The sequence below is a fragment of the Medicago sativa genome, chromosome 5 (genome assembly GCF_051527215.1).
Source record: "Medicago sativa cultivar Bolivia chromosome 5, Bolivia_mono, whole genome shotgun sequence".
Lineage (NCBI taxonomy): Eukaryota > Viridiplantae > Streptophyta > Magnoliopsida > Fabales > Fabaceae > Medicago > Medicago sativa.
In genome coordinates, this window is record NC_140753.1 from 64551310 (window position 1) to 64623398 (window position 72089).

The 72089-nt window shown below is 35.2% G+C and overlaps 1 long non-coding RNA gene and 1 pseudogene across 4 annotated transcripts; one reads left to right on the plus strand and one right to left on the minus strand.

The window, feature by feature from the left end:
* The first annotated feature begins 6917 nt into the window (after positions 1 to 6917).
* LOC146924006 (protein neprosin-like) lies at positions 6918 to 48258 on the plus strand (annotated as a pseudogene).
* A 12099-nt stretch (positions 48259 to 60357) lies between these two features.
* Positions 60358 to 62448, minus strand: LOC146924007 (uncharacterized). 4 transcript variants are annotated; one of them, XR_015009972.1, is made up of 6 exons: positions 62416 to 62448; positions 62123 to 62180; positions 61928 to 62033; positions 61723 to 61824; positions 60672 to 60753; positions 60358 to 60574 (listed from the first exon to the last, which is right to left on the minus strand). It is a non-coding gene; the product is annotated as an uncharacterized LOC146924007 (long non-coding RNA). The 4 variants fall into 4 exon arrangements; XR_015009974.1 differs by having other exon boundaries at positions 61723 to 61836; XR_015009973.1 differs by lacking the exons at positions 62123 to 62180; positions 62416 to 62448 and having other exon boundaries at positions 61723 to 61836; positions 61928 to 62067.
* Positions 62449 to 72089: the final 9641 nt, after the last annotated feature.

Consider the following 72089-nt stretch of genomic DNA (forward strand, 5'->3'; position numbering starts at 1 on the left):
TAAATTTTACTTTTCTTCGAGTCAAGGACCTCATGGCCTTTCATTAATTATAACCGAAGCACTGCAATGTGGGACACATGTTAAAAATCTTGGGGACCACCTAATAAGGACATTAAGTTAAGGTTGTTTTTTTTTTTTTTGGTTACAAAGTTAAGGTTGTTTCGGAACGCTAAGGTTGGGAAAATTTAAAGGGGACATTACAAATTTTGATTTTTAAATATGTGATGAGTAGCTTATGTTATAATAGTTTTTTAATGTATTAAAATTCAAAAATAGTCTTTGATAATACATTATATTAATCAAAATAGTCTATTACGTTGAAATGTTTTGTTAATATTGTTATATTAATTCTTCAATATGCCTATGTATTATCATATCAGTGCATATAAATACTTAATTATATCATATTACTATCTATAGAAAAAAGTTAATGTCAACATTGAATAACTATTTTTACTAAGAAAGTGTACGATTAGAGACTATTTTAAAATTTTGATGGACTATTGTAACCACTCGTTACACTTTCAAGGACTAAAATGTCCATATAGCCAAAATTTAAAAGGATCTCAATACATGACACGGTGGAGGGCTACCTTTAAAATTTTAGTCTTGTAACCACTCGTTACACTTTCAAGGACTAAAATGTCCATATAGCCAAAATTTAAAAGGATCTCGATACATGACACGGTGGAGGCCTACCTTTAAAATTTTAGTCTTGTTCGACATAAGTATACATATAGCCTAGTTGGTCTAATACTTTTGGTGTACTAGGTGAAAGAATAAAGTTATGCCTTGTTAATTATTTAAATGTCTTTCTTGATGTATTTTATGTTGAAAGAATAAAGTCATGTTGTATAAGGTTATCATCCCCTTTAAAGATCTGTTCATAGTTAAGGTTCATAAAAAAAAAAATCAACAGAAATTAATCAAAGTAAGTTAAAAAAATATTTGTATATACAACTAAATATTAAGTAAAAATAATAATTTTAGTTATTAAAAAAAAAAAATAGTATCTTAGGTGGCCACCTCTCCCCCTCATGCTAAGAGCCACATTTGCCATTTAGTAATCTTTTTACCTCCTATACATTTTGCATAAACCGTAGCTTTTTACATTGTTGAGTCATTGACAATTTGATTTTATAGCTTAGTTGCGATATTTCCTGAGTTTTGTCGCCAATAATAATAGTCAAAAACACAATTCTAGTCGGATGTCATTACATTCCAGTGTTCTAAAATATATGCGCAATTTTAAAGTCAATTGGTATCACCCTTAAACTCAACCCTATAACTCACATGCTTGGGATGCTTAGTATTTAAAGTTTTTTATCCCCAAATTTTCAGCAAATATCATAAAATATAACGACTCATTATTTAGTAATTTAATATTAAAAAAACAGAAAAATAATTTTGGTTATTTTACTTTGTTCCATTGACAACTTTTATTTGATAAAAATAATTTCTGTTTTCTCTGTTCACGCTAATTGCATTTGATGAATATAATTGTTTTGTGAATTATGATGCTTGTTGCTTTCTCTTTAAGATAAATATACTTAGTTTTGCTACAAAAGATATCATGCCTTGCTTGTTTCTCAGTCCTTGGTCTGCTCTTGAGAGTTGCGAATGTTGTTTTAGATTCCTAATGAAATACTGCCTCTTGCACCTCATTTTCTACTTGTCATTTTGATTCTTTGAACGATCTTTTTCGGTGTTTCTCTTTGGATGCAACAGTTGCAAATTTGGGTTATTGGAGTGAGTCTCTTTGGGTTTGGAACTGGAATTGGAGGCGTAGATTGTTTTTGTGGGAGGAGGAGTTGGTGAAAAATCTGAATGATGTAGTGGCCAACTTTCAAGCAAACCGACATGCCTCAGATAGAACAATATCACTCTTTTCCTTCATCTTCCTTTTCAAAGTATAGAACAATGGAAAAGATTTAATGATCCCAGCTTCATTCGTACAATCAAAATCAAAACATGATTTCAGAATCAAAACAAAGACAGAATCACACCAAAAAAATACAAATATGATAACCTTAAGACAAAAAGAAGACCTTTATGGAAGAAGGTTATTAAATTTTAATAGTTCATAAACAAAATAGGAGGGATAGTGGAATTGATGTGTATAAAATATGCAAAGAGTAATGTCGTAATACTAAAGCAACTTTAAGAAGTTTGGTGGATCATGAAAACAGACCAATCATACATATATCTTTAGAATGTGTGGCTGTTTCTTTTACCACATTATTGTTTTTTCACATGCTTTCATTGAATTTCTAGTCACCTCCATGCCTCATCCTATGAAATTATTACTACAAAAGTAACTTTGTATGAGTGATCTTCAACACACTTATTCAACCACATATTTACGTGCCCTTATCTAGTCCCATTCCCACACAAAATGGTAAAGTATGTTTCCTTTATAATTTAGTTGTTTGTTACCCTTTTCTTCCTTCTCAAAACAGTCATACATGAAGTTAAGCTAATTTCATCCATGATATACATACAGAAGAAACCCAATTTAGCAAACAATAGAGGTCAATTATCAAGGTGGGGGGAAGTGTAAGATATGATCTACTATGAACCAATATTTGAAAACGGATTTGGTACACGATGATTAGCGCATAATCAGAAGAAACCCAATTTAGCAAACAATAGAAGCTAATTATCAATAGTTGCGTTCATGAGATCTGAATCATGCAACATGTTAACGAACTTGTCGGCTTAGACGCTCAGGGCTTGAAAACCCTATTACCAATAAAACTGTTCAGAAACAAAAAGAGAGAGCATGAATAGCAAGTCTAAACTTTGAAATCTCAGCTCACAACTCCTCTCCATTCCATCAATCATAAGAATCTTTAAAATCCAATCCCAACATCTATTTCTCATTCTCAAAATCAATATAAAAAATTCAATTAAATCAAAATAATAATCAATACAGGGGATAACACTTCAAATTTACGAAAAAAAAAAAAAAAATTGGACGCGATTCAGAGGGTCGTGTTGAGCCCAATCTGGATTCCAAACACATACCACCTCCGCCTCTCTATAAAAAAAACCACCACCTCCTTCGCTCCATTCATGTTCTTCTTTGAAGGGTCGGTCTTTCTCCACTAACAACCACCACCTCCTCCCTCTCGTCTACTGTCGGAGGTTACAGTATCGCCTAAAGGAGGTTATTGTGGTTCTGGAAAGGAATGAGAGACAGTGGCAAAGGAATATAGAAATTTCCTCAAAAGGTGTTAATGATGTGTGTCGAAAATTATTATTGATTTAAAGACATTTTTTAACATCAGTTTTTGATTTGATTTGAAATCCATTTTTTAGGGTGAAGATGTTTGTGTTGCTGCCACTAGATAAGTCAGAAAAGAGTGAGCACACGCATAGTTAGATTAGATATAGGTTTAACCCAGGGCCGTCCGTAAGAATTCGGAGGCTTGACTTTGGGAATGAAAAGAGGTCAGTGATAAAATCAAAACATATTTTTTTTAAAAGAGCAATGTTCTATTTATATTTTTTAAAAGATAAATACAAGGTGTCGTATATATGCGGTACACCCAAAGGTGAAAATGACTACCTTATACATGAGGAACCCCCACCTAACAACAAAAGCAAGAGGACATAATTCTATTAGGCCTAAAAGGCTAAAACAAGAGGACAGAAAATGGTTGGGGGTATTAAAAAAAAATTGGAGGATAGTAATACTAATGGGTATTTAAAAAAAATTGAGGCCCATGGCTGGGGGAGGCCCAGCTCTATTGAGCTGTTTGCACCCCCCAGGGCCGAGCCTGGACACATGTAACCCTAAACAACATCAAAACACAAAAATTCTGGAAAAACATAACCCTTAACATGCAATCGCGTATTCAAGGAAACAATAAAACAGAAATCACAAAAAATGCATTCGATCATGATTTTGAATCCATCAAAGCCTAAAGAAATCAACCTTTGGTGAAGAGGAGAACGGAACTCTAGTGGTGAAGAAGAATACGAAAGCTTTGTTTGCAACAAAAGAGGAGCTGACTGATCATAAGCAACCTATATAAACCCGTATGAATATTATGTTGCTGGCACCAAACTTCACACATTTATCAAATTACGAAAATTTCCTTCACAGGGCAAAATTGGAAAACCATTAAGATACATTTTTATAATTAGTTAGTAGATATATTTGGTTTTAATCCTTCAATAATACAGTTGTAGTCGAAGAGGCAATTTTTATTCTTTCAATAATATATCAGAGAGTTTTCTCAATTTGCGGTGGATTTCGGAACTCTATTTTCACAAGTTTGTCGCTAGCAAACTTGTTTCTTTTCAATCTAGATTTAGTGCTTGCTAGCCTACCCTTCCGACTGCATCATTTTGTATCAGAGTAGGTTTCTCATGTTCTTTTACTAATGTGATCAACCATGGAAGATCAACCGGTGACGAAAGTTGCGGCTTTAACCGCGGCCCTCAACATTTTGGCGACAAAATTGGCGATGTTAACAACAACAACAATTGCGCCCCTTAATGCTTTGACGACAAAATTGACGATGTTAACAACTCAAATGGATAACAACAACAACAACAACAGGAAAAAAACAGAACAGGGGATGTGGACCAATTAGGGTTCCACGTGGTAGAAACAATCAAATTATTGAGGACTCGATGCAATTACACTTGCTCATAGGAAAATGCATTAACAACTATCAGTCCTCTTTCTCCATCTCATGCAAACCATTTGACTTATATGAAGAAGCGTTTGGAGAAAGAATGCATTATCGCGATGCTGGTGTATTTTTCAAACCAAACCTTTTTTGTATTTTACTCAATGGGCTTCGGGTGTGTGTTCTTCTGTTCATTGGAAGAGTCAACATTAGGGGTGGGAACAGGCCAGACCGTCCGACAGGGGCTTATGGCCTAGCCTATTTAAAGCCTAGCTCGGCCCAACTCATTTATTAACAAGGCCAGACTCAAGCTTTTCATAAAGCCTATTTAATTAAATAGGTCATGCTAAGGCTTACAAAAAAAGCCTATTAATCCCGTCGGGCCGGCCTATTAAGCTTTTTATGTATAATATATCTTCAATTATTGATATCGTTAAAGTTTTTTCTCATAAATTCAAGCCTTCATATGATTGGTTATTTAGTAGTAGATATATTGGTGTGATTAGACCTTCGTAAGTTTTCATTATTTAGTAGCAGATATATTCATGTGCTTTAGGCCTTCGTAAATTTTGGTCTATTTAGTAGTAGGCTTTCATGTGTTGCTAGACTTTAGTGTAAAATATGCTTTTAAATAGGCTTTCAGACTTCATCAGGCCTTGAAAATGAGCCTATGACGGGTAATAGGCCAGGCTCAGGCCTATAATTTTTGAAGTAGGCCAGGCTTAGACCTTACAAAGTCCGGCCCTGCCTAGCCTATTTCCACCCCTAGTCAACATGCATGGAAACTCTTTTATCAAAATATGAACTATTTTAGCCCAATTTTAGTAAAAAAAAAAATTGTTTCAGTTTGTTATTTTCGGCCTATTAAGGTTTTGTTATTTCCCTATTTAAGCTTAACAGTTGTAGCCTAAGAAGCAATTTTATTTATTCAATAATATTTCACAGTCAATTCTAGTGGACTCTTGAACCCTATTTTCCCAAGTTTATCGCTAGCAAATTTGTTTGTTTTCAATCTAGATTTAGCGCTTGCTAGCCCACGCTTCCGACTGCATCATTAAACACATTTTTTGTGACTCTCAGTTATGTTTCTTCTTTAAATAGCTGAGAAATAAATTCTAATGTTGCGCAACAATTTCATCTTTTGCGAAGAACCGCAGTAAGGAAATGGTTACACTCTAATTGATATACATATTACAAGGTGACATTATACTATAATTTGATTGGTTCACTTGTGTGATATATAATTCTACCTATAAAGACGTATGATGATTTATTTAACAAATGGCATAAAAGATAATTAAAGGTGTATACCAATTTCATTTATAATTTCTTTTATAGAATATTCCCTTTGAATGATTTCAGTTTTTTTCTTAAGATTAAATAAGGTGAAAAAAGTAAAAAAAAAAAAAAAAAGCACATTAAATGAGATGAGGAATGTGAAGGTGTCACGTGTACTCTTGATTTAAAGTTAAGCAAATGTTTGTTATTAAGATTAAGACTAAGACGATGTAAAATTATTCTCATGAGCTTAGCTCAGTTGGTAGGGATAATGCATAACATATGCAAGGTCTGTGGTTCGAATCTCAGACACCATAAAAAAAAAAGATGATGCAAAATTGACTTATTTGAAGACATTTGATTGGCTTACGACCAAAACGGTGACACATGTTACACTCTAATTTGATTGGCTCAATTATGTAATGTAGAATTCTACCTACAAAGACCTATCATGATTTGTTTAACTCTGATTAGTTAAAACATTAACATTTTACGATTTGATTTGATTTGATTGGTTGAGAAAATAATCAATGATCAAGATATTTTGCTCCTTCTATTAATCAACAATATCGTAAGAAAAATTAACAAAAATTGATTATAATTATCATTTTCATTTTTAACAAAAGTTCTATAAATACTTATCAAATGTTACACTCAAATTTGATTGGCTCACTTGTGTAATGTACAATTCTACCTATAAAGACCTGTCATGATTTGTTTAACTCTAATTAGTTAAAAATTAAAACATTTTACGATTTGATTGGTTGAGAAAATAATCAATGATCAAGATATTTTGCTCCTTCTACTTAATCAACAATATTGTAAGAAAAATTCAAAAAAATTGATTATAAATGCCATTTTCATTTTTAACAAAAGTTCCATAAATACCTATCAAATGAGTCATTTTGTTTTACAAGATTATTGAAGAAAATGATCAATATATTATTCTTTTTCATGTATTTGGTGGCTAACGTTAGTGGCCATCAAGTTCATAGCATGCAAACCATTGTGAAAGAGGATTTGGACATAGAGCGAGAGCTAAAACTTATTAATAAGACTCCAGTCAAGAGTATTCATGTATTCCATAATCTTCTTATATGTCATTATATGATTTTTTTTGTTGATCTTGATCTTAATACATGGCTTAACAATTTTTCTATGTTTGATTATACTTTCTTAGACAAAATTTGGATACATTGTTGATTGCATTGATATTAATAAGCAACCAACATTTGATCATCCTTTACTTATGAATCATAAGTTGCAGGTACGCACCCAATTAAATTTAACGACAAAAATAGGAATACTGTTTTGTTTTATTCTAATGTTTATTTATTTTTGTTTTATTAAATGTAGAGAAAACCTAGCTTTCAAAATATAATCAAAAAACCTATTTTGAAGAATTCATCAACTAGGGCAATATTTGGGCTTAAGAATGACCAATGTCCACCAAAAACTATTCCGATTAAGAGGACAACAAAAAATGATCTTATTCGAGGCAAATCATTTTTTAACCAAGTTCTAATTGAAAATGCTCCCGTTGCTCATGTAAGTTTTCTCATGCACCTATCAAATTTAAATGCTTTAAATTAGTTTATATTTTTTTTTCCAACTATAGAGTTATTATATGATCCCCGTGAACTTAACACAGTTGGTAAAGATATTACATATTTTATGCAGGGGCCGGGATTCGAATTCCAGACATCCCATTTCTCCACATTTAAAATGTGTGAGCTCTAGCCATTAGGCTACTTGACAAAAAAAAGTTATTATATGAATATGTATATATTGGAATTGATATCATCTCTCTCTCTCTCTCTCTCTCTCTCTCTCTCTCTCTCTCTCTCTCTCTCTCTCTCTCTCTCTCTCTCTCTCCCCGTGAAACTCTCTGACCTTTCTCTACAAACCGACTTTCTTTCACCTCTTCGATTCACCCTCTCTCCCAAATCCAAACCCTTCACTCAAGTTGTAAACCTTTACTGACGGTGGTGCGATGAGTGGTTCCCCCTCCGCATCACCTTTTACCCCTACAAGGTGTTTAAATACCAGATTTTCCGATGGTTGTGTTGTTCTCTTTGGTTCGTTCCTTGAGCCTTTGTAGCGCCAATGGGTTTAAGTGTTGGTTTGAAAACGCGTTTGTGGTTGTTTCACAACCAAACGTGTTGGATATGTTATCCTGGTTCTCTATAAACGTTGTTGGGTTCGTTTTAGCAAATGTTGTTTTTCTGATTTGGATGCGAGCTTAGTAAGCCTCGTCAAAAGCTTGGTCTTGGTTTTCAAGGATCTGGTTGGTTTAAAGATTCGTTTGAAACAACGGTGGTTGCAGCCACACCATCGCCGTCGTTTTCATAGAGGTTTGAATATGTTGATTTGGTTCTGGTTTTAGGTTCGATTAGTTCAATGTTGTTGGGTTGAAAATCATTCTACTTTGGTCTGTGCTTTTGGACTATAGTGCTCGAAAGAGCGATGGCTTCTCGATATGGGTCTGATTCAGATTGATTTTGTGGTTGTTAACTACTTAACTTGCTATGTGTTTTCGTAGTAAGTGGTGGTACGTTGAGCTGTTCCGTGTCGGCGGGCAAGTTTCATCTATCAGTTTTGATACGGAGAAACCATCATTCCACTGATACGGAGAAAAACAATCATACACCACTTTCTTTTGCAATTTGGTTTTGTGCCCCGAGTTGGGATCGTTGAATTGTACCCATGGTGGATGAGTATGTTAGCTTCATAATTTGTTTTTTCATTTAAGTTTATTTTGTTACCCTTTACGGTTGGTCCGAAAAAGTGTAGCTTGATAATGGTTATCTTACCCTTTGTTGTTTATTACACTTTTGTATGTTCTCACTAGGTCATGTGTACGCCCGCCCCCAGTCTTTTTTACTTTTATTTTATTTTATTTTATATATTTGTGTTTTGCTTAAAAAAAATATATGAATATGTATATATAGGTTGCAGAAGTCGCTCTCCAAAAAGCACCTGAAGATGTTTCTTACTAGTGTAACGCCCCGTGCCAAGCACGGGATACATTTTATTTAAAATTCTTTAACGGGTTTATTTTCAAATATTACTTGATTTTTTTTAGTTTGATTTCATTCCAGAATTTTGACATTATGTTGTACTTTATCATCATATTTAAAATTGAAACAATAAATCACTGTTTATTGAGACCAAAAAGGTTAAATTTTATAAAGATATAACTATTTTTGTGAGAGTGGCAAAATAGTGATAAAATAGTGATATAACAATAAAGATATAACTATTTTTATCGGAGTCGCCTTTTTAAATTCCCTGAAGATAGAAAAATAGTACATTCAAACTGATATATCTTCAAAATTAATTGACAAATAATTAAAATAATAATTAAATATTATAATGTGTTATATATTTAAAATGAAAAAATAAAAACTAATTAGGTTCACCCATTTAAATTCAATTCAATGTTCTTGTAATGTATCTTTGTATTCTCTTTCAATACCCATCAGAGTTGGTTTAATTTCTTTCAGTCTTAAAGGCTCACTTACGTATAATTTCTTTTATTGAATCCTTATTATTTTTAGTGTGGAAGCTAGGAAAGTCAATTGGGTTAAGTGGGATAAGGTGTTTCTTGGTCGATATAGTTGTTGCTTGGAGGTTCGTATAGTGCAGAATTTTAACTTATCTTTGTTAAGTGAATTGTTTTGGATGCTAATATGGATCAATGAGTTTGCAGTTTAAAGTTTTAGCATATTAGAATAGGATGGAGGGAGTTCATGTGAAGAGTGGGGATAATTAGGTGTATATGTGGTAGAAACACTTCCATAGTGCTAAAATAGGGGCGTAGATGAGGATTTGAAATTGGTTTGATGACAACTTGACGATAGTGGAGAGTAATGAGAAAAATATACTTTTTTGCCATGATTCGCGGTTGTAGAGTGGTCCTTTGTGTAATATATTTAGAAGACTTTTTTAGTTATCTCAAAATAACTCTGTGCCATTTAAGGAGATGTGTAGGTTAGAGTCGGATGGGGTTGAGACGATGTCGTAGAATTTTTCTTGGAAGAAGGTGCAGGGGATATATTGTTGTTCTTTGTTGGACAACATTTTTTAAGGCTAGCGTCATTGATAAGTGAACATGGAAAGTTGATCATGGTGAAAGGTACCCTGACAAAGGGGTATATCATCTGATGATGCAGATGGAGCATGATGAACATATGACTCTAAAAAATCTCATTGGGAACAAAGTAGTTCCTCTAAATGTCTATCTCTTTTCGTGGAGGCTCTTGAATAACTAAATCTAACAAAGGATGACTTAACTTGATGGAGTATTTTAAATATGGACTCATTTTTATGTTCTCACAGGTGTGAGAAAGAGGAAAATGTTAATCATTTTTATTTTTAGTGTGAATTCTTCGATAATATTTGACATAATATTCTAAAGGGGTTGGATAATTATTGTGTTCTTCCCATTAATTCCTGCGAGATTACTCTTAATGGTTCTCAACGATTAAAAAAAGGTTTATTTTAGTTTTTAGTTGCTTTTGTTGACTTGCATTTGGATTATTTGAAAAGACATAAATTCTTACATTTTTGTCACAAGAACCAGTTTATGGTGTTGTTAGATAAATTTACAATTCTCATTTAGTGGTGGCAAAATGCTAAAAAATTAGGTTCGTATTTTGAGTTGCAATGTTGTTGGAATAATCCTTCTACTTGTCTTGATTATTCTACCTCATGATTTGGTTCTTTTATACCTATGCATCTCGAACTTTGTATTTTCCTTTGTTAGGCACATATTGTGCTTGAAGGATTTTTAATATAATTGATTTGATGTCTTCATACAAACAAAATCCACCTTAGTCAAGACACCAACTACATCAATATATAATATCTTAAATGTTAAGTAACTTAACACTAAAATTTTCACGTTGTTAGAAAAGGGTGGGGATGGGGGTTCAAAATTATTGTAATGATAAAAAATTTCACTGTTTGGTTATATATATAACCAAACAATTACATTGATAGTTATAAATTATTACCTTTAAACAATTTAATTTTTTGCAACATAATGGCAACAACAACATTTTGAGATTCACCAGAAGATAGAAAAGAGTTCAGCTCTTCAACATACTCTCCAAAAAGAGTACATTTAACGCGATACCTATTCAAAATTTGCAAAGATTATACAAATATTAATTAATACCATAATACATGTTTTAAAAAATACACTTACAAAAAATCAAGCTTACCCATTTGACTCCAGTTCAATGACATTCATCTTAATTTTTCCACTGTCTCATTGATATTCTCTTTAAACACACACTCCAGTCATGACTCAAATTACATCAGATGCAGGTATAAACGAATACACTTTTGTTGGGACCAAAACAGTGTTAGATAGTTTGACTTTTGTGTTGATTGTGAAATTCAGTTTGTATTTGCTACGTGATGGTCGATACGAACCACTGTTGCAAGCAACATCAAATGAGGAAATCGTGAACACCATTTTCCCTCTTGGAGCTGCTCCTTGAACTTGTAGATCAATGTTCATCGTATATACGCACCAATTCGATCACCCTAGATAACAAAGATTAAAACACTATACTTTAAACAAAAAAAATACAAAAAAAAACAAAAAACAAAAACGATATGAAAAAAGTACATTTCGATCCTTTAGAACCAACTCCATGGAAAATGGTAGTTTTTTTTAATTTTGTTGTATTGAACAAACCAAGCATGAACATCCCTCACAACCAATGTCCACGATTGTTTTCTTGGCGAAACATCAGAGATGTAGTCGTGTTTCGTAGACATTTTTCTTTGCAATAGAAAAAATTACAGAAATAACTTAGAATATAGTTATCAGAGAACCAGAGAATAGAAAAAGAGGAACTATATTTTGTGATTCTTGTGTACTCGTACCCAAAGACGCTACTATTTATATAGAAAAATAGTACCATAACAGTTAATATCTATTAATTATTAATTTGACCGTTTTAAAATTAATATTATCAACGTCTTTAATATTATAAAATGTGCATTAAACGATTAGATTATATTTCATGTAACCTACAAAAAATTAACTTCATAACATTTGAAATTTAATAATATCTTATTAATATTAAGTAATAGAATTTTGTAACGAATAAATATTAATTATATAACCTTAAAAACTAATTACTACAATTAAATTTTTAATTAGTAGATCATGTTCGATTTTGACTATCCCTATTGGAGGAAAAATCCTTTAGTTTGTTTACAGACTGTTTTGTAATGTCTGGTTTTGTTTTTTGGCTGTACTTAGCTTTACTGTATTGTAACTAACATTTTTCAGTTCTCTTAGGCACTGCTTGTTACTTTATTATATTTCGCTTAGTTTCTTCAAAAAAAATTAGTAGGTTACTGTAATAGTGTAACGGACAAAAATTCAAAATATAATTTATTCAAGTTATTTATTATAATTTTGTAACCTACCAAATTTTTAATGTACCGTATAAATGTTAATCGAATACTAATTATATTAATAATTTTTTGATTGTAACGTACATATTTTTAATGTAACATTAAAATTTTAATCAAAACAATAATTATATTAATAATTATTTGATTGTAACGTACCAATTTTTTAATGTAACATATAAATTTTAATCGAAACAATAATTATATTAATAATTATTTGATTGTAACCTACCAATTTTTTAATGTAACATATAAATTTTAATAGAAACAATAATTATATTAATAATTATTTGTTTGTAACCAACTATGTATTTTATGTACAATTTAATGTTAAATAAAAAACGGTTTTTAATAATAATTATAATTATTAAGCTTGTATTAAAAATAAGGAGAAATTTTTGGAAGTAATGCCAAGTAGGATTTTGTTGAGGTGGACATCTTTAGAGGAGAGGAATTTGATATAAGCTATTTCTAAGAACTCTAAATTGTTAGTATAAAGATTACGGAGTTGGTAGAACAACTAGTGTTTATGCTTTAAACGTTCAGAAGGATCAATCAAGTACAGCTATGATGTGGGTTCGAAATGGAGATGGAGATAGCTCAAATGTAATTGCCATTTTGGGTGGCATGTGAGTTTCATTTTGTAACGACCCAATATTTTATAAATGTTATTTATAATTCTTTTATTAATTTATTATTTATTTAACAATGTATTTTCTGTGAAGATTTTAAGAACCTAACGAAAATCCTCTATTTTAATTTATTTATTTGAATATATATTTTAGTTTTTGCCTAATCATTTATTGACTTATTTTCATATTAATTAATACTATACTTTCTCGTGATGCCTAATTACTTACAATTTATGTTTGGCATTGAAAACAAATTTGACAATTCTCTAGCTTTGAACGTACGCTCAGCCATATCTCTCTCCTATGAATTTACACTCCATTTAAATGTGAGGATTCAACTTAATCTTTGGTATTGATGTTTTTTTTTTTAAAGACATTAAGGCTAAGATTTCTTCTCTCTCTTGACTCACCCGTGTTCTTATTGACATTTATACATTTGGCTCTCCTTAATACCTATATTAAACCACAATGATGGGGCAAGTACTACTTCTCTCTTGTACTAGTATTGAAATTGTGTCGAAGTACGTTCTCACTCTCACCAAAACTTTATTATATTTACATTAGGTGCACTCCCTCATGATAATTCTTTCATTCTAATTTATGAAATCCTTTGACCAGAATAATTATCTTTTAATACTACTTTCATTCCCACTTATTTCCACCTTAATTCTCTTTGAATGTAACGTATTCTTGCTTCATACCAATTCAGCCTCCTAGTATTTTAAATCTCTCACATTCACAAAAAACTACACGTTCAAACAATTAGAACATATAGTCTACTAAATATCATCCACGCCTCAAGACGTGTTCGTGCGTTCGGTTTGGAATCAACCTTAGGGACGTCTTGTGTCAATGGAAAATCACCCAAAGGTAAGGGCAGTATTCCATACAATTATATATTCATAATCTCACGAGCTAAGTTGAACGTAGAACCCTTATCCTAATAAAAGGATGAAACTTGAATATAAATAAAATAAAAGATGGAAGATCATTTTATTGCATTTCATGTGTGGTGAAAGAGTCACATCTTTTGTGGCATAGCATGTCAATATTTTTGATTTACTTATTGTGTATAGAAAAGATGCTTTGATGAGTGTTTTGAATGAAAGTTTGAATTGTTACTGATGTTGTGAAAGTTGTGATTATTTAGAAAAGTATATCTCTTGCATAGCATGGCATGTAGTTGAGTCTTAGGTGCCAAGAAGGGCGATCAAAAAATTATTTTGCCAAGAAGGGCGATCAAAACTATTTTGCCAATTAGGGCGATCAAAACTATTTTGCCAATTAGGGCGATCAAAACTATTTTGCCAAGAAGGGCGATCAAAACTATTTTGCCAAGAAGGGCGATCAAAACTATTTTGCCAAGAAGGGCGATCAAAACTATTTTGCCAATTAGGGCGATCAAAACTATTTTGCCAATTAGGGCGATCAAAACTATTTTGCCAAGAAGGGCGATCAAAACTATTTTGCCAAGAAGGGCGATTTATTATTGTGCCAGTCAGGGCGATATCCGGATCATGGTCTAGTTGCAACCTATTTATCATTTTGCATAAAATTTATATTGTTATTTATTTTATTTGTATTTGATTTTTGACTTTTATGTGGTGAGTATTTTATTGTTCTTCTTATCTTGTCCCTTTATATCTATATGATTGTATTTTTGTGGTTTAGGAATACTGACCCCTTACAACCAACATTTTAGGTATTGATGATTTTGAAGATTTGAAGAAAGAATGATGTTAAGCTTGTACGCACGCGGGGATTAAATTTGGGTTTTTCATAAATTGTATTTTAAAACATTTTTGATGTTTATTTTAGTTTCCTCATTAACTCCTTAGAAATGAGGATGTGGATTCTCTTTATTAGATAATACTCAATTTTAATGAATAATTTCTAATATTTTATTTTACCAATCACCTCCTAGATATCTTGTCTATTAATTTTCTTTATTAGTTTATTTTTTTTAAAGCAAATATAATCATATTTTCTAAAGAATGAATAATATTAAGTAATGTCTTGGATTAAAATCCGGGGCGTTACAATATGGTATCAGAGCAATAATCCTCGGACAAACATTTTTGGGTGGGACGACCTTGTATGACGCATGCTTGTGTGAATGATTTCTTTAATTCTTTTTCTGCATTAATTGAATGGTTGCAATTTTTATTTTTAAAAATAGCTGCAAAATTAATATTTGTCAATGTAGTTATATGTTTTAGGCATCCGCAAGTGGCTTGGATACTCTTATTATAATAATTGAGATATAATTTTTTTTTTTCGGTTGTTTTTAGTCTGAAACTAGTTTTTAGAACAATTTGCTTAGTTCAAAATGAAATAAGGTAAAGATTTTTTTTAGATCACTGAGAGTGCTTGAAAATAATATTTTAAGGTTAGTAGATGTTATATATATTTATTTCACTATGATACGTGGTTATAAAAAAAATATCAATTTAATATATTTCTTGTGAGAAAATAGTTTATTTTAATATTTAAGCTAGAAATTGTATTTTAGAAAAACTATTTCTGGAATCTCTATAATGTAGAGTTAAATTGTTGTTATTATTGTCTAAGTGTGGAAAATGGTAGTTTTGAATATTTTTTTTCCGATTGATTTGAAAATGATTTTGTTTTATTTATTTTTTAAAAATGTTAAGACTTACGACTATTTATTTATTTATTTATTTTCAAGAAGAAAAATAGTGTCTATTCTTTGTGTGGTGTTAACGGCAACCGATGAACTGAATTTTTCTATTTTTGGAGTGTTAAATTTTGGAAGAATTTCATGGCTTCTCTCTAATAGATATATATCTTTCTTTTCTTAGTTATGTTTTATTTTCGTGCATTTTGTTTTGCCATAAGTCGAGTTTTCCATTTTTTTATGGTCCTGTTTTTGGATTTGTTTTGTGAAGATAATGAAATAATTGTATGAAGTTAAAATTATTAATTAACCCTTTTCTTGTTAAGTTAAAGTTTGCTAAGATTGATTGGTAGAAAATATCAGGTTTGTGATTTGGTGAAAGTATGTATTAGAAATGTTGTGAGTTTAAGTTTGGTTTATCAAAGTGTTGGACGGGAGGATATGGTGTAAATGTATATGATGGAACACTTCTTATAAGAATATGAAATTTGTGATAGTTGTTCTTGAATTTAAATAAAAAAAATATAATAATAATATATATCATACATGCTAACCATATTTGTGATTGTGACTCGGTTGAAGTCTAAAAAAGAATTGTATGATTGGGTGTCCTTTATGTTGTGTGCATGCTATCTGATCGAGTATGAGGGGTCAACTTGATCAAGTTGATCTTTCTATTTGATCAAGTTGACCTTTCTATTTTAATGCCGAAGGGTCAACTTGATCAAGTAACTTGATCAAAATGAGGTTTAAAAGATGTTTGTTTCAGACATTGACTTTATCAAATAGAAAGAAAATATTTTGTATATAGCATTGAAAATAGAAAGAAAGATAGAGTTTCAAACAATAGCACAGGCTCAAATTGATGTAGAAGAGTGAAATTTAGCCAAAGGCATAACTCCACGGATTTACAAAGCTTGGAAAATGGTAATTTCATTGTTTGGTGATACATTGAACACGATGACCACTACATTTCATAGAAATTTTGAATTCACAAGTACAGAAATTTTGCATGAACCTCATTTTTATTTTCAACCTCATTTTATTTTCAACCTCATTTTGAATTCACAAGTACTTGTCTTTTATTTTCAACCTCATTTTTGCATGAACCGCCCTTTCGGGTTTTCGGCTCATCGAGGCGCTCATTCTTGCCTGAGTTGCGTACAATCTCAGCGAGCTTTTTCACATATATATTTTTTTTGTCCCTAACTTTTGCCTGGATCGCCCTTTCGGGTTTTCGATCCACCGGGAAGCGCATTTTTGCCTAGGCCGCCCTTTCGGGTTTTCGACCTACCACGCTGTTCTTTTCTTTCTAGACAAAGTATTTCTTGACTATATCGGCATTAACAGGATTTGGAAGTTCAACACCATCCATGTGTGTAAGAATCAAAGCACCACCAGAGAAAGCCTTCTTGACAACATAAGGACCTTCATAGTTAGGTGTCCACTTGCCCCTTGGGTCGAGTTGTTGGCTTATCCTTCTTTTCAATACAAGTTCGCCTTCCTTGAATTCTCGAGGCCGGACTTTCTTGTCGAAAGCATTTTTCATTCGCACTTGGTACAACTGTCCATGAGCCATAGCATCCATATGTTTCTCTTCAATCAAATTCAATTGGTCATACCGACTTTGATACCATTCAGCCTCAGTTAATTTTGCTTCCATGATCACTCGAAGAGATGGAATCTCCACTTCCAGAGGGAGAACTGCTTCCATACCATATACCAAAGAGAAAGGGGTTGCCCCGGTTGAACTGCGCACCGTAGTACGGTAACCATGCAAAGCAAAAGGTAGCATCTCATGCCAGTCTTTGTAAGTAGTGACCAACTTCTGAACAATCTTCTTGATGTTCTTGTTAGCGGCCTCAACTGCGCCATTCATCTGAGGTCTATAAGGAGAAGAGTTGTGATGTTCAATTTTGAATTCTTCACATAAAGCTTGCATCATACTATAACCATTGTCAGTGATGATCTTGTTGGGAACACCGTATCGACAGATGATGTTATTCTTGATAAACTTGACAACCACTTGCTTGGTCACATTTGCATATGAAGCAGCCTCAACCCACTTGGTGAAATAGTCAATTGCCACTAGAATGAAACGATGTCCATTGGAAGCTTTCGGTTCAATTCTTCCGATCATGTCAATGCCCCACATAGAGAAAGGCCATGGGGAAGAGATAACATTGAGGGCATGTGGAGGCACGTGAATCTTATCAGCATAAATTTGACATTTGTGGCATCTCTTAGCATGTTTGTGGCAGTCTCGCTCCATAGTTATCCAGTAATAGCCGGCTCTTAACAGCTTCCTTGACATGGTGTGGCCCGAAGCATGGGTCGCAAAGGTACCGTCATGTACATCATGCATCAATTTCTCAGGTTCTTGCTTATCAACACACCTCAATAAGACCATGTCATAGTTCCTCTTGTATAGGATTTCTCCGTCCAGAAGGAATTTGCTATCCCATCTTCTCAAGGTCTTTTTATCCCTGTTAGAAGCACCAGGTGGATATTCATGATTCTGCAGGAATTGTTTGATATTATAATACCAAGGCTTTCCGTTATTCACATCTTTATCAGCTTGATCTGTCATATTTTCAATAGTAAACACATGAACGGGTCTATCTAGACGCTGTACTTTGATTACAGGCACATCATTCCAGTGATTGACACGAAACATGGAAGACAAAGTAGCAAGAGCATCAGCCATCTGATTTTCATCCCGATGGATGTGGTGCAGCTCGACCTTTGAAAAGTATGTCAACAGACGTCTTGCATAGTCATGGTAAGGGATCAACTTCTCATGATGAGTCTCCCATTCACCCTTTATCTGATTAATAACAAGTGCAGAATCTCCATAGATGTCAAGGTGCTTAATTCTCAGATCAATGGCTTCTTCTATGCCCAAGATGCATGCTTCATATTCAGCTATGTTGTTCGTGCATTCAAAGGTTATTCGTGCAGTGAAAGGAATGTGGTGCCCCTGCGGAGTTACAATGATGGCCCCAATTCCTTTACCATAAGCATTGACAGCACCATCAAACACCAATCCCCACTTGCTATTGGGATCTGACCCTTCATTGATCAGTGGTTCTTCATAGTCTTTTGCTTTCAGATACATGATCTCTTCATCAGGGAAATCAAACTTAATCGGCTGGTAATCATCAAGAGGTTGACAAACAAGATGCTCAGCAAGGATGCTTCCTTTAATTGCTTTCTGAGCTTTGTACACAATATCATATTCAGACAACAACATTTGCCAACGTGCAATCTTTCCGGTAACAGCAGGCTTCTCAAAGATGTACTTGATTGGATCCATTCGGGATATCAACCAAGTTGTATGATTCACCATATAATGACGCAGGCGTTTGACAGCCCAAGCTAAAGCACAACAAGTCTTTTCAAGCATTGTATACCAAGTCTCACAGTCGGTGAACTACTTGCATAGATAGTAGATGGCATGCTCTTTTTTTCCGGTCTCGTCTTGTTGACCGAGAACACAACCCACTGAATCCTCTAACACTGACAGATACATAATCAAAGGCCTTCCTTCCACTGGCGGGACAAGGATAGGTGGTTCCAACAGGTATTCTTTAATGCTATCAAAAGCTTCCTGGCACTCATTATTCCATACAACAGACTGATTCTTTCTGAGCAATTTGAAAATTGGTCCGCAGGTAGTAGTCATGTGAGATATAAATCTTGAAATATAATTCAGACGTCCGAGGAAACCCCTGACTTGCTTTTCAGTTTGAGGAGCCGGCATTTCTCTGATGGCTCAGACTTTATCAGGATCAACTTCAATGCCTCTTTGGCTGACAATGAAGCCTAGCAACTTTCCAGATCTTACGCCAAATGTACACTTGATAGGATTCAACCGCAGCTTGTACTTTCTCAATCTTTCAAACATCTTTTTCAAATACACAACATGCTGCCCCTCATCACTTGACTTCACAATCATGTCGTCAACATACACTTCAATTTCTTTGTGAATCATATCATGAAACAGAGTTGTCATACCTCTTTGATAGGTTGCACCAGCATTTATCAAGCCGAATGACATCACTTTATAACAGAATGTCCCCCATGGAGTGATGAAGGACGTCTTTTCTCTATCTTCAGGTGACATTCGTATCTGATTATAACCAGAGAAACCATCCATAAAGGAGAACACTTTGGATTGAGCAGTACTGTCAACAAGCACATCAATATGAGGCAATGGGAAATTATCTTTTGGACTGGCTTTATTCAAATCTCTGTAATCAACACACATTCGAACTTTCCCATCTTTCTTTGGTACTGGTACGATGTTGGCAATCCATTCAGGATATTCAGCTGTCATGAGGAAACCCGCATCAATTTGCTTTTGCACTTCAGCCTTGATCTTAAGAGCCATGTCTGGACGAGACCTTCTCAATTTCTGTTTGACAGGAGGACATTCAGGTCTTGTCGGTATCCGATTGTTATACCCTAATTTTGGACCTAAAAATACTAATCAATTCTTCCTTTCTTGCATTTCAAGTCATTTGATATGTCTCTGATCAATTGCATCTTTCTCTGCATTATTATTTCAATATTATTTGCAAAATTCACATAGAAGGGTATTTTAGTCATTTCCTATGTCAAATTTCTCTCAGTCTTTCAAAATTTATTTGAGTCCTTTCAAATAGGTTGAATAAGTCTCTGTTTCATTCTATGTCAAAGTCCATTTCAAAAACTGCATTTTAGTAATTTTGAGTCGATTTTGCCCCTGGGGGCATTTTGGTCTTTTCATGTGTCGAAACTTTGTTTAAACTCTTAAAATTGTCTCTGGGTCTTTTAACTTTGCTTGTATGAGTGTTGCTTTAATCCCTTGTTAAAAATTCATTTTAAAATTTGCATCTGAGTCATTTTCAGTCGTTTTAGCCCTAGGGGCATTTTGGTCATTTCACACAAAATTTTGGCAGAGAGAGGTTACTTTAAAGTACCTCATTTAAGCCATTGGTTCGTTTTAGTCCGTTTTGTCAATTTTAATCGTTTCACTTTACGTTTTTTCCAATTTACCAATTTTATTCCAATTTTATTATTATTTGCATTTCAGTCCCTCAAGATTTTAAAAATTACGTTCCAGTCCTTTAAGTCTCAAGCTTTTGTCTTTAGTCCTTTTTTCATAATTGCAGCCTGGTCCTCAAGTTTTAGTTAAATTGCAGATCAGTCCAAAGAGTTTGTTATGAGTCCAGGTACACGTGGCAGATTATGACAGGCCAGGATAATACACACGTTAAGGTATAAAAGGATCCAATCATCACAATTCCAGTCAGATTTTGCCAACTCATCAAATCACAAAAAACAAATCAGAGCTTTCTCTCTCTTTACGGTTAGATCATAAAGTTCAACCAAATTGAAGAACATTGTTGAAGTTCATCAAGAACTTCATCAATCTTCATCATCATCGAACCCTAACCAACCCAATCTTCCACCAAAATTCATCAATCGAAGCCTCAGATTCAACATGATCAAGTGATATTCACGAAAACTCTCAGAAATTCTTCATCATCGAGTTGTTAATTCAGCAAAAGATCACGTAATCGCTTGCAATTCGAGTGCGAATTCGTTACAAAGTGTAACAAACTCAAGCACGATCACAAGGACGCGTGCGAGCCAGAGAAGAAGAAGGTTCGAAGCAGAAACAGAACCAGTGAAGAAGAAGAAGAAAGGTACCGATTTATTTTCGGTTTGTTCTCACCTACCAGAAGCATCAAGAACGGATCTCGTGAAGTTTCCTAGTCCTTATCGTTCTCCAAATTCAACAAGGTAAAATCTTACTCCTTCTCCCTGGTTTGATCTATCCTCGTCCCTATTCCTGAGCTGCATATGTGAAAGAAGTGAATCGGTGTGAATCTTCACTTCTCTCCTCGTTTTTTCTTTAAAATGTTTGTAAATAGAGGAGGAGATGAGGATTTACACCGTAAAACGCATGTCGTAACACTCGTTTCAACTCGTTCTTCATCATTTTCAACAAAACCGAACCATAAAAGTGTAGATCTAGAAAGATCTACAAGTTTTTTGCAATAAATAATGAAAGATTCAGATAGAAAACGAAAAAACGAGTGTTATAGTGTTTCCTTTTTTCAAAAACGATCAAGTTTCATGTTCATCGGAATCTGGAGGATATGCCGGAGAAGATGAAGTTTCCGTCTGGGATTCATCCTCTCCGGCGAGTTCTTTGCAGAGCCCCTAGAGAGAGAAACGTTAGAGAGAGAAGGGATTGAAGATTATGAGCCTTGGACCGGTCCCTGTTGTTTTATAGTGTGTGAATTGAACCGGTTCAGGCGAACCAGTTCGATTCACACCGGTCTAGCATAATCTTCAATCCACACCGTCTGATCTATGGTTGGACACTTGTACGCTTGTGATTCTTTGTTTCTGTGTGTCTAAACCTGTTTACCATGTGCTACGCGCCCTAAACCGTCAGATTTAGGGTTTTGAGAGAGCTGGATCAATCCAACGCCCTTGAGGCACTTGGATGATCCAGAATCCGTTCCTTCCCTGGGCTTGGGTTTGGGCTAGGTTTTCCTGCGTGTTTTCCTTGTTTTTTTGCTATTTTTGTCACCGTTTCTTGCTATTTGCACACCTTCAGGCTCAAAAACTTTGTTAAAAAATCCAATTAATTTTTCATGTGTTTTTGTCTAGTTTCTCGACCTTCTTGTGATGCTGTTATGTGTTGAATTTGGATAAAAAAATATATGTAGCTTTTTTTTCAATTGTTTATTACATTTGGTAAATCTTGTGAAATTTTACATGTTCTTGTGATCAAAAACTCCTAAAAAATTCCAAATAAATTCCTGAGTGTTTCTTGATAATTTTGTGATCTTTTAGTGTTAATTTTACATGATAAAAATTGGTGAACATAATGTGGCATAATTTTCCTACTATTTTGTGACATTTTGTGCTAAAATGAGTGAAAACTTGTTTGATTTTAATCCAAATTGCTTGATGAATATTGGTGACCTATACCACTTGATTCCATAGAGTTTAGCCACTGTTTGTGTTTGATATTAATGCATGAGTATGAATCTTGATCAATTACTTAGCTTACAAGTTAGTTGTGTAGTTAAATAATGCAAGTATGTTTAAGATTTGTTTTAAATGCCAATTAAATCATGTTGCCTTAATTCCCATTCCAAGATTTGATTCTAAACCTTTAAAATGTATTGGAATGTGAGAATTATAGGTCATATGGTTCTTGCATTCTATGAACAAATTTTAGTCATGTTTGCACCCATTTTGCCTTTATTTTGGTTTATTTTCTATCCTTTATGTTCTAGTATTTCTCTTGCTTTATTTCCTTTGATATTGTCATGTGTTACTAACCATTTCATTTCATGTCTCATATTCTCCATAAGCATTCCCATTTCATTCCATATCTCATCTCTTTCTCCACTTTTATTCCTTGCATTTTAAGTTTCAATTTCATGCAAAAATTAGAATGTAATAATTAGGAGTTCTTGTAATATTTTACTTTTATGCCACTTTTAATTTCTTGGCAAAGAGGCCATAGAATGTATCTAGGGTATGATGTAATAAGGACAATGGACTCTAATAATGTACACCGACACAAGCACCGACACATGCACACACACTACTTTAGCTATATAGTTAGAATATGCATGTTTAGATGTATGTTTAGGATTATATGTTTAGATGAATGCTTAGGCTTTATACTTAGAAAAATCATTTTCCAAAAAATGTGAACAACATCACTCAAATCATTTTCCAAATAAACCTTGGGGTCCAAAATCCCATTGTATTTTCTTTTTCATTTTTTTAATCAAATTTCAATGAAAATAATCATGTTTAGACCACATTTTGCAAATGACTAATTCAACCTCACAATTTCCTAATCTCATGCCTTTAAGGCCTCTCAATCTCCATTCTTCAAATTCCATTTTCAAACTTAAAATCAACCAACAAAAACAAAAAAAAACAATTTTTGGAAGAGAACTACGGTGGATTTGATCCCTTAATCGGGTACGTAGGCAAGGAACAAAATTCCTTCAATTCAAATAAAATAAAAATCCAAAAAACATTCTTCTCCCTCCAATTCTTCACTTAGAAACTCTTAGGTTTAATAAACACCTTCAAAATAGCATTTAAAAATAAAGCGCACGCGTAGAAATTAAAGACGGTTCCTATAGGATACTATAGTCGTTATGGGTGCCTAACACCTTCCCGTAGCGAAAACAACTCCCGGACCTCTATTCTCAAGGGTTTTGCTTACTTTTTCCCTTCCCAAGAAAAAATGAGATATCACCGGTTTAAAAGGTTCAAACGTAATCAATGTTTGACACCCGAAAACCAAGATAAAACAGCTGGCGACTTCACTGGGGATATTCGAGAGTTACGCCTAGTCTTTATTTCCACGCTTGCGCTCTTTTTACTTGTTTCTTTTACTTGCTTTCCTATGTGAATAAATGTTTAAATTCTTGCAAACGTGTGGGGTGAGAATATCAAAAGTCCTGCACCCGGGCTGAGTGAACTTAGGATTTAGGAGGGATATAATCGACAATTCATTCCGGGGGTTGCCTCGTGTTTTGGATTATGCGATCAATCCCACATAGCTAAGGCATTTTGGGGGTGATGTTGTCGGCACGTGTTGTCGCGTTTAGGCACTTTACTCCTAATTGTTCTATGACGCTATGAACCGTAGATAACCGAACCCATCCATGGCCATTTTCTAGGATGTAGTGCGGAGGCTAAACCGAGTGTTGTCTCGAATTTTAGTCGTCACGCGATACTACACTCAAGTTAGACCTTCCACGGATAATCATGGAGCGAGTGTTGTCTCGTGACACCATGAGATACGTCGGAGAGGTTGCGACTTGGGAACCTTTTTAGAACCCGGTTACTATTTCCTAAAGCCCTAGTTTCACCGGACACCGTGTCCACCCATGACTCCTTGACTTTGAACTTCAACCCACCATGTTTTCTCCGAACTTGAACATAATCATGCATACATGCATACATGCATAAAACTTTTTCCCATGCATTTATCAGAGGACTTAGACAAGTCATCTTTTGAACATCACGGATGTGAACACCAAGTGATACCATCTCAACTAAACTTCTAGTTTTGCTCAAGATCTTCAAATAAAACCGTGTTTCTCCGTGATGTTCCCAACCACTTTGACAAATCCTCTACAAAAAAAAGAGTCTTTTCGCATTTGCATATCATGCATCATATGCACCATTCATCGGTCACAAATGGCTTCCCGTGCTCATTGTCTCCTGGTTTTTCCGCCGCAGTCTGAAAGGTGGCTCGTGCTCGTAAGGTTTACCAACCGGCTAGAATTCATCAAACAAGATTGTACAAGAGAAGAAACATGGCTAACCTTGAGGAAGAGAATGCCAGCCCCTCGGGCCAGCCCATTGACGAGTCTAATCTGGATGAAATTCTGAGGCTTATTAAAAAGAGTGACTATAAGATTGTTGATCAGCTGCTGCAAACTCCATCAAAGATATCCATCTTGTCTCTGCTCATGAGCTCGGAAGCTCACAGGAAGGTGTTGATGAAGATACTGGAGCAGGCCTATGTTGATCATGAAGTCTCTGTGGAGCAATTCAATGGAATAGTGGGTAATATCACCGCTTGCAATAGCTTGGGATTCGGTGATGATGAACTCCCCGAAGCGGGGAAACACCACAACTTGGCTCTACATATCTCGGTGCACTGCAAGTCTGATATGATATCCAACGTGTTGGTGGACACTGGATCATCATTGAATGTAATGCCTGAGTCCACACTAAGGCAATTGAGTCACCATGGAATTTCTCTGAGAGGGAGCAGCTATCTGGTTAAAGCTTTTGATGGATCCCGCAAGGATGTTCTCGGGGAGGTAGACTTGCCAATTACCATTGGTCCTGAGACATTTCAGATCACGTTCCAAGTCATGGACATCAATGCTTCTTACAGTTGTCTCCTCGGAAGACCATGGATCCACGACACTGGAGCAGTCACTTCTACTTTGCATCAGAAGCTCAAGTTCATGAGGAATGGTAAGATTGTCACTATACATGGTGAGGAAGCATATCTGGTTAGCCAAGTGTCATCTTTCTCTTGTGTTGAAGCAGGGTCCGCTGAAGGGACGTCATTTCAAGGCTTGACTGTTGAGGGTGCAGAACCCCGGAAGGCTGGTGCTAGCATGGCTTCATTGAAAGATGCCCAGAAGGCTGTCCAAGCAGGGCAAGCTGCTGGTTGGGGCAAGGTGATTTAGATCTTGGAAAACAAGCGTAAAGAGGGCCTTGGATTCTCCCCGACATCTGCTGTTTCAAAGGGAACTTTCTACAGTGCTGGGTACATCAATGCTATTGCTGAAGATGCTGCTGGAAGTAGTCACGTACCTACATTTGTTATACCAGGAGGCACTGTGAGAAATTGGGAGGCCATTGATGTTCCCTTAGTCATGCATGCTTCCATGTAATGTGTCTTGTTGCTCATGTTTTCTTGTTTTCAAAATAACAATCCTTTCGCTCTGCCCAAGGCGAAAGTGATATCCTTGTAAGGGCGTGTTTGTTTCGGCATTGCCGTTATCAATAAAAGTTGTCGTTTTTCTCACGACTCCTTGTTTTTTTACTTTTTAGTGCCTTTTTCTTGGAAATAATGGTGATGCCAGAAAAAACCAAAACATTTGTTATTTTCTTATTAATTTCAAAAATCTGCATGAAAAAACTTTTTCTAAAAAAAAAAAATCATCCCAATCATATTATGCAGATTGAACCATAATAAACCCGTTGAGCACAGTGACCCTATGGTTCCTCCAAATTTTGAATTCCCTGTATATGAAGCTGAAGATGAGGATGATGATGATGAAGAGATACCTTATGAGATCACTCGGCTACTTGAGCAAGAAAGGAGAGCCATTCAGCCTCACCAGGAAGAAATTGAGCTTATCAATCTGGGTACTGAAGAGAACAAGCGAGAGATTAAGATCGGTGCTGCACTTGAGCCAGAAGTGAAAAAGAAGATCACTCAGCTTCTCCATGATTATCCAGATGTCTTTGCATGGTCCTATGAAGATATGCCGGGTCTAGATCCCAAGATTGTGGAACACCGGATACCGACAAGACCTGAATGTCCTCCTGTCAAACAGAAATTGAGAAGGTCTCATCCAGACATGGCTCTTAAGATCAAAGCTGAAGTACAGAAGCAAATTGACGCGGGTTTCCTCATGACAGCTGAATACCCTGAGTGGATTGCCAACATTGTACCAGTACCAAAGAAAGATGGGAAAGTTCGAATGTGTGTTGATTACAGAGATTTGAATAAAGCTAGTCCAAAAGATAACTTCCCATTGCCTCATATTGATGTGCTTGTTGACAGTACTGCTCAGTCCAAAGTGTTCTCTTTCATGGATGGCTTCTCTGGCTATAACCAGATACGGATGTCTCCTGAAGATAGAGAAAAGACGTCCTTCATCACTCCGTGGGGAATGTTCTGTTATAAAGTGATGCCGTTTGGCTTGATAAATGCTGGTGCTACCTATCAAAGGGGTATGACCACTCTGTTTCATGATATGATTCACAAAGAGATTGAAGTATATGTTGATGATATGATTGTGAAGTCAAGTGATGAAGAGCAGCATGTTGTGTATTTGAAAAAGATGTTTGAAAGACTGAGAAAGTACAAGCTGCGGTTGAATCCTAACAAGTGCACTTTCGGTGTACGATCTGGAAAGTTGCTAGGCTTCATTGTCAGCCAAAGAGGCATTGAAGTTGACCCTGACAAAGTCCGAGCCATCAGAGAAATGCCGGCCCCTCAAACTGAGAAGCAAGTCAGAGGTTTCCTCGGACGTCTGAATTATATTTCAAGATTCATATCTCACATGACTACTACTTGTGGTCCAATTTTCAAATTGCTCAGAAAGAATCAGCCTGTTGTATGGAATGATGAATGTCAGGAAGCTTTTGATAGCATTAAAGAAGTACCTGTTAGAGCCACCTATCCTTGTCCCACCAGTGGAAGGAAGGCCTTTGATTATGTATCTATCAGTGTTAGATGATTCAGTGGGTTGTGTTCTCGGTCAACAAGATGAGACTGGTAAGAAAGAGCATGCTATCTACTATCTGAGCAAGAAGTTCACCGACAGTGAGACTCAGTATACAATGCTTGAAAAAACCTGTTGTGCTTTAGCTTGGGCTGCCAAACGCCTGCGTCATTATATGGTGAATCATACAACTTGGTTGATATCCCGAATGGATCCAATCAAGTACATCTTTGAGAAACCTGCTGTTACCGGAAAGATCGCACGTTGGCAAATGCTGTTATCTGAATATGATATTGTGTACAAAGCTCAGAAAGCAATCAAAGGAAGCGTCCTTGCCGAGCATCTTGCTTGTCAACCTCTTGATGATTACCAGCCAATTAAGTTTGATTTCCCTGATGAAGAGATTATGTATCTGAAAGCAAAAGACTGTGAAGAACCGCTGATCAATGAAGGGCCGGATCCCAATAGCAAATGAGGATTGGTGTTTGATGGTGCTGTTAATGCTTATGGTAAAGGAATTGGGGCCATCATTGTAACTCCACAAGGGCACCACATTCCTTTCACTGCTCGAATAACTTTTGAATGCACAAACAACATAGCTGAATATGAAGCATGTATCCTGGGCATTGAAGAAGCCCTTGACCTGAGGATTAAGCACCTTGACATCTATGGAGATTTCACACTTGTTATTAATCAGATAAAGGGTGAATGGGAGACTCATCATGAGAAGCTGATCCCTTACCGTGACTATGCAAGACGTCTGTTGACATACTTTACCAAAGTTGAGCTGCACCACATCCCTCGGGATGAAAACCAGATGGCTGACGCTCTTGCTACCTTGCCTTCCATGTTTCGTGTCAATCATTGGAATGATGTGCCCGTAATCAAAGTACAACGTCTTGGTAGACCCGCTCATGTGTTTACTATTGAAAATATGTCAGAACAAGCTGACGAAGATGTGAATGATAAAAAGCCTTGGTATTACAACATCAAACAATTCTTGCAGAATCGTGAATATCCACCCGGTGCTTCTAACATGGATAAAAAGACTTTGAGACGATGGGCTAGTAAATTCCTCCTGGACGGAGAAATCCTATACAAGAGGAACTATGACATGGTCTTATTAAGGTGTGTCGACAAACAAGAAGCTGAGAAATTGATGCATGATATACATGACGGTACCTTTGGGACCCATGCTTCGGGTCACACCATGTCAAGAAAACTGTTAAGAGCCGGCTATTACTGGATAACTACGGAGCGTGACTGCCACAAACATGCTAAAAGATGCCACAAGTGTCAAATTTATGCTGACAAGATTCATGTGCCTCCACATGCCCTCAATGTTATATCTTCCCCATGGCCTTTCTCTATGTGGGGCATCGACATGATCGGAAGAATTGAACCAAAGGCTTCCAATGGACATCGTTTCATTCTAGTGGCAATTGACTATTTCACCAAGTGGGTTGAAGCTGCTTCCTATGCAAATGTGACCAAGCAAGTGGTTGTCAAATTTATCAAGAATAACATCATCTCTCGATATGGTGTTCCCAACAAAATCATCACTGACAATGGTTCCAATCTGAACAATAGCATGATGCAAGCTTTATGTGAAGAATTCAAAATTGAACATCACAACTCTTCTCCTTACAGACCTCAGATGAATGGTGCAGTTGAGGCCGCTAACAAGAACATCAAGAAGATTGTTCAGAAGATGGTCACTACTTACAAAGACTGGCATGAAATGCTACCTTTTGCCTTGCACGGTTACCGTACTACAGTGCGCAGTTCAACCGGGGCAACTCCCTTCTCTCTGGTATATGGTATGGAAGCAGTTCTCCCTCTGGAAGTGGAGATTCCATCTCTTCGAGTGATCATGGAAGCAAAGTTAACTGAGGCTGAATGGTGTCAAAGTCGGTATGATCAATTGAATCTGATTGAAGAGAAACGTATGGATGCTATGACTCATGGACAGTTGTATCAAGTGCGGATGAAGAATGCTTTTGACAAGAAAGTCCGACCTCGAGAATTCAAGGAAGGCGAACTTGTATTGAAAAGAAGGATAAGTCAGCAACCCGACCCAAGGGGCAAGTGGACACCTAACTATGAAGGTCCTTATGTTGTCAAGAAGGCTTTCTCTGGTGGTGCTTTGATTCTTACACACATGGATGGTGTTGAACTCCCAAATCCTGTTAATGCCGATATAGTCAAGAAATACTTTGTCTAGAAAGAAAAGAACAGCGTGGTAGGTCGAAAACCCGAAAGGGCGGCCTAGGCAAAAATGCGCTTCCCGGTGGATCGAAAACCCGAAAGGGCGGTCCAGGCAAAAGTTAGGGACAAAAAAATGAATATGAAAAAGCTCGCTGAGATTGTACGCAACTCAGGCAAGAATGAGCGCCTCGATGAGCCGAAAACCCGAAAGGGCGGTTCATGCAAGAATGAGGTTGATAAAAGACAAGTAACTATATCCGGCAAGTCACCATCACCCCTTGGGGCATCTGCAACTGTCAGTGATCGTCTTCATCAGAGGCTTCTGTGCCGGTGAATTCAAAATTTCTATGAAGTGTAGCGGTCATCGTGTTCAATGTATCACCAACCAATAAAATTACCATTTTTCAAGCTTTGTAAATCCGTGGAGTCATGCCTTTGGCTGACTTTCACTCTTCTACATCAATTTGAGCCCTTCTATTGTTTGAAACTCTATCCATCTTTCTATTTTCAATGCTATATACAAAATATTTTCTTTCTATTTGATAATGTCAATGTCTGAAACAAACGTTTTGAAAATTGAAAAAATCCTTTTTTGTCTATTTTGAAAGAAAACCTGAGCAACAGGGTACATTTCGATAAAACATGCATGAATAAATGAGTGTCAATGTCTATTTCAATACATGTTACAAGCAGGTTACTCCCCAGGATGATCTGTGGTCAATGGCAAGAATGAAAAAAAATAGAATGAAAATGAAAGTGAAAAAATGAAAAATGAAAATGAAAAGCTCGCTAAAGTTGAAAACCCGAAAGGGCGGCTTAGGCAAAAATGAGCACCCCGCTGATTGACAGCCTATGAAGGCAATTCAGGCAAAAATGGGGCAATGAAAAGAATCTTATTCCCCGGTGAATCGAAAACCCAAAAGGGCGGTTCAGGGAAAATGGGATTGAAAAATGAAAAATGAAAAGAATATAAAAGCATTGACCACAGATGCGAACATCCAATGTTTACCCAGCACTGACACGCCTAGCAACGGCAACCTGTATCCAAGAACCTTCCAAGGGTCCCTCCTTTACAAAGTTTTATTGCCCTCAGCCATGGTTTCGATACGTCTTTCAATGACGGTCTTTCCAAAGAGATTTCTCCCCTGTGAATATGTTGCAGCACAAGCCACTACGTGCCCAAACTTCCAATGTTTTATCTGCCTTTGTGAAGCTTCTCTGTCCAACTGCCAGTCAATCATGCATTTCAAGCATTCATACATGCATAATCATGCATTTTATGTGCTCATACATCCAATAATCTTGCTATACCATACATACATGTTGCATATCCAACTGTCAACTGTCAAATTCAATTTCAATTCCAATTCCAAATTCCAACTGTCAAATTCAATTTCAATTGTCAAATTCGATGCAATCTCAACTTTCCAATCTCAATTTCAAACCAATTCAATGTCAAATTCGAAGCAATCTCAATGTCAATTTCAAATCAATCTCAATTTCAATTCAATCTCAATTCGAAGCAATCTCAATTTCAATTTCAATGTCAATCTCCAGTTTCAATCCAATCTCAATTTCAATTCAATGTCAATGTCAATTTTCAATTCAATTTCAATCCAATCTCAATGTCAATTTCAATTCTCCAAATTCAATGTCTATGTCTATGTATTTGATCAATCTCAATTCTCAATCTCTCTTTCAATGTCAACTTTCGATTCGAATCAATGTCAATTCTCTCTCAATTTACTCTTGGGCCAACAAAAATGGTCATGTCTATTTTCAAACCAAGTCAATGACGATTTACCCTCAATTGGTATCTTGTTAAACCAGACTTGCAATTTGTATCTTGTTACTGGTCAAGTGCCAAGTTCGATCCAAAGAACAACTTGTACCTGCTTATATGTCTATGTCTCCGGTCAAACGGCAAGTTCGATCCGAAGAACAGTTTGTACCCAGCTTATGCTTTGTCATCAGTCAAACGGCAAGTTCGATCTAAAAGAACAGTTTACACCTACCGACGCGATGTGGTGATGATCCAACGGCAAGTTCGATCCAAAGAACAGTTTGTATCTACCCTTTTGTCTATATCTCCAGCCAAACGGCCAGTTCGATCCAAAGAACAGTTTGTGTCTGCCTATCTGTTTGTATTTTCAATCAAGCGGCAAGTTCGATCCAAAGAACAACTTGTATCTGCCTATATGTCTATGTTTCTGGTCAAGTGGCAAGTTCGATCCGAAGAACAGCTTGTATCTGCCTATATGTCTATGTTTCTGGTCAAGTGCCAAGTTCGATCCCAAGAACAGCTTGCACCTATCTCTTGTTTTGTATTCCTTGGTCAAGTGGCTAGTTCGATCCAAAGAACAACTTGTACCTTATTTTATATCCCCTGGTTTGTCTACCCTGTCAATGTCCACCTGAATCCCCAGTGACATGACATGGTCCATAGGCTCCAGTCGTTTGTCTTGCATTCATAATCAAATATTGCATAGCATTCATGATTTTGAAAATCTGAAAGCGTATTTTTAGGTCCAAAAAAAGTGCAAATGTTAATATTTAAGTATCTCCGTCCCGTCAACTCTAAGACTTCGTCTCTTGACTCTCCGGACAAAGAAACTTAAATAGGGGCAGCTGTTATACCCTAATTTTGGACCTAAAAATACTAATCAATTCTTCCTTTCTTGCATTTCAAGTCATTTGATATGTCTCTGATCAATTGCATCTTTCTCTGCATTATTATTTCAATATTATTTGCAAAATTCACATAGAAGGGTATTTTAGTCATTTCCTATGTCAAATTTCTCTCAGTCTTTCAAAATTTGTTTGAGTCCTTTCAAATAGGTTGAATAAGTCTCTGTTTCATTCTATGTCAAAGTCCATTTCAAAAACTGCATTTTAGTCATTTTGAGTCGATTTTGCCCCTGGGGGCATTTTGGTCTTTTCATGTGTCAAAACTTTGTTTAAACTCTTAAAATTGTCTCTGGGTCTTTTAACTTTGCTTGTATGAGTGTTGCTTTAATCCCTTGTTAAAAATTCATTTTAAAATTTGCATCTGAGTCATTTTCAGTCGTTTTAGCCCTAGGGGCATTTTGGTCATTTCACACGAAATTTTGGCAGAGAGAGGTTACTTTAAAGTACCTCATTTAAGCCATTGGTTCGTTTTAGTCCGTTTTGTCAATTTTAATCGTTTCACTTTACGTTTTTTCCAATTTACCAATTTTATTCCAATTTTATTATTATTTGCATTTCAGTCCCTCAAGATTTTAAAAATTACGTTCCAGTCCTTTAAGTCTCAAGCTTTTGTCTTTAGTCCTTTTTTCATAATTGCAGCCTGGTCCTCAAGTTTTAGTTAAATTGCAGATCAGTCCAAAGAGTTTGTTATGAGTCCAGGTACACGTGGCAGATTATGACAGGCCAGGATAATACACATGTCAAGGTATAAAAGGATCCAATCATCACAATTCCAGTCAGATTTTGCCAACTCATCAAATCACAAAAAACAAATCAGAGCTTTCTCTCTCTTTACGGTTAGATCAAAAAGTTCAACCAAATTGAAGAACATTGTTGAAGTTCATCAAGAACTTCATCAATCTTCATCATCATCGAACCCTAACCAACCCAATCTTCCACCAAAATTCATCAATCGAAGCCTCAGATTCAACATGATCAAGTGATATTCACGAAAACTCTCAGAAATTCTTCATCATCGAGTTGTTAATTCAGCAAAAGATCACGTAATCGCTTGCAATTCGAGTGCGAATTCGTTACAAAGTGTAACAAACTCAAGCACGATCACAAGGACGCGTGCGAGCCAGAGAAGAAGAAGGTTCGAAGCAGAAACAGAACCAGTGAAGAAGAAGAAGAAAGGTACCGATTTATTTTTGGTTTGTTCTCACCTACCAGAAGCATCAAGAACGGATCTCGTGAAGTTTCCTAGTCCTTATCGTTCTCCAAATTCAACAAGGTAAAATCTTACTCCTTCTCCCTGGTTTGATCTATCCTCGTCCCTATTCCTGAGCTGCATATGTGAAAGAAGTGAATCGGTGTGAATCTTCACTTCTCTCCTCGTTTTTTCTTTAAAATGTTTATAAATAGAGGAGGAGATGAGGATTTACACCGTAAAACGCATGTCGTAACACTCGTTTCAACTCGTTCTTCGTCATTTTCAACAAAACCGAACCATAAAAGTGTAGATCTAGAAAGATCTACAAGTTTTTTGCAATAAATAATGAAAGATTCAGATAGAAAACGAAAAAACGAGTGTTATAGTGTTTCCTTTTTTCAAAAACGATCAAGTTTCATGTTCATCGGAATCTGGAGGATATGCCGGAGAAGATGAAGTTTCCGACTGGGATTCATCCTCTCCGGCGAGTTCTTTGCAGAGCCCCTAGAGAGAGAAACGTTAGAGAGAGAAGGGATTGAAGATTATGAGCCTTGGACCGGTCCCTGTTGTTTTATAGTGTGTGAATTGAACCGGTTCAGGCGAACCAGTTCGGTTCACACCGGTCTAGCATAATCTTCAATCCACACCGTCTGATCTATGGTTGGACACTTGTACGCTTGTGATTCTTTGTTTCTGTGTGTCTAAACCTGTTTACCATGTGCTACGCGCCCTAAACCGTCAGATTTAGGGTTTTGAGAGAGCTGGATCAATCCAACGCCCTTGAGGCACTTGGATGATCCAGAATCCGTTCCTTCCCTGGGCTTGGGTTTGGGCTAGGTTTTCCTGCGTGTTTTCCTTGTTTTTTTGCTATTTTTGTCACTGTTTCTTGCTATTTGCACACCTTCAGGCTCAAAAACTTTGTTAAAAAATCCAATTAATTTTTCATGTGTTTTTGTCTAGTTTCTCGACCTTCTTGTGATGCTGTTATGTGTTGAATTTGGATAAAAAAATATATGTAGCTTTTTTTTCAATTGTTTATTACATTTGGTAAATCTTGTGAAATTTTACATGTTCTTGTGATCAAAAACTCCTAAAAAATTCCAAATAAATTCCTGAGTGTTTCTTGATAATTTTGTGATCTTTTAGTGTTAATTTTACATGATAAAAATTGGTGAACATAATGTGGCATAATTTTCCTACTATTTTGTGACATTTTGTGCTAAAATGAGTGAAAACTTGTTTGATTTTAATCCAAATTGCTTGATGAATATTGGTGACCTATACCACTTGATTCCATAGAGTTTAGCCACTGTTTGTGTTTGATATTAATGCATGAGTATGAATCTTGATCAATTACTTAGCTTACAAGTTAGTTGTGTAGTTAAATAATGCAAGTATGTTTAAGATTTGTTTTAAATGCCAATTAAATCATGTTGCCTTAATTCCCATTCCAAGATTTGATTCTAAACCTTTAAAATGTATTGGAATGTGAGAATTATAGGTCATATGGTTCTTGCATTCTATGAACAAATTTTAGTCATGTTTGCACCCATTTTGCCTTTATTTTGGTTTATTTTCTATCCTTTATGTTCTAGTATTTCTCTTGCTTTATTTCCTTTGATATTGTCATGTGTTACTAACCATTTCATTTCATGTCTCATATTCTCCATAAGCATTCCCATTTCATTCCATATCTCATCTCTTTCTCCACTTTTATTCCTTGCATTTTAAGTTTCAATTTCATGCAAAAATTAGAATGTAATAATTAGGAGTTCTTGTAATATTTTACTTTTATGCCACTTTTAATTTCTTGGCAAAGAGGCCATAGAATGTATCTAGGGTATGATGTAATAAGGACAATGAACTCTAATAATGTACACCGACACAAGCACTGACACATGCACACACACTACTTTAGCTATATAGTTAGAATATGCATGTTTAGATGTATGTTTAGGATTATATGTTTAGATGAATGCTTAGGCTTTATACTTAGAAAAATCATTTTCCAAAAAATGTGAACAACATCACTCAAATCATTTTCCAAATAAACCTTGGGGTCCAAAATCCCATTGTATTTTCTTTTTCATTTTTTTAATCAAATTTCAATGAAAATAATCATGTTTAGACCACATTTTGCAAATGACTAATTCAACCTCACAATTTCCTAATCTCATGCCTTTAAGGCCTCTCAATCTCCATTCTTCAAATTCTATTTTCAAACTTAAAATCAACCAACAAAAACAAAAAAAAACAATTTTTGGAAGAGAACTACAGTGGATTTGATCCCTTAATCGGGTACGTAGGCAAGGAACAAAATTCCTTCAATTCAAATAAAATAAAAATCCAAAAAACATTCTTCTCCCTCCAATTCTTCACTTAGAAACTCTTAGGTTTAATAAACACCTTCAAAATAGCATTTAAAAATAAAGCGCACGCGTAGAAATTAAAGACGGTTCCTATAGGATACTATAGTCGTTATGGGTGCCTAACACCTTCCCGTAGCGAAAACAACTCCCGGACCTCGATTCTCAAGGGTTTTGCTTACTTTTTCCCTTCCCAAGAAAAAATGAGATATCACCGGTTTAAAAGGTTCAAACGTAATCAATGTTTGACACCCGAAAACCAAGATAAAACACCGATGTTCCACAATCTTAGGATCTAGACCCGGCATATCTTCATAGGACCATGCAAAGACATCTGGATAATCATGGAGAAGCTGAGTAATCTTCCTCTTCACTTCTGGCTCAAGTGCAACACCAATCTTGATCTCTCGCTTGTTCTCTTCGGTACCCAGGTTGATAAGCTCAATTTCTTCCTGGTGAGGCTGAATGGCTCTCCTTTCTTGCTCAAGTAGCCGAGTGATCTCATAAGGTATCTCTTCATCATCATCATCCTCATCTTCAGCTTCATATACAGGGAATTCAAAATTTGGAGGAACCATAGGGTCACTGTGTTCAACGGGTTTATTATTGTTCAATCTGCATAATATGATTGGGATGATTTTAGAAAAAGTTTTTCTATGCAGATTTTTGAAATTAATAAGAAAATAACAAATGTTTTGGTTTTTTCTGGCATTACCATTATTTCCAAGAAAAAGACACTAAAAAGTAAAAAACAAAGAGTCGTGAAAAAGACGACAACTTTTATTGATAACGGCAATGCCGAAACAAACATGCCCTTACAATGATATCACTTTCGCCTTGGGCAGAGCGAAAGGATTGTTATTTTGAAAACAAAGAAAACATGAGCAACAAGACACATTACATGGAAGCATGCATGACTAAAGGAATATCAATGGCCTCCCAATTTCTCACAGTGCCTCCTGGTACAACAAACGTAGGCACATGACTACTTTCAGCAGTATCTTCAGCAATAGCATTGATAAATCCAGCACTGTAGAAAGTTCCTGTTGAAACGCTTGAGGTCGGGGAGAATCCAAGGCCCTCTTTACGCTTGTTTTCCAAGATCTGTATCACTTTGCCCCAGCCAGCAGCTTGCCCTTCTTGAACAGCCTTCTGGGCGTCTTTTAATGAAGCCATACTAGCACTAGCTCTCCGGGGTTCTGTACCTTCAACAGTTAAGCCTTGAAATGACGTCCCTTCAGCGGACCCTGCTTCAACACAAGAGAAAGATGACACTTGGCTAACCAGATATGCTTCTTCACCATGCACAGTGACAAGCTTACCATTCTTCACAAACTTGAGTTTCTGATGCAAAGTAGAAGTTACTGCCCCAACGTCGTGAATCCACGGTCTTCCGAGGAGACAACTGTAAGAGGCATTGATGTCCATGACCTGGAAAGTGATCTGAAATGTCTCAGGACCAATGGTAATTGGCAAGTCTACTTCCCCAAGAACATCTTTGCGAGATCCGTCAAAAGCTTTAACCAGATAGCTACTTCCCCTCAGTGAAATTCCATGATGACTCAACAGTCTTAGTGTAGACTCAGTCATTACGTTTAAAGATGATCCGGTATCCACCAGCACATTGGATATCATGTCAGACTTGCAGTGTACCGAGATATGCAGAGCCAAGTTGTGGTGTTTCCCTGCTTCGGGGAGTTCATAGTCACCAAACCCCAAGTTGTTGCAAGCAGTAATGTTACCTACTATTCCATCGAACTGATCCACAGAGACTTCATGATCAACATAAGCCTGTTCCAGTACTTTCATTAACACTTTCCTGTGAGCCTCTGAGCTCAGGAGCAAGGATAAGATGGAGATTTTTGATGGAGTTTGCAGCAGCTGGTCAACAATCTTGTAGTCACTCTTTTTAATAAGCCTCAGGATTTCGTCCAGATTAGACTCTTCAATAGATTGGCTTGATGGGCCGGTGTTCTTGTCAATAGGAGGAGCCACCGGTGGAGTTATTGTAGCAACAGGTGTAACCACCTTCTTTGGGAACAAGGGTGGACGGACTTTTCCGCTTCTCAGAGCTGTAATTTCACCGGCAACATTATCAACCGTAGCTGGGGATACCAGAGGCACTTCCACTCCATTCTCAATCATGGTTGCATTATACTTGTAAGGGATTGCTTTTGTAGAGGCATAAGATACCGGACTAGGTAACCTGATCACCAAAGGTTCAACATTCTTGGTCTGAGATGTACTTTTAGCAGGAGAGTCATGAAACACCAACACAATCACGCAAACATCACTGGTAATCAAGTGCTTGTCATCCATCAGGCTTTGTATATCATCTTGTACCACACAACAACCCATAGGATTTTGAAGACATTCTGGACAAGAAGCGTGATTGTGATTGAACAAAGAAGCCTGGCAGAGTTTGACATGTAGCGGCACTAAAGGAGTAACAACATTGCAGACATCCAACATGGGATCCTCTTGAGGAACGGGGATTATTTCGAAAGCCTCGATCATGTTAACAGCAGCATGGTTTGGAAGTGGATTGTCAAGAACATGAGGAACACTATTTTCAAAAGTCAACCGACCTTTTTCTATCAGGTCTTTCACAATATATTTCAGAGCATAGCAACCTTCAACATCGTGGCCTTGAGCGCCCTGATGGAATTCACATGTAAGATCCTGTCGGAACCTAGGAGGCAATGGCGTAGGCGGAGGCTTGCCTGGTCTGGTGACGCAGTGGCCCTTAGCAAGTAAAGTTGGGAGCAGCTCAGCATACCGCATTGGTATTGGTTGGAAATAAGTCTTGGGCCGAGGACCCTGTTGTTGTTGCTGCTGTTGTTGGGTAGGAGGCTGGTGTTGTACTTGTTGAGCAATGGCATTAACAGGCACTGGTGGTTGACCCGGTGGCAGAGGATATTGCTGATAGAATGGCGGGAAGAAAGGATGTTGAGAGTACTACATGTATTGATATGGCAAAGGTAATTGAGTAGCATTAACAAGTGTAGACTGATTACCAGACACCATCCCTACTTCAGATTCTTTCCTCTTATGGTGGCCATTACCGTACTTCTTCGGTGCACTGGCTGAAGATTCACCCTTTTCAAGAACAATGATACCCTCTCTGACAGCCTCTTCTAGACGAGTTCCCATGGTAACCATGTCAGAGAAATTGTTTGGAGCAGAGACTATCATTCTTTCCTTATATTCCTTCTTCAGAGTCTTGAGGAATGTCTGTGTTAATTCTTCCTCATCGAGTCGAGGAGAAACACGGGCGGCTGCCCCTCTCCATCTCTGGGCATACTCACGGAAGGTTTCATCTGATTTCTGAGACAAAGATTTAAGAGAATCTCTATTCGGCTTCAGACGGGTGTTGAACTCATAATGACTTTCAAAAGCAGCAGCAAGATCCTCAAAAGTATGGATGTTGTCTTTGCTCAAACCAGTGTACCAATCTGCCGCATCTTCTGCTAGGCTGTCTTGGAAGCAGTGTATCATCAGTGCATCATTATCTGCATAATTGGCCATCTTTCGGACGTACCGAATGACATGGCTATGTGGACAAGAAGATCCATTGTATTTGTCAAAATCTGGTACTTTGAATTTCTTAGGAACCTCAAATCGGGATACCAAGCATAGATCACGAGCCTTAGCAGAGACATTGTTCCCACGACTAGCTTTGACCTCACGGAGTTCTCCGGCCAATTCTCTTAACTGTTGTCTCATAGCTTCCATTGCAGGGTTTTGTCCACGCGGGGTATCGACATCAATTACCTGTTGCACAGTGTGGACAATAGGATCGCTAACAATAGTAGTCACTTGAGGCATAGAGGTGGATACGAGAATCTGTCCTTGACCAGCAAAACCAGAGACACCATCAGCAATATTAGGAGAATAGAAAGCTGAGAGCCCATAAGGACGCCCATTGGGCATGACAAACCGAGCATCAGACACCACAGTAGACAGTGGGATAGAGGGAATCCCTTCAGTAGAAACTGGAACAGATGTGGCTGGTTGTTCTTGTGCAGCCATCATGGTGGACATAGCGTCATGAGCCTTAGCCAAGTCTTCTTTCATAGCAGCCAATTCGGCACGGAGCTGAGCATTTTCTTCTTCAAAGTTAGCCATGATTCTTCTCTTGTAAAATCTTGTTTGATGAACTCTATCTGGTTGGTAAACCTTACGAGCACGGGCCACTTTTCAGACTGCGGCGGACAAAACCAGGAGGCAATGAGCACGAGAGAAGTCTTTTGTGACCAATGAATGCATATGATGCATGAAATGTGTAAATGCATATGCAAAAAGACTCTTTTTGTGTTATCGAAGGGTTTTAGACAAATTAGAAATTTGTAAATATTACTAAACAAGTGAAACATCAAAACCAGACAAAACAATCAAACATCATGGAATGTTACAAGATAATTCCCTTTGAAATGATAGGCCAAGGGATAGACTTTGAAATGTAAAACAACATAAACAAATGGAAATAACAACAGGAAATGGAGATCCTCAAGCATAGGAAGTGGAAGCATCATCCTCGGACTCAGACTCATAGCTGCAGTATTGTGCATAGAAGTTATGGGCACCCCTAGCCCTCTTGGAGTCCCTCATAAGCAACCCATCCTTTTCTTCAATTTCTTTCCTTGCTTTTGCCAACTCTTTCTTCAGTGTCAAGACCTCATGAGTCTGCTGTTCATCCTTTCCATCCAAAGTCATAATCAAGTTCTCAGCCTCATAATATCTAGTCCTCCACTGATGCCTCTCGACTCTCCATAGCCAGATGCTCCTGATACATCTCCTGGGTAGGTGGGAGTAGAGGCAAAGGCATGGTAGGAATAGATGCATATACATATCTCATAGAGGGGTAAGGCATACCAATCTCCTCAGCTTGGTTTATCACCCACTGTGTATAGGCCTCATGAGCAACACCGGACCTTACACCCATATGCTTCACCTCTTTCTTCCGAAGCTTGGACCAAGCATCCATGAAATCTTCTCTTATTCCTGTGGGAGCATTGGAATAGTGGAAGAAGTAGGGAGATGTAGCAAGATTGATGGGCTTTTCTTTCATCGGGAAACCAAATTGTCGCAAGGCGAGCTCCGGGTTATAGTTGATTCCACCCCGGGTACCAAGAAGAGGTACATTAAGAAACTTCCCACCACCGAAGATGATTTCCTTGACTCTAGAAGCGGGAGTGAGCCAAACCACTTCATTAGGAGCGAGAGCCATAATCCTTTGTGAAATAGACCAATTCTCCGGATTGTCGTGGAAAGACTTCGGAAGGTGCGAAATAAACCACCTATAGAGGAGAGGCACACAACAAAGAATGTATCCACGACCTTTGCCGGATCGATCGTGAATAGCATGGTATGTGTCAGCTAGCAAAGTAGGAACTGGATTCTTGGAGTGGAAGATCATAATAGCATTTATGTCCACGAAGTCATCAAGGTTTGGAAAGAGAATAAGCCCATAGATGAGAAGTGCAAGAATAGCCTCAAGAGTGTCCTGACAAGTGGTCTTGAGGTTGGCTTTCTCAAGAAGATACTTTGAAGTAAACCCTCGGATACGAGCCTTAGTGACAAGATTCTTGGAGACATCGGTGGTCTTGAGATAGAGATCTTTAGCAATAACCAATGGAGTATGAGGATGCTCAGGTCCCGAGAAAGGTACCCCCTTAGCAATAGATAGACCCATCAAGCAAGAATAAGCCTCTAGAGTAGGCACCAACTGAAAGTCGGGAAAAGTAAAGCACTGATACTCCCGATCATAGAATTGCACTAGAGTGTGCACAAGCTTCTCATCCACATTAGTCTGGAGAATAGTAAGTAAAGCCCCGTAACGATGTCGGAAACCAGTCGGATCCTCGACCTTGAGTGCCAAATCTCTCAAACTAGCCAAATCAACTTCCTTGAACTTGTAGGACTTAGTCTTCCCCATTCCTACAATGTTTACAAATTCAATCTGTCTAAGCCCTTTGATAACAATGCATGGAAAAAAGTTTATGCATGTATGCATGTATGCATGAATGCATGATTATGTTCAAGTTCGGAGAAAACATGGTAGGTTGAAGTTCAAAGTCGAGGAGTTATGGGTGGACACGGTGTCCGGTGAAACTAGGGCTTTAGGAAATAGTAACCGGGTTCTAAAAAGGGTTCCCAAGCTGCAACCTCTCCGACGTATATCACGGTGTCACGAGACAACACTCGCTCCATGATTATCCGTAAGAAGGTCTAACTTGAGTGTAGTATCGCGTGATGACTAAAATTCGAGACAACACTCGGTTTAGCCTCCGCACTACATCCTAGAAAATGGCCATGGATGGGTTTGGTTATCTACGGTTCATAGCGTCATAGAACAATTAGAAGTAAAGTGCCTAAACGCGACAACACGCACCGACAACATCACCCCCAAAATGCCTTAGCTATGTGGGATTGATCGCATAATCCAAAGCATGAGGCAACCCCCGGAATGAATTGTCGATTATATCCCTCCTAAATCCTAAGTTCACTCAGCCCGGGTGTAGGACTTTTGATATTCTCACCCCACACGTTTGCAAGAATTTAAACAATTATTCACATAAGTAAGCAAGTAAAAGAAATAAGTAAAAAAAAGAGCGTAAGCGCGGAAATAAAGACTAGGCGTAACTCTCGAATCTCCCCAGTGAAGTCGCCAGCTGTTTTATCTTGGTTTTTGGGTGTCAAACATTGATTACGTTTGAACCTTTTTAACCGGTGATATCTTATTTTTTCTTGGGAAGGGAAAAAGTAAGCAAAACCCTTGAGAATCGAGGTCCGGGAGTTGTTTTCGCTACGGGAAGGTGTTAGGCACCCATAACGACTATAGTATCCTATAGGAACCGTCTTTACTTTCTACGCGCGCGCTTTATTTTTAAATGCTATTTTGAAAGTATTTATTAAGCCTAAAGGTTTTCTAAATGAAGAATTGGAGGGAGAAGAAAGTGTTTGAATTTTTATTTTAATTGAATTGAAGGAATTTTGATCCCTTGCCTACATACCCGTTTAAGGGATCAAATCCACCGTAGTTCTCTTCCAAAAAATGTTTTTGTTTTTTGTTGATTGATTTTAAGTTTGAAAATTGGAATTTTGAAGAATGAGGAAAAGAGGCCTCAAGGGCATAAGATTGAAATTGTGAGGTTTGATTAGTTATCTTGCAAAAGAAAGTCAAGTATGATTAAAATTCATTAAAATTTGATTAAGAAAATAAAAGAGAAAATCAATGGGGTTTTGGACCCCAAGGTTTATTAAGAAAAAAGGTTTGAGTGATGTTGTTCATATTTTTTGGAAAAGAGGTTTTTCTAAGTGTAAAGCCTAAGCATTCATCTAAACATTCAATCCTAAACATACATCTAAACATGCATATCCTAGCCATACATCTAAAGTGGGGTGTGTGCATGTGTCGGTGCTTGTGTCGGTGTACATCATTAGAGTCCATTGTCCTTTACATCATTGGCCTAGATACATGCTATGGTCTTGCAAGAATTTAAAAGCATAGGAAAAATATTACAAAATTCCTAAGTTTTACATTCTAATTTTTGGTAAAACTTAAAGTGCAAGAAATAAGATGAAGGAGGAGATGAAGTATGGAATGCTTATGAATGAATGGAACATGAAATGAAATAGTTAGTGGCGTAAGGAATAATAGGAATTGAAAATTATAAGCAAAAGAAATGCTAAAAAAAAACTTGGCAAAAGTTAATGAAATTTTTAACCTAAAAATAATTAAAATCACCTAACATTTACCATAATATCAAGACAAGTATATGACTTATAATTCTCACATCATGACAAGGTTTCAAAGGCTTTATTGTAATCAATAAAGTGAGAATTATAAGGACACATTCAAGTCAAGAATTATGATGTATCTAGGCATATTGGCATTATTTATTCACAAACATAACTTGCAAACCAAGCAGTTAAACCTAATTCACACACATTGCAACAAAAAAAACACATACAAACAGTAGCTAAAACTTCACAAAATCATATTGTATAGGTCACAAACTTTCATCAAAAAATTGGAACTAAAATCAAGCAATTGTCACAAAATTTTTAATACCAAATATCACAAAATAACAAGAAAATTATCACATCATCTTTTATCAATTTTTTAATATGCAAAAGTCATCACAACAATACCACAAAATTATCAAGACATGTGTGTGAAATTTTTAAGAAGTCTTTAAGAATTTTTAGACACAAAAACATAGGAAACTTCACAAATTTTAACAAATATAGTAAAGAATTAACAAGAAAATACTACATATTTTTTAATCCAGTTTCAACACATAACATCATCACAACAAACATCAAGAAAGTGGTCAAGAACTCATAGAAAATTTTTAGTAATTTTTATGAAGGGTTTTGGACAGGTAAGGGTGCAGATAGCAAGAAACAGCATGCGAAATAGCAACAAATCAAAGAAAATGAACATAAAGACCCAGGCCCAAAGGGGAAACGGATCCTGGACTATCCAAACGTATCAGGGACGTTGGATTGATCCAGGATCCTAAAAACCCTGGATCAGACGGTTAAAGGGCGCAGCGCATGGTAAGATCAAATTTGGCACACAAGATCAACGCACCACAAACAAACACGTGGCAAACCAAAGAACCAAGGGCGGTGATGAAGGGAAAGACCGGTTTGGGGATGAACCAGACCGGTTCAGGCGAACCAGCTCGGTTCATTCCCCTATATAAGCAAGATAACCGGTTTTCTCTTCATTCCTCCCACTCTTGTCTCTCTCTAACTTCTCTCTCTCTCTCTAAGAGCTCTGCAAATGGCTCGTCGGAGAGGATGAAGACTGGTCGGAAACTTCATCCTCTCCGCCGTAACCTCCAGATTCCGATGAACATGCAACTTACGTTTCTTTAGAACTAAAAACACCGTAACACTCGTTTCTTCGTCCTCTATCTGAATCTTTCATTATTTTTTGCAAAAGAAACGTAGATCTTCCTAGATCTACACTTTTAGGGTTCGATTATGTTGAGATTGACGAAGAATAAGTTGAAACGATGCTTTGATGTTCGTTTTACGATGTGAATCCTCACCTCTTCCTCTATTTGCAAACATTTTCAAGAAAAACGAGGAAAGAAGTGCAGATTCACACCGTTTCTCCTCGATCTGACTTCGCTGATGTATTTTTGAAAAAAAAACTGAGGAGTTTTAACGTGTTTACCTGTTGATGATTGGAAAAAGGAAGAAGACGATGGAATACTTCGATCTTCCTTTCGTCTCTTGATTTCTGAACCCTAACCGTTTCGATTTCCTCGCAGATTTGAGATCCTTTCACCGTTGTTCTTCGATTTGGTACTTGATTCGAAACCCTAGGGTTTTGGATTAGATCGAATTGAATTTTGAACCAGTTTTGTTGAAAGTTTCTCTTCGTGTTCTCTGATTCTTCAATTTCTCTTCTTCTCTTCTTCGATTTTCTTTCTGTGATCGCGTCCTACGCTTGAATTGCAGAAAGAAACTTACGGTTCAGTGATGAAGGTTCTCAGAGAGAATCACTGAGAACCGAAGTGAATTTCTCCAAGAATCTGTTGAATTCGTCGTGTCTGAGTACTTCAGTGCTTCTGTGATCTTGAATTCAGTGTGAATTGATGGATTTAGGTGTGAATTTGATGATTTTTGTTGGATTTGTGTATCTGGAAAACGGTTAGGGTTTGAATATTCTTCAAACCTTCATCGTGTTCTTGATATTCTTCTGGTTTTTGATTCTTTGATTTGGGAGAGAGAAATGTGGATGTGTTTGTGAGTTGGCTCTGTGTGATTGATCCTCCTGACACTTGTGCAGTGAAGATGCCCTTTTATAAGCTGCCATGTGGCCTTCTGGGCCAATAATGAGCTGACACGTAGACTGGACTTTGGACTGAATTCTGGACTTATTGCCTTGAGGGACTGCTCTGCAATTTTTGGAACTTAAGGGACCATCCTGCAAAATAAAAAAACTAAAAGTAAAATTGGACAAAACATGGACTATTCTGCAATTGACTAAAAAACAAAAAGTTTGACCCAGGGACTAAAATGCAAATTAGAAAAGTTTTAAAGAAAGAAAAAAAAGAAAAAGGACTAAAGTGCAAAAACTTAAAAAATTGAATTTTAAAAAATGTAATTTGGAATAAACGTAAAGTGAAACCAATAAAAAACACAAAATGGACTAAAACGAACCAATTACCTAAATGAGGTACTTTAAAGTAACCTCTCTCTGTCGAATTTTGTGTGAAAAGACCAAAATGCCCCTAGGGACTAAAACGACTCAAAATGACTCAGATGCAATTTTAAAATGGACTTTACCATGAAATTAAGGCAAGAGTTTATTTAAACCAATTGAAGGGTCTCAGAGACAATTTTTAGAATTCAAACAGAGTTTTAACACATGAAAAGACTAAAATGCCCCCTAGGGGCTAAACTGACTCAAAATGACTTCAAATGTAATTTTTAAAATGGATTTTAACGTGGAATTGAAACAAAGACTTATTCAAACTAGTTGAAAGGACTCAAACAATTTTTCAAAGATTGAAAGAAATTTTAACATAGGAAATGACTAAAATGCCCTTTTTCATGAATTTTGCAAGTAATATTGAAATAAAATGCAGAGAAAGATGTGATTGATCAGAGACAGTTCAAATGACTTGAAATGCAAGAAAAGGAGAATGAAGCTAGTATTTTTAGGTCCAAAATTAGGGTATAACAGGCGATCAAAACTATTTTGCCAAGAAGGGCGATTAAAACTATTTTGCAAATTAGGGCGATCAAAACTATTTTGTCAAGAAGGGCGATCAAAACTATTTTGCCAAGAAGGGCGATCAAAATTATTTTGCCAAGAAGGGCGATTTATTATTGTGCCAATTAGGGCGATATCCGGATCATGGTCTAGTTGCAACCTATTTATCATTTTGCATAAAATTTATATTGTTATTTATTTTATTTGTATTTGATTTTTGACTTTTATGTGGTGAGTATTTTATTGTTCTTCTTATCTTGTGCCTTTATGTCTTTATGATTGTATTTTTGTGGTTTAGGAATACTGACCCCTTACAACCAACATTTTAGGTATTGATGATTTTGAAGATTTGAAGAAGATGTTAAGCTTGTACGCACGCGGGGATTAAATTTGGGTTTTTCATAAATTGTTTTTTAAAACATTTTTGAGGTTTATTTTAGTTTCCTCATTAACTCCTTAGAAATGAGGATGTGGATTCTCTTTATTAGATAATACTCAATTTTAATGAATAATTTCTAATATTTTATTTTACCAATCACCTCCTAGATATCTTGTCTATTAATTTTCTTTATTAGTTTATTTTTTTTAAAGCAAATATACTCATATTTTCTAAAGAATAAATAATATTAAGTAATGTCTTGGATTAAAATCCGGGGCGTTACAAATTTTGTCGATTTATAGTTTGTTTTATAAAAAAAAAATATAGTTTTCACACTCAAATGCTATTTATGTTTGATTTGTTAATTTAATTTTAGGTGGCTCCACCATTATACAATGATAATGCAACTCATTTGTATGTAGTTTGGACGGTAGGGATTTTTTTTGACCTTTTTATTTCTTCATGTTTTCGTTCAATCTTTTTCATTCAAGGTTATACAAATACAAAATTCATTTATTCAAGATATAATGTGATGATGAAAAATTACAGACAGATAATTTCCAGAAGACCGGGTGCTACAACTTACAATGTTCAGGTTTTGTTCAAACCAGCAAAAATCTCTACCTTGGAGGAGGATTTGGCAAAACATCTATCCGTGGTGGAGATATTATTGAAATCAAATTATCTATTATTCAGGTCTTTTTTATACATAAATTTTCTACAATAATAAAAATATATGATACTTATTTATTAAATCCAAAATTTTCATTTGTAATGTGTGAAGATCAAGAAAAGTATATTCACTAGTATAGTTTGTTGATGTATCCAGGATCCTGAAACAAAAAATTGGTGGCTATATAATGAAATGGAGACTCTTGGATATTTTCCAGCATCCTTATTTCCCAAGTTGACCTTTGCCGATCAAGTAGGGTGGGTAGAACAACAACTCCGAGGGGTTCTCCTAGTCCACCAATGGGTTCTGGATATTTTCCAGATAATATATTTGGCAAATACCTCCGAGGGCTTAGGTAAAATCTTATCACCAAAGTTATCACCAATTAGGGCTCCGAGGTATATACTTATTTAAATAACAAGTGTGTTACGACCAAAATTTTTGAGGGTTGTTTGAAAATAACTTAAGTCACTACTAAAGTTTATTTAAAAAGGGAAAGATGTTGAAAGAACGTTAAAGACACAATTATTTGAAACTATATTATGCGTTCATGCGTCGTTATGCAAAAAAGAAGGTATATATAAGAACTTTACAACATCTATAAACACAGTTACATCTACTTAATTGTGCAAGATTATGTTAACTTTGTGTTATTTTTGTTTTCTTTTATTAAAATAATCATCAATAATAAGACTAAAAAATCAACATTTTTCACTTGACAAGAGTGTTCCCTTTGTCCTACCTGTCTCCGAGGACAATGAAGAAATGAAACTCCATAGTTTTTGGATAAAAATTGTTTGATGGTTCAGTATTGCTATATGGTGCGAAGGTTTTTTTCGCACATATCACACGAACTGAGCTTAACGTGCAAACCGGTTACATAATACTCACTTGTAAATTAATTAATTAATTAAAATAGTCAAAGTTATCCAATAATGGGATAACTGGTTAAGTCTCATTTCTCAATAATACGTCTTTGCATGGCTGCCACCATTGCTGCCATTGAAGTTTGAAATAATCTTGCATGTATATAGTCTCATTTATCTAAAATGCTTGTGATTACTATAAATCAAGAGCCAAGAATCTAGATTTTGGTTTTATTGTGGATAAAGTAAAGAACAAATTGAAAGGATAGAAACAAAAAAAATTATCCTTTGCAGGAAGACAAATTCTTATTAATGTAGTAGCCCAAGCCATTCCGATGTACTCTGAGTTGTGTCATGCTCCCCTAAGATATTTGTGAAAAATTTGAAAAAGCTAGATATAGCTTTTGGTGAGGAAGCAAGGAGGGACAGTCAAAAGTTCATTGGATTAAGAAGGATATACTGCAAGAGACAAATAATAACTTAAAACTCCCTAGCTTCAAAGTAAAATAAATAAATAAATTTCTCTTTGAACTTTCAACATAATAAATCGCTCTTGTTTTACATCAAAATATAAAATTCTTAAGAGCAAGGCTCTTGGCCGTTCACTACCCAAAGACATATCCTAGTTGGTGATAACTTTGGACGCTTAGGTAAAATCTCGTCAAGTCGCAACAAAGGTCCACATACCTCGGAGCCTCAATCTATAAGTCATGATCATTATCTGTTTTCAATTACGGAAAAATGGCCAACTCCCAAACAACAACAAATATAAAAGTTATACATATATTTAACATGTATTTCAAGGCATGAAAGTAGTACAAATATTAATATAAAGTACACAAAATGTCAACAAATTTTTTGCTATTTGTTGCTTCACATTTGTATATTATTAAGATTAAAATTAAGATTAAGATTAAGATTAAGATTAAGATTAAGATGCAACGAGACTTGAAAAAATAATATCCCCGAATTATTTACCATGGCACAAAACAAACCTTGCATCCATTAGAATTAATTAATTTTTTTTTGAAGAAATCCATTAGAATTAATAAATAAAGACTCATGATATAAGTAGAAAGGTATTTAACTGAATTTTAATAAATAAATGTATCAACCAATTTTTTGAGCTCTGTATAGGTGGTTCTCAAAGAATTTTTACTCGCCGTGGGACCCTCTATATAGTGAAGGAGGATAATTTTCAAAGAAAGGTACTATTGGGCATAGTACTCATGAGGTATACTTATAGTTAGTTATAAATGTTATGTTGATTGATATATTATGTAATAAAATAAAATGATTTTTTATCTGCAAAAGCAAGTTTGGGTTCAGAAATCATCTTCAGGCTCTTAAAATACTTGTGTTAAGTTGTTATTTGTCTGCATCTAATTCTATTGTCTTTTGTCTCTTCAAACAATTTTGCGAGCGATAAATCATGTGTAAAACATCCAAATGTTTGTTTATTTAGACCTTTTGATGTCATGATAATCAAGATTAAAAAACTAAATTATGTCTATGAAAAATATTTGAGCACACATGCATAAATTAGAAAAATTTAGAGATAAAAGAATTAAATGATGTGGTTAAATTATCCTTTTCAATTTTTTTATTTATGTGAACCCAAATTTTTTTTATTTATGGTTGTGACCAAACAATACTTACTCTTATATATATGATTGTGTCTCGACTATTAAAGTAATCGAATATTAATTAATCAAACATTGATTAAGACAACAAATAATAGTTATCCTATTACGCCTTTTATCAAGACCACTGGATGAATACATAAAAAAGTACTAGTACAAAGTTACAAATAATACCCTTTAAAAACGAAATTTTTGTTTACAAATAATCTCGATTGGATCAACAATTTCAATTCAAAAATATACTATATTTATTACTTATTGGCTTGGTCCATCTACCCGAACACAACATTTTTTTTTAGGAACGACATATTTTTATTTACAAATTATTTATGTCAAATATTTGAGTTTTTTTAAAGGAGATAGTTTTCTGTAAAAATAGAGATAGAGGGTGTAGTTTGGTAAAATTGTTGTTAATCTCATCAAACTAATAGAGATAGAGGGTGTAGTTTGGTAAAATTGTTGTTAATCTCATCAAACTATTTTCATAATTTTATGAAGAAAATGTCACCCAGATTCAATGTGAAAAAGAGAGAGTACGGTGACTTTACATTAATAGGCATTAATGGATCAGCACCCATCCACAAATAAATGAAAAAATTAATGGGATAGTTCACTCATAAAATGATATAGGGTAGATCACTTTAATACAAGGGTAGGTTTGTTATAAGTATACTAAATTTTATTTTCGTGTATAAAATATGTATGGGAATAGAAAAATTTTCCAAAATAAAAATGTAGGAATAAAGTTTCAATGAAGATGAGAATAAATTCATGTATAATTATCTATTATAATCCCTATTTTTAAGGTTCCTTGAAATATTATAATGCTAATCAAACATTTTTTTTCTAAATACCTTAGAATAAAATTTACATTTGCATATTATAATATTTGATTAACATTATAATATTTGATCCCCGAAAGCTTAGTTCAATTGGTAGGGATATTTGTATATTATATGCAGGGACAAAAAAAATTTACATTGTATATTCCAAGGAATGTTATTCCTAGGAATAAATTTGGTAAACCTGAAACGAACACACCCTAAAATGTTTATTTTATGGTTAAAACATGTGTTTTTTACCTATACCTTTTAATCTCTTCGCCGGATCAAAATAATTGTCTACATTAAAGGGTGGCAATCTAAGAAAATAAAGAACATAATGTTAAGTTTGTAAGGCCTTAGCTTTTCTTGTTTTTGACTTGACTCGCAATTCCTTGCTTATGGTTTCTTGTTACCCTAAAGTTTATAATATTTGTTTTTGTTAACGAAATCTATCTCAATTTACCCAAAAAAAAAATGGCTTAAGATTTCAAACATACACATGATTTCAATTAAATTATTTAAAATTTTCAATGCATTCACTAAAAATTGAAAATGGAAGTGATTTGAAATCCACATGGACTATTACATTATGATTCAACGTTGCACGCCATCATAGACAAGGTATGAAGTTAACATAGGATAAAATTGACTGATGCATATTAAATTTAAGGATTAAAATTAAACGACTGTTATAAAATCAAGGATCAAATTTCCCAAATACTCAATAAAATAAAACTATCTCTACGACTTGAGGATGGTTTCCCTCTCCATCATACCAAGGTATTCAATCTATACACAATTTTGGTTCACGAGCACAGTATACATACTTTGTCTTATATATATATATATAAAAGCATACATACTTTTTTTAGATAAGGAGAAAGTAGATGAGTTTTAACATATACATGTGTTACTTCCTTATTTTTGAAAAAAAATAGATTTTAAAAAAAGCTAATTCTAATAGTTTTTCATTTTAAGGTCAAAATAGATTATTTTTGATAAAAAAATCCTAAACAAACACTTAAAAATGAAAAAAGTGATTTTTTTTTTAAGAAAAAACAAGTTTTTTTTTTTTTTTGAAAAAAAATCTAAAACAAACGGAGCCTATTTATCTTACTTGTGCAGTTAAAAAATGGCAACGGTTATCTATTGTGTTTTGATTATCCTTCCTTGAGAAGAATGTGACAAAGTTTTGATACTTAATATATTCCCTTTTTTTTTTTGAAGGAAAATATATTCCCTTTTTGTCAACTATTAAAATTGAGGCGAAACATTGCACTGATGGAAATGAAACTTGGGCAAAGCAAAAGGCAACTACGGTCAGAAACAAAAATTTGTCTAATAATAGAATGGAGTATAAACCCACGTAAAGTAAAAAAGGAGGAATATGACTTAATTCCAACATTTAAAATACGGTTGTGCTATATGGTGCGAACGTATTTCGCAAAAAACACGCGAACCAGGAGTTAATGTGCAAAACCATACTTCCTTAAAAAAGACCAATTTTTTCCGTACTTCCTTAAAATAAACCAATTATTTTTTGCTTAATTACAAAGTAATTTAAAAAAAAATAAAATCAAAGTGGTGAAAATAGTATTCCCACCTTAACCTTAGGCAAATTGAATTGCATCTATATATTTGCTTCTATCTTGAAGTGTACTCCCTCCCTCCGTCCTAAAATGTAAGCAAAAAAAATTCATTTTCTTTGTCACAAAATGTAATCAAAAAGAGTAATGATATTTGAACAGCCATTTCATACAACTTTTGGTGACAACTTTTTTTTCTCTCTTTTCATTGGTTAAAAACAATGGAGAGAGAAAAAGGAAGAGAGAGAATAAGAGGATAATGTGAGTATGAGAGAGAAAGTTGTCAAAAAGTTGTCACAAAGTGGTTGTACAAATATCATTTCTCAAGCAAAAAAGACAAAGTTTTATCTTATTTAATCTTGTTTTAAAAAAAAATCATCTTTCCTAAGAAAAACTTTTGTTTATTCTCATGAAATTAAATGCAAATTACATTTAATTTTCTCCCTCTTCCATTTTCTCCATAACCAATAGTCAATGAAAATTGTTTTTACATCTTCCTATAAAATTTATTCCAAAGAAAACACAAAAAATTATACTCCAAATTCTTACTATGTTTTAGTTTTCTTAATAAGTGTGATTTGATTTTTTTTTCCTTACAATTTGGGACGGAGAGAGTATCTATTATTTGCTTTATTAATCAATAAATTAAGTACTCTCTCCGTTTCACAATACTTGTCCATTTTAGAGAATAATTTTGTTTCATTTTACTTGTCACTTTCAAGTTTCAATGCAACATTAATTATTGATTTAACAATAATACCCTTACCTATTTATTGTAGAGAGAGAAATAATAGAATGAAATAATAAATGAGTAAGGGTATTATAGAAAAAACCCAAAGAATTTTATCAAAAATGACAACATTTATTTGATTCCTTGGTATATGTAATTTCTTCAAAATGGACAAGTATTGTGAAACGGAGGGAGTATGAGTTTAATGGTGGTAGACTGACGGTCCAAAACAATTTTGCATACACAACCAATCAAAACATTATGAATTATCACGTTTGACTCACGTAAATTAAAAACATTGATTGAGGAGGCGATGCTAAATATTTTGATTGATTGTGTGTGCAAAATTGTTTTGGACCGTAAACCTACCATCATTAAACTCGTTAATTATCACTATATTAAAAAAATAAAATTATCAGATTTTATATTGTGTCGGTGTATATCTATTTTACACATAAATCAATTTTTTTGTGCATGAGTAAAATTATTTTATACATGTATCAAATGATGATGTGTAAAATAATTTTATGCATTATGTTAGATAATGTTTTGTGGGTTTGATTAAAAAAAGTTAATTTTTGTGGGATAGAATGTTCTTTTGACCGATTATATTTCAACATTGGAATTTAATAGTAATGTATTGATGGATAGCCAAATTATCTTGTGGGGTCATCAAGGCGTAGAACCTAGTATTTTGAACCTGCCAAGTCATTCGCTCAACTCCGACGAATTTTACTCTCGCACCAAATCGCATTTTCCATAGAAAAAACCCAAAGAATTTTATCAAAAATGACAACATTTATTTGATTCCTTGGTATATGTAATTTCTTCAAAATGGACAAGTATTGTGAAACGGAGGGAGTATGAGTTTAATGGTGGTAGACTGACGGTCCAAAACAATTTTGCATACACAACCAATCAAAACATTATGAATTATCACGTTTGACTCACGTAAATTAAAAACATTGATTGAGGAGGCGATGCTAAATATTTTGATTGATTGTGTGTGCAAAATTGTTTTGGACCGTAAACCTACCATCATTAAACTCGTTAATTATCACTATATTAAAAAAATAAAATTATCAGATTTTATATTGTGTCGGTGTATATCTATTTTACACATAAATCAATTTTTTTGTGCATGAGTAAAATTATTTTATACATGTATCAAATGATGATGTGTAAAATAATTTTATGCATTATGTTAGATAATGTTTTGTGGGTTTGATTAAAAAAAGTTAATTTTTGTGGGATAGAATGTTCTTTTGACCGATTATATTTCAACATTGGAATTTAATAGTAATGTATTGATGGATAGCCAAATTATCTTGTGGGGTCATCAAGGCGTAGAACCTAGTATTTTGAACCTGCCAAGTCATTCGCTCAACTCCGACGAATTTTACTCTCGCACCAAATCGCATTTTCCTTTAAGAGGGTGCATGGTAGTTGAATATATTAATTAAATAATCTTCTTATAAACATAAATGAAGTCTCACATGCATGTGGTGAATAAGAGACAGATGAAAGCATAATACTCACAAACCTCCGTCGACCCTCAATCTGCCGTCCCTAAAACCGCCGTCCATCATGGCTTCTCCACCGCCTAACGAACCACATTATCACATTTACCACTACGATAATCCGGACTTCAACTCACCACCCCACCATGCCAGTTCTCACAAATGGATCATCCCCGTCGTGATAGCCGCCACCATTCTTCTTCTGGTGGCCACCATCATCTTTGTACTTCTGTTCATGCGCCACCGCCGCCTCCGCAAACAACCAGAATCATCCACACCCGCCTACTAGGGTGCTCTCTCTTCGTCCCCTCCCCTCCGCTCCTCCGCTCCCACGGTGAGGTACTGTTATCTTTCCTTGTTTAATTTTTGTAATAGAGTCATTTCCGAATATTGTATTTGTAGCTAGGTTCTTTCTATCTTAATTGAGTTCACGTGTGCTAAGATTGTATATGTCCTTTAATTCTTTGGTGAAACAGATACAAGGCATGAGAGAGAGAGAGAGAGAGAGAGAGAGAGAGAGAGAGAGAGAGAGAGAGAGAGAGAGAGAGAGAGAGAGAGAGAGAGAGAGAGAGAGAGAGAGAGAAGTTTGAAATTTTACAAGGGATGCAGAAAATAAATACACGTATGTAGTTTATTTGAATAGCCTCATTATAAAAATGTATTGATAAATAGCCATGAGCTTGTGTGGAAGCATTTATATCATGCAAATTTATAATTCCTTTACTCTCTATGCTATGCTATATGTTTTTTAATTGTTCGTTCGAGATCAGCTTAGCTTCTGTCTGTTGCTGCAACTTATTTAAGGATGGATAAAATAAATATTTTGGTGTATGATCATTCCCTTTTAAGTTTTAACTTTCTTAATTGTGCCGAACCTTTGGTTAATTAGTAAGTTACAAATGATTCAAACTATTATTCAATTTATAAAAATTTTAATTTTACGAAAATTAGATATTTTTTATTTTTAATATAAAATTTAGGCTAATTTTGTCAACGTGGTTGAAATTTTAATAGTTCATATTTCCTTCTTTTCAAATTTCCCATTTTGCGTGGGGTGGGGGTAAAAACTGGTATGGAAGAAATTTTGTTCCACTCCCCTTTTTCTCTTATGCGGTTTTATTGCTCTCAACTGTCTGATTTGGACAAGTGGTCGAAATCATTTAATTGAGTTAAGATTAATGATGTGTAATCTGAACCGTCTTCTCTCCGGATGGAGTGCTCTCCTCCATGCATTGTTTGTGAAGAAGAGGAGGAAGATACGTTACACTTATTTGGCGTGATTATCTTTTAGGCTTAATTGCAGTTTTAGCCCCCTAACTTTTCCAAAGTTGCGATTTTGGCCCCCTAAGAAAAAAACTACAAAACCGCCCCCTATGTTTTGCAACTGTGGCAGTTTTGGCCCCCAAGGCCAATTTTGACTCGGTATACGCTGACATGGCACCCTAAGTGAGGTGCCACGTGTCATTTTATTTATTTATTTTTGCCTTGGGGGGCCAAAACTGCTATATTTGCAAAACTTAGGGGGCGGTTTTTGTAGTTTTTTTCTTAGGGGGCCAAAATCGCAACTTTGAAAAAGTTAGGGGGCTAGAACTGCAATTAAACCTAAAAGATAATCACACCAATTAAGTGTAACGTATCTTCCTCCTCTTCTTCACAAACAATGCATGGAGGAGAACACTCCACAGTCCACACCATGATTATGCGGTCACATGTTATGAGGCAAGACACTTTGCAACACTGCCAAATAAAATTCTTCTCTTTAGGTGGAGCTTTAGTACACCAAATACAATCTCAATCATCTTCGACTTTCAAATGATTAATATTTATAATTTCATTGATACATAAATTATAAGCAGTGGCAGAGCCAGGACCCTGGGGTAGGGGGTTCGAGCTTTCAACTTCATTAGAGATACCAAAATTTTGTGCAATTATTTTGTCTTTTAATTATCATTTATTTATACTACTAAATTTATAAATTTCGTCATTTTTTCCAATCAAATATCTAATTTTTTTGCATAAATGTTTAATTTTATTTATATTTTCCATATTTTTGTACAAATTAAAAATTTCAAAATCTATTAAATGAAAGTTAGAAATTGTGTAGATTATAAATTTATAATTTTAAAGCATAATAATTTGGTGTATAACTTTTTGTGTTCTTGAAATAAGTTTCACGGGAAGAAGTAAACATAATTTGCATAGGTTATTGGTTACGGAGAAAATGGGAGAGAGAGAGTAAATTGAGTACACCTAGCATTTGAGTTCATGAGAATAAGTAAGTTTTTTTTTTTGTTTGGAAAAGATGACTTTTGAAACCAACATAATTAAATAGGATAAAAATTTGTCTTTTTTATTTATAATTTGGGACAAAGAAAGTGAACTTTTTCTTGTTAAAATTTAGGATGGTGGGAGTATTAAGCTATGAAAGAATATAAAATATTAAGTAATATATATTACTTAAAAAGGAATTCAATTATTACAATTACTAATAAGAAAATATTACTAAGAATAACAAAATCAAAGAAAACAAATGTGATAGGAAAAACCAAATAGAATTTATCGAAAAGCAAGTCAATTATCCCTCGTTGAGCCAAAAACTGTTGTGCTAACATAAAAGTGAGACTTGTGTCATTTATAGGGTGAGGGAAACTTGGGTTATTACTTATTAGTGCAAAATCTTTGGGTCAGGTGGTGCAATGTTAAAATATCAGTAGGTTCAAGTAGCATGAAAACAGTGCCATCATGTGCAAAATTTAAAAGCCCAGGGGATGCAGCTGCATCCCCTCATTTATACATGGCTCCGCCAATGATTATAAGCACATCGCGATGTGTACTTCCCGGGCTTCTATACTCTCCAAATCAACCTGTCTTGCACAGCATACCTATACATAAAGGTGATAGGTATTCAAAGCCTTTGCACGGTGAGTACCAAAGTCTGCAACCTTCATGTTTGCTAGCCATCCATGCATATCATTTGAAGAGAGCAAGTCAAAAGGTTTTAGGTCAGCTTTAGAAATTTAAATGCAAAGTCAAAATGTTACATAAATGGTAATTTGGTGTGTCAATAAAAGAAAGTAATTTGGTAAATTCTTCGTGGCCCAATGAAACATAGACATGTGACATTTTTTTGTCTTTTAGTACACAAAGACTTCTTCAAAGTGTGCCACTATCTTCTTTTACACACACACACATTGAATGAATTTTAACCATACCTAAAGTGTATCTTTCACACAAACATGGATTTTGATATCTCAATGAGACTATGAGACCCCTAACCTGGATTAAAAAAAGAAGTTTGACATGATAGGCTTGTACCAAAGAAATGTTACGTCAAGAAGGGGGGCATGATTAAGGGGTTCATAAGGGACTAAGTAAATGAAGCGTAGTGGTTTTTAACTTATTTTACAGCTCTAATTAAGTAGAAACGTTCATTATAATGAGTGACACATATGAATATCAATGACATGGCGTAAATGGTATCACATGGTAAAAAAAACTATGAGATGTCAACTAATATATTTGAGGGTATGCTTTAATATGGATATCTTGGTGAGTGTGGAGAGCCGTCCGAAACGAGTTAGGAGTTGTTGTGGTGGTAAGGATGGAAAGACACCACAATTGGGGTGGATTTCCAATTGATGAGTCGAAGATACGCTACAATTGGCTTTGGAGGTTGTGGTTGATAAGTCGAGGATTAGCGCCACGGGCACAACGATAAATTAAAATGACGAAATAAAAACATAAAACTATAACAATTCAAAAGGATCTGACTGGAGGGAGTTTAATTCTCTCGTGCCACTAAGCTTGAAAGTGATAGATCCATTGATGCTTCATGTTTACGTAAACGTTTGGAATAGAGTTGAAAATGGACAATGAATGTCATCAAGAATGATCATGTGTTTGGTGGACTTCATCTCCTTTCTATTTGATTTGATTGGTCTTAAAATTATTTCTTTGAGCTACCACATTAGAATTTTAATTAATGTGAACTTCATTCAAGTGACTTTCTAATTGCTATGGGCTACTTGTTGTAAATTTTGAAGATATTTTAAAAGTTTAATTTGTTTTCTTTAAATGAGAAATATGAAAAATATTTTATCAGAGAAATATTTATTTTATTATTAAATAGGAGTCACTACTTTTGATATGAGTCACATTTTGCTAACTAAAATCCCTTGAATATCTCCATGACTCATGCTTATTAAGAGATACTCATTTTTATTCCTTTTGACCACATGTTCCTAATGTTATTATTAGTCAAAGTTAGTGCCTTTATCTCTAAGACTCTAACGGTTCTTCGTTAGCCTATAATAATGGCCATTGATTGCTATGCAAATGGGTATGTATGGAACAAACCACAAAACAGTACATAAAAAATATCAAGCCACATCTAGTATACACACGTACATACTTTCTCACATGATTAGTTCAATGTTGTTGGGTTGAAAATCATTCTACTTTGGTCTGTGCTTTTGGACTATAGTGCTCGAAAGAGCGATGGCTTCTCGATATGGGTCTGATTCAGATTGATTTTGTGGTTGTTAACTACTTAACTTGCAATGTGTTTTCGTAGTAACTGGTGGTACGTTGAGCTGTTCCGTGTTGGCGGGTAAGTTTCATCTATCAGTTTTGATACGGAGAAACCATCATTCCACTGATACAGAGAAAAACAATCATACACCACTTTCTTTGCAATTTGATTTTGTGCCCCGAGTTGGGATCGTTGAATTGTACCCATGGTGGATGAGTATGTTAGCTTCATAATTTGTTTCTTCGTTTAAGTTTATTTTGTTACCCTTTAGGGTTGGTCCGAAAAAGTGTAGCTTGATAATGGTTATCTTGCCCTTTAAGGGATGTTTATTACACTTTTGTATGTTCTCACTAGGTCAGGTGTACGCCCCGCCCCCCAGTCTTTTGTACTTTTATTTTATTTTATATATTTGTATTTTGCTTAAAAAAATATGAATATGTATATATAGGTTGCAGAAGTCGCTCTCCAAAAAGCACCTAAAGATGTTTCTTATTACGGAGTTGGTGGAACAACTAGCGTTTATGCTTTAAACGTTCAGAAGGATCAATCAATTACATCTATGATGTGGGTTCGAAATGTAGATGGAGATAGCACAAATGTAATTGCCATTGGGTGGCATGTGAGTTTCATTTTGTTGATTTATAGTATAGTTTGTTTTATAAAAAACTAGACTCTCGCCCCGTGCTATCGCCCGGGACTATTGAGTATGCAATAATGATAGCAATCAAGTAATGAATAAAGACTTAAAAAATACAATTGAACAATATCATAACTCATATATGAATGAGATAAACATACTATTAGCAATGAGGAAGTTTAACAATTGAAGATAAAATCAGAGTAAATTTTGGAAATTTTTCTTATAAACGACATTAGATGTTACATTGCTATCATTCCCTTCATCATCGAGAACCAATACCTTCAACCCTCATGGTGAGCTTTGGAGCTTTTCGTGTGTTAGAAAGAACTTGTTATCTTTGTTCAAAAAAAAAGAACTTGTTATCAATATAAATGTTAACATAAGAGGAAAAAAGTACAACAACAAATATGAAATTGGAATTAGGAAACAAACCTTTGGATGTCATGGATTTCTTTCAGTAAAACTCTTCTTATGAATACTGATATAAACTCTTAGTTGTTGCTATCGCCTGGGTCTATTGAGTATGCAATAATGATAACAATCAAGTAATGGATAAAGACTTAAAAAATATAATCCAACAATATCATAACTCATATAGGGTAATAGATTCATTATATCCTCATCCTGCCATCAATCTTTTTGGATAGGCAAATGTCATCCTGCTATCAATGACTTTAAAATTATAAAATTATAAAAATATTAAGATGTGTTCCAGCTATACAATTGCTGAAGTATCTCTATGAAAGCAATATAATGTGTCATGTACAATCATATCCTTGTAGTCTGCATTTTTCCTTCAATTAGCTTTAGTCTCCACTATGTTATTTTAATGTTTATAGCTTTAAGATGATTCAATAAAATATATGCACACATTTTATGCCTGCCACTATGTTATTTTAATCTTTATCATTGTATACACATGCAGCCCATTAGCAACTCTTGAGTTTTCTGCCTTTATCAATTACTTTTATTCATATGGTCCATTTTCATTGTGAGGTCTGATTTGAGATGAAAGGAAACAATATTAATATATTAGTTTAAAAGGAAGTAAATAAACTATGTGTGACTATTTTGAATTTGGTGTAGGACAAACTTTATAAAATAATGATACCAATAAAAATATTCAAAAAGAGACACAAAAATTCCAAAACTTAAAATCAGCACCCACTTTAGCAGAATCAGTGAGCATGCGGATGAGGAAAATGAAATTGAAAAATGTCTAATTTATTATTATTTTACAAAAAAAAAAAAAATCAATAAAAAATCACATGCATGCCTTGAATTTCAACACCTGAATATTATAACCCTGAGACTGAGACCTTATCAGATTATATTCTCAATTTTAAAACTTAGAAAATAAACAAAAAAAATTAAGAGACAAAAATAGGAAGAAAATCAATATCAAAAACAAAAAAGCTTCATAAACAGATTTAAAAAAGGAAAAAATAAATTATTTAACAAACAATTAGAAGTAATCACTCACATAAAAAGCAACAACAACACCGGCAGTGTAATCAGCAGGTAACTTAATTGAAGCACTAAAATACTCATGAAGGTAAATACTCATGAGACACAAATCCAAAACCTGAAAACACAACTCAACAAAAGAAAAACCAAAAAGTTTAATACTTTATCCACAAAATCATAGTAACAACAAAAATCAAAACAACCCATATAGATTTTCAAACCTGTTCTTTCATGTAAAGAAAGATGCACCGATTTGCCATCTCTATGAACAATTGCTGAGAAAAAAGTTGCAAAATTGGTTTCTAATACCATGTGCTGTTTGCAGTCCTGGTTTTAGAAAGACATGATTTTGGTTCCAATTGCTCAAATTCTATTGGCTAGTTGTGTGGTGGATCAGAAGGTAAGTGGTGGCTAACCATAACAAAGGATGGTCACATAGCAGTGGCTCGTTTATCTGAGGAGCTTGCTGCATGCCTAACATAAGAAATATATAAATTAATGGAGCTATGCAAATGGGAAAAAGCATGCGCATAAAATGGAGAGACTGAGAACTTGGAGTGTGAATTATTTAAGCTAATTCATGGATGGGTCATGTCAGAGAGAGATTTTGAGATAAGTGAGAGTGATAGATTTTTTGAGCACGGTGTTAGTTTTCTATAGTTTACCCCATGCTGCAATTAGGGTTAGGGTTCAAAGGGAAGCAGACTACCTTCGATTTTAAGTAAGTATGATATGATATGATATATAGTTTTCACACTGAAATGCTATTTGTGTTTGATTTGTTAATTTAATATAATGGTGGCTCCACCATTATACAATGTTAATGCAACTCATTTGTATATGCAGTTTGGACGGTAGGGATTTTTGTTGACCTTTTTATTTCTTCTTTCAATCTTTTTCATTCAAGGTTAATTATACAAATACAAAATTTTTGTTGACCCTATAGAATTTCAACCCATTTTAGAATTCAAATTTCAATTTGAGAATACTAATTAAGCTACAAAAGGCTCGACTCAAAACTTCAATTTAACCAAATTTTTTATAGGAAAAAATGACCATAGATATCTAATTGAGGTAATTAAATGTTAAAACATGTCACATGGCTAGGGTGTTAGATGAACTTACTATTTTTGAAAGTGGAACACTTATACCATAGTTCTAATTCTTGTTTCATGTTAGGTTTTTTTTTTTTTTTTTGTCAAATAATTTTGTAGCTAAAAATTTATCCCTTAAGTTGAATAAGTGGATAAATCCGAAGTTCAAAACCCTCACTCCTATATATCTTTATATTCCTACTAATTGTGTTATGATCATATTACATCATATTAGAATTTCTATATTAAGTTTAATTAACTTTTATAAAATCATTTTAATTTATAATATAAGACTAAGATTGAAACTCTTGATCTATGCTCACATAAACAACCAAAACCTCAAAGATTAGGAAATTAACAATTAATTACCGGGTGGCCAAAACAAATGCCAGAGATTTTAGCGTGCATGGAGTCTAATTTCTTAATCAATGTGACAACTGACAAGGTTACATATCCATTTCTCATTTCCATAAGCATCACTGCAACTACCAGTGATCACAAACCCATCATAGGAGACTCAATTCATCATATCCTTAGAAACTCTCAACGTGAATCCTTTACACACAACAACATACCAAATCTCTTCCAACCCATTTCCTTTAATTTGTAGGGTTTAGGAAATGGAAATTGACTCGGACGAGGTTGAATGATAAAAGCACCATGAATGGTTGCACGTAAAGCTGATTCGTGAGCATGCCACCATAATGTTCCTCTTGTTGTGTCACATTAAATTTGTATGTAAATTTATTTTCAGGTCGAATTGAACATTGGGTTATATATTCAGGAGCATCTGCCCATGAACTCAATAGTTGGAATACTCTCCCTGCCTTTACATAGTTCAAAAAAGTCATAAACAATTGGACATTAAATCCACTATTTGGCTTGTAATGAAATAGCCTCCATTCATGGATCAAGTATGAATTGCAGAGACTAGATATATTTTTTAATTGTGACGAACCAAATTGTAGTCGATGATTTTCGGGTGTCAATCAATTGATTGGTTTTGAACCCTCAATCGTTTGGACTTTTCGATCTTTATTCGTGGGAAGGGAAAAGATGAATTTAAAACCCTTTTTTAAAGACTTTGGATCCGGGGGTTGGTTTCGATTGAGGAAGGTGTTAGGCACCCCTAAAGACTCTTTCTAACTTTATCTTATGCTAGGTTATTTTATTTGAAAATTTCTTGCTTAAAATCTAAGTGAAAGAATGGAGGGAGAAGAGGTATGAGTTTTTGTTATTTTTATTTGATCGATTTGGAAGGAATAAACCCTCTGCCTACGTACCCTAAAAAAGGATCAAAACCGCCGTAGTTCTCTCTCAAAAAATATTTTTGGTGAGTTAGGTTGATTTTAATTATTTTTGAAAATGGTTTTAAGAAGGGGATTGAGGGGCCTCAAGGCTCTAGAAATAAAATAGAAGTGAGGTTGTTTCATTTTATTTAAGAAATTTAGTCTAAGTTTAATTAAGATTCATTTAGGAATCTGATTAAGAAAATAAAAGGGAAAATCTCTTGGATTTGGATCCAAGGTTTATTAAGAAAAATAATTTGACTTTTGCTCATTTGATTTTTGAGGTAAAAAGGTTTTTCTAAACTAACGGAAAGCTAGCGTAACGATGCGAAAAACTAAAGCAAGCGTAAAGCAACAAATAAAATGGTGTAGTGTCGGTGCTTGTGTCGGTGTGTGCAATTACTACATTATTACATACCATCCTAGGGGCATTCTAAAGCAAGAAATAAAAATGCTAAAAAATAAATTACATCAAGGCCTAAAATACACACTAAGATATTGGAGAATAAATAAATTGCAAAAATAAAAAATGCATGAGATTATACTAAAATTAAAGCAATCATGATATGACAAGATAATAAGAAATTTAAAAGCATCATATACTATAATAGAATGCATGATGTTAGAAGTTTTAAAACAATGCATGAAGTAAAGCAAAATTAACAAGAAAAATTATGGAAGAAAATCAATTAAAATGCATGAGATGATTTTTTAAGCCTAAACAATCTAAAGAGTAAGAGAAATACATGAGATAGAAATTAAACCAAAAAAAACTAAACTAATAATAAACCAAGCATGATAATTGAAACATTTATATAAAAAAAGCAGAGAACACCAATAAAAATGATATATCAAAGTAAAAAGGTTTTAAAATCAATTTCAAATGCAAGGGAAAGCAAAATATGCAAGAAAAATATTTTTTTAAAAATAAACAGAGGGTGCAGAAGCACACATAGGGGTTCAAACAGTAAAACAGTAGTAATTTTAAAAACAATTGGGCTCAGGCACATATCATCACAGCCACTAGATCAAATGATCCAATGGTTAAAAGAAACTCAACTAATAAACATTAAAAAAAAAAACAGCAAAATAGATACCGTCAGATCTACGATCTGACGGTCTAAATCCAGGACACACAGTAAACAAGCAGGCACAATATCAACATAAGTGTACAGTAACCGTCAGATTAAAAGAGTAAGATAGATCTAAAGGCTGATAAAGAAACTCGGTTCAAAGCTTTTAAATGGAAAAGACCGGTTCAGGAAGAAAGAAAACCGGTTTAAGGACAAGAGTATATAAAGGTATATCCGGTTTTATTTAAAACACATCCACATGATTCCTTCTCTCTAAAAACATTTTCAAAATCCTAGAGAGAGAGAGTCTGCAACTCTCTCTTCTCCTTCTCCGACCAGTTCACATTTTCCGGCGTGGTGGCCGATTGTGCACCACCGTGCCGGAGTTTTCAAAACACTCCCTTTTCAAAAACAAATACATATTTACACATCCTTTTTCGTTCTAAACTCAAATATCAGCTCAAAAAATTCCAAAACCTAACACAAATTCGTAGATCTGACTTTCAAAATCAAACAAAAGTGAAGACGTTCAAGATCAAACAGAAAAGAAGACGTGAAACTACCTCTCTTTTGCTTTAACTTCGATCTCCTTCTCTTTTCGCTGGATTCGAACTTCGCCCTCTTCTCACTTCTTCGTCCGATCCGGTTCGATCTGTGCGTGATTCTGCTCGTTTTGGATTCGTGTTACTCTTCTGCTTCCTTCTTGCTGTTTTGGCTCGGATCTTTTGAAATAAATGGAGGCTGAAACGGTTTGTATAGAGATGGAATGGATTTGGATTTGTGGTTCACTGTTTGTTGGATTAGTGAATGACGGTTTGGAAATGGAGGTTGTATTGATGAAGGCAATGATGAATTTGAAATCGTTTGGAGAGATAGTGTGGTTTAGGTGGTAATGGTGACTTGGTGTTATGAATTTTGAGAGTTTCTGGAATTTTTGTTAGTGTTCATGTGTTCTTGAACATTGTTGATGAATTTGGGTGTTCGATCCGAAAAAGGTGAGAAAGATAAGGAATTAGGGTTTATGATTGAGCTCTGCGGCTGTGGCAGAGTGTCAGTCACCAATGATTGGCGTGATCATGACAGCTTAAATAATGGTAAAAATTAGGGTTGAGGTGTCCCAAATGGGCTCTGCAGAATACACACTTGGACCAAAATGCCCTTAAATGGGACAGCTAGATACTAGTGACTTGAACAAAAAGTTTTGAAGGGAAGACCAATGAATAAGGGACACCTGGACAATAAAAGGACTAAAAATTGGGCTTTAAAATAAAACTAAAAGAATACCAATTTAAGAAAAACTAAAAACGTGACTTTAAGAAAATAATAAAAAAAGGAAACAAAATAAATAGAAAAACAAACATAAAATAAAAAGGAAATTTAGTAAAGAGAATTGATAATAATAAAGATAAAATAAACGAATTAATAAAAGTAAAATTGTCCCTTTCGGTAACCAAATGAGGTATTTTAAAATACCTCTCTGCCGAAATTTCGATCAAAAAATACAGTACTTTTAAAATACGAATAAACTTCATTTAAATGTTGAATAACAATTTTAAAATACGAACGAAAATGATTTAATTATACGAACAATAAAAAAACTTCACTAACTAAAAACACGATAAAAAAAACTCAATTATACGAAAAGAAAAGTTTTAATTAATTAGAATTAACATACGAACAACAAAAAAGTTTCAAAGTACTAGAATATGAATAAAAATGTTTTAAATACTGAAATTGCTAATAAAAGATCTTGGCTATAAGAAAAAGGATTTTAACCGATTAAGTGCGAATAAAAACACTAACTGGTCAAAATTTGGGGTATGACAGATGCCCCTATTTAAGTTTCTTCGTCACGGGGATTTAAAAGATAAATTTTTAAATCAACGGGTCGAGGAAACTTAAATATTAAGTACACCAATTTTGACCAGTTGAAAAGCTAAGAATGCAATGCTTTACGAATGTAATGATATGAATGCATGCGATGCAATTACGAATGCAAAGACCAAGAACACATACTGACTTGGGAACAAACTGAGAAGTACCACTGGGGAGGAAAGACTGTCTATTACCTTTAAATTGGTAAAGACGACATCACAAGAAAGATAAACACATGTCTATTACCTTTAGAATTGGTAAAGACGACATTACGAGAAACATAAACACATGTCTATTACCTTTAGAATTGGTAAAGACGAAAATAGGAAACAAGACTGAGCAGACACTGGGGATAACACCTGAGAAGATAGAAATTGAGTGACGTCTCGTCATCCGGTATACCAGGAGATGACACTGTTGACATTCCGTAATCCGACAAACTGGGGAACAACAATCTTAACATTCCGTCTTCCGACCAAGCGGGGAATGAAACACTTGATATTCCGTAATCCGAGAAACCAGGGAACAAAAAATCTTGACATTCCGTCTTCCGACCAAGCGGGGGAATGAAACCCTTAATATTCCGTAATCCAACAAACCGGGGAATAAAAAATCTTGACATTCCGTCTTCCGACCAAGCAGGGAATGAAACACTTGATGATAAAGATTGAGTGACATCTCGTTATCTGACAAAACAGGAAACGACACTTCTGACAAGAAAAAGATTGGGTGACATCTCGTTTTCTGACAAAGCAGGGGGTGACACCTTTGTGAAGGTAAAAATGGTTGACATCTCGTTTTCTGACAAAGCAGGGGATGAAACCTTTGTGAAGGTAAAAATGGTTGACATCTCGTTTTCTGACAAAGCAGGGAATGACACCTTTGTGAGATACAATTGAAATAAGACACTGGGTGATAATGCAACCATATATATAATGATATTTGTATGCATGGTATATATGCATGAATGAATGAATGTATGAATATGTATGAGACTTAAATGACAATATAATTGGAAGACTGGTGAGACAAGATTGGGCAGGTAAAATGGGAATTGGCCCGACAACGCAGTACAAACACTCGACAATCTTCAATGGGGATATCATTACTGGAGATGAGTCTAACACTGTCGGGGTAAATCCCTTCAAACAAACCACTGATGGGGTAAAGCCCTATAACCAAACCATTGGTGGGGTAAGGCCCGATAAATAAACCACTAGAAAGGGAAACAACCCATTAATCAAGACACTGAAGGGAAAACAACCCATTAACCAAAACACTGAAGGGAAAACAACCCATTAATCAAAACACTGAAGGGAGAATGTCCCATAATCAAACCATTTGAAGGGGTAACAACCTTTTAATCATACCACTGAAAGGGTAGAGCCAATAATCACACCACTTGAAGGGGGGAAGAAGCCCATTTATCAAACCATAGGCAAAAGACGCCATTAATCAAACCACAGACAGAAGTCGCCATTCATCAAATCATAGGCAGAAGTCGCCATTAATCACACCATAGGCAGAAGTCACCATTCATCAAACCATAGACAGAAGTCGCCATTAATCAAACCATAGGCAGCAGTCACCATTAATCACACCATAGGCAGAAGTCGCCATTAATCAAATCATAGGCAGAAGTCGCCATAAATCAAACCATAGGCAGAAGTCGCCATTTGTAAGCCAACACCAAGTGCATTCTTTCCATTTGGCCCACTTGAACTGTGATGCCTCTGTCCTTTTTTATTTTTTATTTTTTTTTGTATATATATATATATATATATATATATATATATGTATTTTTTTGAAAATCCCTAACTTTTGCCTGGACCGCCCTTTCGGGTTTTCAATCCACCGGGAATATATTTTTTTTGTATGCCCCTTATTTTTGCCTGGATCGCCCTTTCGGGTTTTCAATCCACCGAGACACTCATTTTTGCCTAAGCCGCCCTTTCGGGTTTTCGACTTAGCGAGCTCTCTTTTTTTGTATTATTTTTTTTCTTCTTTTTTTTTTGACAGAGGTCATCTCACAACTTTTGGTCATGCTTACCTTGCAGAGTTTAACTGTCCTTGAGACGAATGTTGATGTATGTTTCTACTACTCATGAGTTCAAAGAAGATGTACCTGTTGTTTATGCTTTTTAAAAGACATTAAAAAAAAGTTTTTAAATTTTTTGCTTTAAATATTCACATCAAAAATAGAAGAAAATTATGCAAACAGAATAAATGGGAATTTCAAATAAATGGACACAGGCTCAAATTAGATGTAAAAGAGTGGTGACTTGCCAAAGGCGTGGTTCCACGGATTTTAAAAGTTTCGAAAATGGTAATTATATTGGAAAAGGTACATTGAACACAATAACCACTATGCTCCCTAACAACTTTGAATTCCACTGTTCTGAGTCTTTGATTTGCAGATGCTTCATATCGGAGGTCTCTTGACAGCTAAGATGCCCCAAGTAAATCATATTTGTTTTGATGCAGTTGATTTGCCATGAGGCAGAAGTCTGTTGACGGCTGAAATGCCTCAAGTGAGTCATGTTCGACCAGATGCAGTTACTTTGTCACAATCCTTAACTTTTGCATAGATCGCCCATGCGGGTTTCAACCTATCAGGATAAACACATTTTGCATTTTTTTTTGTATATGTCTCTAACTTTTGCATGGACCTCCCTTTCGGGTTTTCAATTCATCGAGACGCTCCTTTTTGCCTAAGTCGCCTTTTCAGGTTTACGACTTATCGAGCTTTTTCATTTTTTTTACATGTCTCTAACTTTTGCATGGACCGCCCTTTCGAGTTTTCAATTTATCGAGACGCATTTTTTTTTTTAGCCTTTTCATTATAACAAAGTATTTCTTGACTGCGCTGGCATTCATAGGATATACAAGTTCATCACTATCCTTTGTAATTAGGCCTACATTGCCCCTGGAATCAGGTAACACATTTTTGAGCACAAAGTCACTTTCTTGACATTCACGGGGACGAACCTTCTTTGTTGAATACTTGCTTTATCCTTTTGATATAACTGTACAGGGCACGTCGCAATAACACTTTTAGATTCAATCAAGCTTAGCTTTCACGGGAGCTTCCGTTTACAGGACTTTGACCTCCATGTGGGGCACTGCCTGTATATTGAGGGATGGTGGGGGGGGGGGGGGGGGGGTTACCCCTGTTAGAGTGTGCACTTGAAGTACAATATCCCTGCAAAGCAGATAGTAGCATCTCGTGCCAGTCTTTGTACCTGAAAGTCCTCTTCTGGACAATCTTTCTTGATATTTACGGCTTTGACGGCCAAGACGCCCCAGTAGGCGAAAAATCTCTTTAGGAAACTTTTCATTCTTCTCTTCTTCAGCCTCAGATACAAGGAACTCAAAGTCGAGAGAGAATACAGGGTTTAAGTGTTCAACGGGTTTATTAATGCATGATTTGATTATTGATATAAACATTATGATTATGCAGATATGTGGAAATGATTTAAAGAAAAAGAATTTTTTTGGTTTTTTGTATTACCATTTTTCCAGAAAAAGCACAAAATAAAGACAAAGTCGGGATCAAAGCGACTTTTAATTAATGACGAAAATACATAAAGCAAAAGCCCTAAACAAGTTCACTTCCGTCTCGGGTGGGACGAAAGGATTTTTTTTTTGAAAAACATAAAGCAACAAACAAACATATTAATTGAACAAATGAGCAGTAGAAATAAACATCAACGAAGACCCAGTTGCAGCTAAACATTCCATGTATCAACATTAAACACCAAGATCCGATAGCGGATTAACTTGCATGTCAGAATCCAAACTTAGAAAGGCAGAAGATCAGCTTCAAATAAATCTTGGACTGCATTCTTGAAAGCGTAACAGTGCTCAATGTCATGACCTAGTGCCCCTTGATGGAAGACACATGAGAGATCGGCTCTAAACCGTGCTGCCAATTTTTTAGGCATTGGAGGAGGTGGTTTAGTTTGGACGAGGTTCCTCATAAGCAAATCAGGAAACAGCTCCTCATATTTCATTGGAATCGGATCAAATTTAGTTCTTGGAGACTGTTTTCGAGGTTGTTGCTGATACTGCTGGGACTGGGGTTGATAACCCGAACTCTGAACATCATTTATGATAGGCATAGCAGCGGCAACAGGGTGATAAGCCAGATATTGTTGTTGAGGCTGACTTTCCACCATACTCATTTCCTGGTTTTCCTCCTCTGAAATATCAGTGGGAACACTTTCTTTGACCAAGCGTCCTTCTCGAACCCCTTCTTCGAGACGCATCCCCATAATCATCATCTTTGCAAAGTTGGTGGGAGCACTTCCAACCATTTTCTCATAATAAAACTGATCCAAAGTCCTTAACAAAATCCCAGTCAATTCTTTCTCTTCCAGAGGTGGACGGACCTTGTAACGCCCCAGATTTTGGTCCAAGACATTACGCCTAAATCATTTTCTTTTTCTGAAAAACACTACTATTTATTTATTTTATCAATAATATATATTCTAGCAAAACCTATACAAAATTCTTTACATAATTTAATAAAAATTCTTAAACTAAATGTCCTTCAAAATCACTTCTAAAATTACAATTTAATCAAAAACCCAATTTCGCCCACGTACGCGCTTCAAGCAAAACACCAAAGCAAACACATCTCTTCATGTTCATGGTGTTATACCCTAATTTTGGACCTAAAAATACTTGTTCAAAATTTTCTTTCATCTTTTGATATATGTCTATTATTCTTGAAGAATTGCCAATTTGCTATTGTTTACACTGTCATTTTACTCTGCTTTATCTCTCAACTTAGCTTTACAAATCTTTTCAACTGTGTATTTGTCCATGTTTTCTTGCATTTCAAGTCATCCAAAACATCTTTCTTGCATTTCAAGTCATTTGAATTGGTCTCTGATCGATTGCATATTTCTCTGCTTTTTATTTCAATATTGTTTACAAAATTCATGAAAAAGGGTATTTTAGTCATTTCCTGCATTCAAACTCATTTTAGTCCTTAAAAATTGTTTGAGTCTTTTCAATTAGTTTGAATAAGTCCTTGTTTCAATCTCA